Source organism: Erpetoichthys calabaricus, chromosome 1 (genome assembly GCF_900747795.2).
Source record: "Erpetoichthys calabaricus chromosome 1, fErpCal1.3, whole genome shotgun sequence".
NCBI classification, from domain to species: Eukaryota; Metazoa; Chordata; class Cladistia; order Polypteriformes; family Polypteridae; genus Erpetoichthys; species Erpetoichthys calabaricus.
This window is the reverse complement of record NC_041394.2, coordinates 127,751,347-127,823,435: the sequence shown is the minus strand read 5'-3', so window position 1 is coordinate 127,823,435 and position 72,089 is coordinate 127,751,347.

Sequence of the window (72,089 nt, the reverse complement as noted above, 5' to 3'; positions counted from 1 at the left end):
ATGTTAAATGCTTTGTTCTGTATTTGATCTTCTTTGTGCTCTGTGTGTGAATCACTACCTGCTTCTTAAACGGGTTTTCTCTTTCTCCAACAGGACACATAATCCATTACATTCGTGATATTACAGCTCTCTGAATAATTAAAATACTGAGATGTATACGTGATATCTTTTTCATGATGATAGGAATGAAAGCATGTTATTAAACATGGGAACACGGTGGCGCAGTGCTTGTTCATATCTCATGCAAGAGGCTTGCTGCGCCATGCGCGACCTTCAATGAAATAATTTATCACAGCAGTACTGTCTCTTTCAAACGTACTAACCTCCAATTCCTGTCCTTACTTTTCTTTCTCCAAATACCCAATCGCCACACAATCAGCTATGTAATAGACGTGAAGCCATTTGTAAGCTTAGAACATCAATTCTTCAAAACTTTTAAGGAACATTGAAATATCTTCGTAGTACATGTTTAATTATTCTATCTTTCCAGTGTCGTGTCAGCGCAAGAATACAACGCAATGCAGGAACAATCCCTGAACTAGCTAGCGCTGCGGCACCGTGTCCTCACATGTTTAATTATTAACAATACAGATTATTTAAATGAAGTTAAAGTTTTATCTGTATAATATAATCAGTATATTTTGCAATATTTCATCTTAAAAATGATATCGTCATCATATGTAAAGTGGCGCAGGTTGTGCAATATTATAACTGTAGTGCAAGTTTACAGTGAGTTAATTGTACTTATAAGTAAACAGTTCTACAAGGAGCACTTGATGGACTGATTGAGTGCATTTAGAGTTCTTGGGATGAAACCTTTTCTAAACCACGAAGTCCGTACTGGAAAGTCTCTAAAGCGTTTTGCCGTGGCTCAGGCAGCGTCTGCTTCATGCTGTATACCGATATTTCTCTTTCCAATCAGCTGCTGCTGTGATTCCCCACTCAGATACAGTGATATAAATACTCTGAGTGGTGCAGTGAGAGTAATATGGAAAAAGATGATCTGCTGTGGCAACCCTTAACGGGAGCAGCTGAAAGAAGAAGAAGATGCAGTGAGCGTAACAACGCTAAAGCAGTTATGGTATTTGGAATACTATGGCTATTCCCTGGACCATTATATTGCTGCAGGTTAATTACAATCAGATGCATTACACTAATAAACAATATGCAGTTAGTTTCAGTGTATTTATAAAGCCGCGTCAGGAATGTGGAGCTAAGAAAAAAAGGGTGACCACGCAGGAACAGTAGCACTGCTTTGACGCTGGGTGCCGCCAGTCTGCAAAACCGAGCGGAGAAATTGCGTACGCCAAGGTATGAATTACCGTGGAAATGTGCGTGGCTTTACGGCAAGTTTAGGTTTTATACGTACATCGCGATTTGAGCGTGGAAACGGGAGTACGCAACATTTCTGTGCGTACGCATCGTTTATACATGAGGCCCCAGGTGACTGACTTGGCCATTCAAGAATTTTCCACTTCTTTGCTTTAATAAACTCCTGGGTTGCTTTGACTGTATGTTTTGGGTCATTGCCCATCTGTATCATGAAACACCGCTCAATCAATTTGACTGCATTTAGCTGGATCTGAGCAGACAGTATGTCTCTGAACACCTCAGAATTCATTTGGGTGCCTCTGTCCTGTGTCACATCATCAGTAAACACTAGTGTTCCAGTGCCACTCGCAGCCATGCACACCCAAGCCATCACACTGCCTCCACCGTGTTTTACAGATGATGTGGTATGCTTTGGATAATGAGCTGTTCCACGCCTTCTCCATACTTTTTTCTTGCCATCATTCTGGTAGAGGTTGATCTTGGTTTTATCTGTCCAAAGAATGTTTTTCCAGAACTGTGCTACCTTTTTTAGATGTTCTTTAGCAAAGTTCAATCTAGCCTTTCTATTCTTGAGGCTTATGAGTGGCTTGCACCTTGCAGTGCACCCTCTGTATTTACTTTCATGCAGTCTTCTCTTTATGGTAGACTTGGATATCGATACGCCTACCCCCTGGAGAGTGTTGTTCACTTGGTTGGCTGTTGTGAAGGGATTTCTTTTTACCATGGAAATGATTCTGCGATCATCCACCACTATTGTCTTCCGTGGACGTCCAGGTCTTTTTGCGTTGCTGAGTTCACCAGTGCTTGCTTTCTTTCCCAGGATGTACCAAACTGTAGATTTTGCCACTCGTAATATTGTAGCAATTTCTCGGATGTGTTTTTTCTGTTTTCGCAGCTTAAGGATGGCTTCTTTCACCTGCATGGAGAGCTCCTTTGACCGCATGTTGTCTGTTCACAGCAAAATCTTCCGCATGTAAGCACCACACCTCAAATCAACTCCAGGCCTTTTATCTACTTAATTGATAATGACATAATGACGGACTTGCCCACACCTGCCCATGAAATAGCCTTTTAGTCAATTGTCCAATTACTTTTGAGCCCCTGAAATGAAGGGATTGTGTTCAAAAAATGCTTTAGTTGCCTCACATTTTTATGCAATCGTTTTTTTCACCCCACTGAATTAAAGCTGAAAGTCTGCACTTCAACTGCATCTGAGTTGTTTCATTTAAAATTAATTGTGGTAATGTACAGAACCAAAATTAGAAAAAAGTTGTCTCTGTCCAAATATTTATGGCCCTAACTATAGATAGATAGATAGATAGATAGATAGATAGATAGATAGATAGATAGATAGATAGATAGATAGATAGATAGATAGATAGATAGATAGATAAAACATCAATGAAAGGATTACCATTTCTAGATTTATTACTCTGCAATAATCAGAATAGAATTCGGGCGTATATACTCAGTGATCACAATATAAAATATTTTGCAGTGTTTTGACAGAGGGCATAAATTTAACAGTGCAAATTTGATGTGGATGAAACTTTCGAGTTAAAAGGTGCACTGGGACGAAAGAGTGGAAATGGACAATGGGGTGTGTTAGTAAGGGGGAATAAGACAGAGTAGAGGAATCAGGTGTTAAACTTTGTTTCTTGGTGCAAAGAAAATTGGGTGCAACTTACCATCAGCAACACCAAGGAACTGGTAATTGAATTTTGTTGCACCAAGCAGCCTCTATGTCAAGTCACTATTCAAGGAGTGATGTAGGGGTGGTCCCTCCAACAAGTACTTGGAGGTCCACATTAATGACAGGTTAGACTGGTTTTGGAACACAGAAGAACTATATAAGAAAGGGTAGAGAAGGCTCTTTTTCCTTAGGAGAACATGTTTCTTTAATGTGGTAGTGACATCCTTCACATCTTCTATAACTCTGTAATGCCCAGTGTAATCTTCTGTGCTGTGGTGTGCTGAGCTGGTACCGTCACCTCAAGAGAGGCCCACTGAATCAACAGGCTAATTAAAAGGGCAGGTTCAGTTATAGGATAAACTCTGGACCCCCTGGAAGTAGTAGCAAAGGGGAGATTTAAAACAAAACTCAGTGCCATTATGAGGAATGCTGAACACTGAGCACTTTCAGACAACAAATTATTCAGTAGAAGTGTGTTAAGAAACACTACTGGGGCTCCTTTATACCAATGGTAATAGGTCTGCATAATGACTCAATGTGACTGTGACAGCCAAGTCAGAAGTTTTCTTTCTTTTTAAAATTTCTTTCTTTTTATTCATTGTGGTGTGTGTTCAGTCCATAATGTGTGTATATATATTTTTATGTACTCATTTATTTAAATATCTTTTGTAAAAAGCTGAATTGTTCCCCAGGGGACAAATAAAGTTCTATCTAAACAACTTTAATGCTAACCACTGAATGTATGAAAGCAACATTATGAATGCTAACAGTTAATTAGAGATAAATATTGTGGAACAGGTAAAGATTGACATGAAGAGGATTCCCTCAGTACTGTAATAGTAAAAATGGTCAAGGAGGTGGTGAAGTATATTAGAAATGGTCAGGACAATAGTGGTGAAATAACAAATATTCTACATTTTCATTATTCTGTAGTTTACACCTGTGAAAAACAATTACTTGTATTATTAAGAAAATGCTGCATCCATCCATCTTCCAACCCGTTGAATCTGAACACAGGGTCACGGGGGTCGGCTGGAACCAATCCTGGGCAGGGTGCCAACGCACGACACACACAAGCGCCAATTTAGAATCACCAATCCACCTAACCTGCATGTCTTTGGACTGTGGGAGGAAACTGGAGCACCCGGAGGAAACCCACTCAGACACGGGGAGAACATGCAAACTCCACACAGGGAGGACCCAGGAAGCGAACCCAGGTCTCCTATCTGCGAGGCAGCAGCACTACCACTGCGCCACCGTGCCGCCCTGATTTGGAAATTGTAGAGTGTCAATTATTGCTTGGATTTAAAAGGCTTAAATCAAAAGAAGTGTCAAGACCAGTTAACATTTATCTTAGAATTCTTAGGGAGATTATTGAGTACCTGCATGTACTTTTAAAAAAATACTGCACATTTGGAAAGTTCCTACAGGCTGGAAGCCAGCAAATGGTGTCCCAATGTATAAAAAAGGTGTTCAGTGTGAGTCATGTAGCTATCGGCCAGTAAGCTTAACATGCATCAGAGGCAAATTAATGGAAGGAATTACTAAAGAAAATATCAACTAACACATGGAAAGAAGGTGTATTAGTGGACTGTCAACACTTCACCATCTAATAGCTAATGTTTGGTGAGCGCACTGGCACAAAAATGGCTGCTGTCACATCATCCAAGTGGATGGTACACATTAGTGGTGGTTGAAATAGCTCCCTACTTTGAGTAGTGAGAAAAGTGCTATATAAATGTAAAGAATTATTATTATTTAACTATTTGACATTTCTCATTAAACATAACTGTAGTAAAGTTTGTTAAATATTATTTAGCCTGTAATGTCATTAGAATTTATTATATTAATTATAAAAAAGATTAAATCAGTGAAGAAAAAATAATATTTAAGATCAATATTTAGCATGTGTGCACTCCTAACTGAACCGTCCCTCACACAACAGCAGCATTAACTGTGGCCTTGTATTCATATGGTGCAAAATGGCAGGCAAGTGCAACAGTCATTCTTCTTATCCCTCACTGTTGAAGTGTTAGGTTTTGGTGTGAAAGGGAATCGAGCAATATATACTTTGTGTTGTAAAAATGTTGTGTGCCGAATATCAAGTGTATGGTGTCACTGCAAGTCTCAAGGATGAGACAGAGTGAGCCGAAACTATCGGGACAGCAGCAGCAAAATATGAGAAGCAAAGTAGTGTGTTCAAAACCCTCTACAAATTGGGCTAAACGAGGCAGCTATAAACTCTCAGAATGTATTGCCAAATATGGAAAACAGTTTACAGGCAGAGAGTAGTTGAAGGAAGCCTTTCTAAGCCATGAAAAATGCTTTACATAAAAGACTGTTAAAAAAACAAAAATCGAAAAATGTGCTTGTTTCAGCAAGAACTTCCGAAAGGTGGATTTGTGTAATGGCAGAAAATGTCTGTTTCAAGCAATCGGTTTCACTGTCAGACACACCAGTGTTTAGTAGTGTGGCTCTGGATGAAAGTGTGGATATAAATGACATGTCTTGCCTAGCTGTTGTTGCAAGATATTATGATGGAATTGTTATAAGAGAGTACATGTTGCTGCCTAATAAGGTGGAGAAGCAGAGGAGGATTCAAGTTTAATTGAAAATTAGATCAGTCACCCAATCATGAAGTTTCATTGCAGTATTCATCAGGAATATCTATGTGCCAAAAAAAATCGAAGTATGACTGGACCGCTGTTATGAACAGAGTCATTAGAATTATTCATTTTCCTATCACTCACTCACTGTGGTGGGCTGGCGCCCTGCCCGGGGTTTGTTCCTGCCTTGCACCCTGTGTTGGCTGGGAGTGGTTCCAGCAGACCCCTGTAACCCTGTGTTAGGATAGAGCAGATTAGATGATGGATGGATGGATATCACTCACTCATCATTAACCCAACAACAACATAGATCATTAATGGAGGAGATGGACAGTGTTTACAAGGATTTGTGTCTCCACTGCACTTTGAGATGCTTTGATGTGATCCACGTGTTTTCAGAAGAGAAGGGTTTGAACTATCTGGAGCTAGAGAATGAATGATAGTAAGTAAAGCTTATATTTCTGACAGACATTACAGGACATCTCAACACACTCAATCTGCAGTTACAGGGCACAGGCTAAATAAATTGTGTTAGCTTTAATTAACACATGGAAAACATTGTTTTGAAAATTAAGCTATTCCTTCATGTTAACTAAACTGGAAGCTTTTGTTAGTTTAATTACTTGAGGGTATTGTCACCACCTGTCAACCCCAGTGGCATTCATTCTTTGTTCAGAAAAACCTGACTCTACCCTGTTTTTGTGGATGAGGATTGAAATGCAAGAGAATGATCACAAAACATCTTCACTGTGGACATGTAAATGTACAGAGCTCTGGAAAATATTTGAAAATACTGACGCTGACCAAATAGCATCCATTGTGGCCCACTGGGAGAGTTTGTCGGGCAAATTCTGATGTTTGAAGAATGTGGCCTTTGCATTGTAAACATGGGTCTGCTTATATGTTTTTTCACCACCTGAACACTGTATTTAGTATCCTACAGGCCAGACAGCACAATTAAGCTGTGAAAGACAGGGACAGGGATCACACAAAAAAATTAAGTTTATTTTAATGTTTAGTATATGTAAGTATGAACATACATATGTGTGCTCCAGCTATTATAACAATAATTAAAATGAGCTTAACTTGCTATTAACAGAACAACTATGAATGCAGAAATTGAAAAGAAACTAATAAGCTGGTGGTCTAATGCTTGTAAATTGACCCAATATGGAAAAGGTTGTAAACCCCTGATATATAGTATTGCAAACAGCAATGAAATAAGCAACATAAATAGTAATGAATACAGTAACTTAAAGAACTGTAACTAAGATTTCAGTCTGGAACATTACAAGAAAGACACTTATTATTGTCTATTATCAATTTTTTTAAATTTTAATTTCACTAAAACTTTTCAAAGGAAGGTACTTCAACTGTGAAAGTATTTTTTGTGATCATGTCATACTCAATGTTCAAACCTTTCCAGTAACTACAGAATTTTGGAAAACATCTGGAAAATGCAGCTAAAACTAACTACTTACATAATTATCCGTAATAATAATAATAATAATAATATGTAATTGTATAGAATTCCAAGTATGAGTAACTTGTTAAGGTTAACGCCAAGGAGGTTAACAACAACACAAACAGAAACACATCAGATGTGTGAGACTAATTTGGAGACAAAGTTGCCAGTTCAAGTCCCATTACTGCCAGAAGGAATCCTACTCCGTTGGGGCCTTGAGCATGGCCCTTACCATCAAAATTTCTCCAGGGGTGCTGTTGTGGACACTTTTTGTGACTGAAGACAGAGAAGAAATTAAAATTAGTAAAAACCTTTTATTGATACATACCAGGCAAGGGTAAAATGACAGAGAAATACAGTCCTAGGACACCGCACTTCATCTGCCTCGAGCGCAGATATCCTTGTTCTTTTATAGCTTTTCTAGTCTCCTGATCGTTGACCACGTAAGCAATAAAAATAGCGTCCTGACTCATTTTGTATTATTCCAATTGGTAAAGTCTTTACCCTAAAGGTATATTTTCTTGTCACACACATCATTAAAAGGAAAATTACAGAAAGTATATATGCTTTTTGTCACGTACGCAAAACACAAACAAGTTTGATCATTCTGTCCTATTTTCTGTACTTACACACATACATTTTGTTCAATTACATCATTTTATGTTTTTACACTCCTCCCTTTTTGATCAAAATGATGTGGGCAGTAGAATTAAATTGAAATGGTTGATGAAGGGGAAGGGGGGGAAAAGGGGATGGGGAGGAGAAAATGGAAGAAGCTATACGAGACATGTGCTCCTCATGTAGCATATATGCCCTTAATTATAGAGAATCAAGTCTTTAAGCTGTATTGCAGGCTTTTATAAGGAGAATATCCCCAGTCATCTGACCCTGTATTTGCAAAGACTAAACCCCACCGACTTCACCAGTCTTCATAATCCGTAGAAGCTGAAACACAACATATTTATCAGACCAGGTCCATTGTTCTTGTCGTCCGACTCCACAGTCCACAATTGAGCAGAAATCAATTTGCACTGAAGTGGTGAGTCCCAGTGTGACTGTGATATTCGGGTATCTCTGATTCTGGTTCTGTTTTACCTTATAAAGATAGAGATCACCACCCATCCTTGGGTAGCCTGAGAGGGTGCGGGTAACAGTCAACAGAAAAAGTATTTTTAAGATAGCCATTTCTTGCAATGCGATGCGTGGATCCAGGCAGGCAGTCCTTCAACTTTCACGGCATGTGGTGTGGATAGAAGAATTTGGAATGGTCCTCTCCACCTAGGCTGATGCCAGTGTTTCCTCCGAGTATCTCGAACCAGGATCCAGGTGCCCAAGGGAATTGGTAAATCCTTAGAAGGTGGGCTGGTCCTCCAGGCTTGATTAACCTGCTGGTGGACTTCCTTCAACGAGGTTCGGAGACCTGCAAGACTAGAGAGAAGATCATTGTCCACAGTATGCAAATTCACATTTCCTACAACCATGCCAATGGGCATGGGATGTCCGGTCAGAATCTCAAGCGGCGATAGTCCCAGTTGTCGGGTGTGTCCGTCCCCTTAGTCCCATTAAAGCTAAGGGTAGTGCATCCGGCCATGATAAATTAGTTTGTTCACAAATTTTTGCGAGTTTAGCTTTTAAAGTGCCATTGCATCGTTCTACGATGCCTCCACTTTGGGGATGGTATTTACAATAATGGTGCACATTAATTTGGAGCCAGGTGGTTAATTCATTTATAACGGAGTTCACAAAATGAGTACCATTATCTGTTTGTAACTTTTGAGGGATACCCCATCTTGGAATAATCTCTTTAATTAGTGCTTTAGCTACTGTTTTGGCATCGTTGTGTTTTGAAGGGAAAGCCTCTACCCATCGGGAGAACATATCGACAATCACAAGGCAATATCGGTGCCCTTTAGACGGGGTTAGTTCAATGAAATCCATTTGGAGGTGTTCAAACGGACCCATTGGATTAGGGGTAACGGCGGGACTTACCTGGGTACCTTTTCCACATTAAACTTTTGACATATTGCACAGCGTCTGCAAAATTGCTCTGCATATGTAGAGAAACCTACAGCTTCCCAATGTTTTTCAACATCTCGAACCATGGCATCTCTACCTGCGTGATCGAGGCCATGGGCGATGTTTGCCATTCCTGGGAAAGAGGCTTTTGGGAGAAAATGTTTGTTAGTGTGTTTATGAGTCCAGACTCCATCAGAGAGGGACCCTTCTTTGGACCATTTTCTCCTTTCGATATCCGTGGCTGCACTCTGTAAAGAAATAATTTGATTATCAGGGTCCTGGTCATTTCTCTGTTGGAATAAAGAAATTGGTGTGTTATTATATGCAGCCTCTTTAGCAAAGTGGTCAGCTAATTCATTTCCTTTGCTAACAGGATCCTGTTTTCCTGTGTGAGCTTGACATTTAACAATCGCTAGCTTCGATGGTTTGGTTATAGCTTCTAAAAGGGATTCGATCAATTTCTGATGTTGGATGGGTTTGCCAGTACTGGTCTTAAATCCCCTTAGTTTCCATAGTGCTCCATGATCATGGCAGACTCCAAAAGCATACCTGGAATCCGTATAAATTGTTACGATCTTCCCTTCGGACAGCTGACACGCTCGAGTGAGTGCTACGAGTTCAGCTGCTTGTGCACTCAAGCTTGATGAAATTCGATTTGCTTCCAGCAGGCGGTCTCCTTGGACCACTGCGTAACTGGTTGAGGGTGCTCCATTATTCAATCGCAAGGAACATCCATCCGCAAAAATCATTTCTCCAGTTTCTAAAGGTGTTTCCTGTAGATCTACTCTAGGTTTTACAACCTTTGCTATTTCATCATGGCAATTATGTGGTTCTCCTTCGTTGTTAATTGGGAGAAGAGTGGCTGGATTTAAAGTGGAGCATCTTTCAATTGTAACTATTGACAAAGTACAGAGTACATTCTGATAGTGTATTGCCCAAGCAGTAGTAAGATGTGAAGTTTTGGCTTGTACTAGGATAGAATGTACAGCGTGAGGCACTTTAACTGTTAGGGGGGCTCATGAGAACTACATCCGTGCTTGCTAATACAGCTTCTGTTGTTGCAGCCACACCACGAAGACACGGAGGAAGTGCTGCGGCCACTGGATCCAGTTTTTTAGAAAAATAAGCCACCGGTCTCTGTTTATCTCCGTGTTGTTGCGTCAGTACTGCATTCATAAATCCCTGCTTTTCGTCCACGAACAAAGTGAATGGACGAGAATGATCAGGCAAACCAAGCGCGGGCGCAGATAGAAGAGCAGTTTTTAAGTCACAGAGAGCCTTCTCAGCCTGTTCATTCCATTGGACCTGGCCAGAAAGGGGGGTGCCAGGAGTATTAGCCAATTGTTGCAACGGCTGTGCTCTTTCAGTAAAATTTAGAACCCACTGTCTGCAGTAGCCCAGAATACCTAAAACAGACATAACCTGTTGTTTTGTGACCGGTCTAGGAAGATTTTGGATGGCTGTAATGCGATCGCTAGAGAGAGCTCTTGTTCCACACGTAATGTCATGACCTAGATATTTTACAGTTGTTTTGATTAGCTGCAGCTTAACTTTAGAAACTTTATGGCCATTGTCCCCCAAAAGCAGGGATAGAAAAGAAAGCATTAGCTAGGTCAATAACGGAGAAGTACCGAGCGGAAGGAGGGATAGTAGAGAGGATAGTGGAAGGATTAGGGACGATAGGGGCCCTAGGGAAGATGGCAGAATTTACTTGTCGCAAGTGTTGTACGAAACGCCATGAACCGTCAGCCTTTTTTACAGGTAGAATGGGGGAATTGACTGGAGAGTATTCAATTGGAATAATGGCACCGCGTTTGACGAAATGGGAATGTACGGCGGAGATGCCAGCCTCTGCTTCGGGAGACAGAGGATATTGGGCATGGTGCGGGCGGAAGGAGGATTTCGGGTGGATCACCAGAGGCTCACAATGGGCTATCCTTCCATAATCATTCTTTCCCTGGGACCATAGTGAATCAGGGAGCATAGAGAGCCAAGAAGGGAAAGTGGTTTGCAATGAACAAGCAAAAGAGGAAGGACGGCACAAAGCGCGATGTACTAAAAAAATCAGTTTGAAGCACCACTTTAGTTATTAAACGGTCAGGAGTATCAAAAATACCTGGAGTAACTTGTAACCAGTCTGTTCTTTTAAGGCATTGTTCTACCCATGTCCTATTTCCCCCCATTTAACAGTGCGTGATTTAGCTAAGGAAATATGAGGCACTGAGCCGCCAAGATAAAATATATGTTGTGAGCATGTAAGATGAACAGAAGCAGCTGCCTTTGTGGATGACATAAAAACACAGGAAATGTGAAAGGTTTCGGGGCGAGTACCAGAAGTAAGGAAAGATTCTAGCCAGGGGGTGTCTACTTCTATAGGGAAGTATTGGGCAGTACAGTATAAAATGTCAGGGGCCTGTAAATTGGGAAAGAGACAGGGGGAAAAAGAGTGTAGGGCTTTGAGGAGAATGGTGTGTGGGGAAATATTTAAAGTCCAAGCTGCAAAAGAGGGTTTGGGGTAAGGGGCAATTTGACACAACAACTTGGGGGTAGAACAGAAAAAACCTTTGTCAGTCATAGAAATAGAAAGAGAAAGTTTTGTCATGAGATCTCTTCCTAAAAGGTTAACTGGACAGAGCTGATTTAAAAGAAAACGATGCAGTAAGGTATGTCCGCCAGGACGTGACTGGACTTGAAGAGGTTTTGATACTTGGAGAAGGTGAGGTTGTCCAGAAGCAGTAAGCACAGTAACAGTCTCGTTCGAGGCAGGGACCTTTGCCAGCGAGAGGGTAGATCGAGTGGCACCAGTGTTGATTAAGAAAATAGTCTCAGTGCCATCAACGAACAATGTCAGTAAAGGATCAGTCTCTGAATTACGGGTGAGCAAAGGTAGTTGAAAAGAGTGGCTGGAGGTCCCTGCATTTTCCTATGGCCAGTATTGTTGGTCAGGGGTGTCAGAAAAAACAGGTGGAATAGGGGGAGGTGGGGGCTGTTGCTGTCTGTGAGGGCACTCCCGACGAAAATGTCCATTTTCACCACAGGCGTAGCAAGAGTAGGAATTAACATTGGGATTAAAGGGAGAGGGAATAAAAGGATTCTTATTGTGGTCAGCAGGAGGAGCTCCAAAACCACCTCGTCCTCTTCCTCGTCCTCGTCCCCTTCCTCTACGGCCATATCCTCGGCCTCGGTCAGGAGTATTCCTGGTATAATAGTTCATCTGTGCTGCCAATAATTTGGCATGAGAGTCCGATTCCTTCTGCTTAGTTTGTTTTTCGGCATGTTCAGCATGTCGTTTGACTTCATCAAACGCGGCACTTTCCCACCCAATACAGGAAGTGCGGACCTTGTTTTGTATATCAAGGCGCAAACCGGAAACAAAAGGTGGAACTGCAGCTCGGGTGCGGTCATCAACATTTTCCAAGCCCGAGTGATTAGCCATAAGGTCTTGAATCCTATGTGCCCATTCATCAACCGTCTCGTCTCTCTTTTGTTTTGCAACAGAAATAAGGGACCAGTCCGTTCCTTTTTTATATCTTTTTGCAATATTTTGTCTCAACGCCTCCCATTGTGGGTTAAATTCACCTTCTCCACCAATCCCCTGTCCTCGAGTTAAAGCTGGGTTCCATACCCATGGAACGTCATTGCGGACACCCTTGCAAACAGTGGCCCATGTGGTCCCAAGCTTTCGATGAAGTACCTGGGTCCATTCAGCAGCGTTAGGTGGGCAGGGTTATAATGGGGATTGGGAACTTCTATTAAAGGGCAAGTAAGTAAAGGTGAAGGATCAGAAGAGGTTGGAGAGAAAAAAGTTGGAGCTGGTTTGTGAGTGGAGGTTTGACTTCGAGTGCGCTGGGAGGCGGGGGTTTGTCTAGTACGGGGTGGGTCATCACAATGATTAGAGGGGTCATAGTGATCTGTGCCTGGGGGATCATTGGGGGAAACTTCTGCCAGTTGTAGTGCAGGGGGGGCAGTCGGAATGGGGGATAGAGGAGGGGATAATGGAGGTGCCTGAGGTTGGTACTGAGGAGAGGAACAAATAATAGGATAAAGGGGGTCTTTATTTGGATTATTCTTCCTTTTCCTCCCGTCTGCCTGTGGTTCCGTGCCTGTCTGAACTTTCTGTAATGTAATTAGTAATTCCTCTTTCTCCTTTTTAGCCTTTTCCTCATTTGCCCGCAACAATTCATTCTGTTTCTGTACTGCTTCTAAATTTCTGTCTTTTATTACTAATTCCCATCTATCGAACATATCCATTCGATGCGGTCCACTATTATAACAACCCTGCTTATTCCTACACAGGATCTTCCTAGTTTCCTGTATTTCACTTGCATCTCCTGTCCCCTCTATCGGCCAACGCCCACCACTCTGTCTATTCCATTTCCTACATGCCTTCTTGAAATCTAAACCTGTCTTCTTTTCTACAAATTTCCTAGGAGACCCATTTTTACGGGGCGTCTGTTGATCCTCCGAAAATAATTCTTCCAGCATTAATGATTTTGATCCCCCTGTACGGCGATTAACAGGCTTACTGTTATAAGTTCCCATTATGTCCCCTTGCTCTTCCTGAGTCCTGTATTTAATTTTCCAACTATATACTGATTCGTCTAATCCCTTGTACGTATGAATCAGCGAGGTATTAAGTGTGCCACTCACTGTTCCCTTACTGTTCCCTTCTTTAGTCCAAAGGGGAGACACCCAACTATCGGTCCTGTCCCAGTTCCCAGGAGAACACGGTATTCCTATTAGTATGTAGATTTATTTATTCCGTCCTAACAGCAAACCTGCAATCTGTGCTCTTTTTCTGTTTATGTTTCCATATATATATATATACCACCCCGTTACTCGTCCCATTAGCCTGTCCGATCACATCCCCGGATTCCAGCTCAGGTGACTTCGTGTCCGATTCGGTTCAGCAGAATACTACATCAATACGTCCAGCCGAGTCTAGGATATGGGTGAGGCCAGTATCCTTTCATCAGACCTTTCGTATGCGTCAAACTGCTTGGGTCAAGACTGCATCACCTTAAGCAACCTGCTGAGATATGAATATGACTAGACGGTCAACAGGAAACTCGCCCTCCTGTAATTTAGAAAATAAAAAAATGCTTGGAAATTCCCCGGTGCTTACCCCAGCCTGGAAGTGTGCAAGCTCTGTCTGGAAATCCGTTCAGTCATCGTGGATGTAGCAAAGAGGAGACCAGGGCCTCCTCACGCAAGAACTCTTTCAGGACAGGGCAGTCCTAACTTTTGCCGGAGCTGCATGCTCTGCTGCCGGAGCTGAAGTTGACGGCAGTCCGCTGGTAAGACGGATCACTGAAATGGTCTCGCCGGAGGAGTCGACTGGCCATCTCTGGCCCCACGTCCGGGCGCCAAAAAACTGTGGACACTTTTTGTGACTGAAGACAGAGAAGAAATTAAAATTAGTAAAAACCTTTTATTGATACATACCAGGCAAGGGTAAAATGACAGAGAAATACAGTCCTAGGACACCGCACTTCATCTGCCTCGAGCGCAGATATCCTTGTTCTTTTATAGCTTTTCTAGTCTCCTGATCGTTGACCACGTAAGCAATAAAAATAGCGTCCTGACTCATTTTGTATTATTCCAATTGGTAAAGTCTTTACCCTAAAGGTATATTTTCTTGTCACACACATCATTAAAAGGAAAATTACAGAAAGTATATATGCTTTTTGTCACGTACGCAAAACACAAACAAGTTTGATCATTCTGTCCTATTTTCTGTACTTACACACATACATTTTGTTCAATTACATCATTTTATGTTTTTACACTGTACAATGGCTTACCCTACCCTCTGACCCCCAAAGGTCATGTAAAAGGAAAATTTTCCCCTCTGGGATTAACAAGGTATATGAAAATCAAGAAAATCCAAAATCAAATTTATGACTCTGAACTGGAATATAGACACAGATTAGAAAATGAATAGATGGACATATATAAAGCAGCTGAATCTGCCCATGTCATTTGCCATTCGACTAAGATATTTGCTTCAACTATACTCTGTCTTGTTTATTATTCGAATTAAGATTATGTCTGAAGGTTAGTTAGACAAATTAGAGACTGTGATATAAATGAGCACACTGTACTCTATAGTGGACTTGTTATTCCTCAAATTATTCTTAATAAAGTGACACAGAGTTTAACGAAGGATAATATTACAAAAATATGACTGTCTTGGCACACTGAGAAATGTTTATCACCACAAATGTTAAGTTTTAGAACATTGTTAAAGATTTTAACATACTCTCAAAACTAAAAGGTTCACAGTTTAGACATGTCTTTATATATATACTGTAATACGCTACCGTGGCTATTCATTTGTCTGTCCAGGATTTTAAATCACCTGTAGCTCGCAAACTGTTTGACCTATTGACCTGAAATTTGGTACACATATACTATGTGATGTCTACTCTCTGCTTTCGGGGTGATGATTGACCTCCAAGGTTATTCCTCTTTTTATTTTTATTTTATTTTATTGTAGAATCAACTCTCAGCAGCAGCCAATGGGGTGGCCGTGCAGCGCATGCGTACGGGCACTGTTCTCATCCCTACCAATTTGCTGTCACTTCCCCTACCTCTTTATATCTTAAATCATTCTTGAGGCAGATTGAAGACTTAAGTGGCAGCTTAAGTGAAAAATTAAGGAAAACGTACTAAGTAATTGCAGCACAAACACTGACTTAATCAGTTTTAACGCGAAAAGATGCCAACGAAAGAAGAGAAGAAGCGGGCTGCTAGGGCGGAGAAAAGAAGAGCTGCTCAGGAAGCAGCAAGCGCATCAACCTCTGAGCAAACGAATGTACAGAGGAAGAGGATGAAAACTATGAATGATCAAGTCGAGTGTATTCACTGCACATTATCGTGAGCCATTACTGGTATCTAATAATTACTGAGAAAATGAAGAGTAAATTAAAGTAAACGTAAAGTAAACTGGAAATTAAATGTAAAGTAAACTGAAGAGAGCAATGTGTAGTACTAATGAGTAATCTATAAAGTATTCATTCACTTTGTAGACCCACTTTGTCCATTGCAGGGTCACAGGGAGCTGCAGCCAATCCTAACTGCATTGGCAACAGCACAGGAATTCACACACTTTGCAACATTCCCATATTCGTAGATACGGTATAGACCACTCCAGTTTATAGCTGTCATCCATCACTTCATTTTAGAACTCCCTTTAATCCAATTCAAGGGTCACAGAGGGTTGGTGCCTATGCAGGTAGTACTGGGTTTATGGTAAAAGTCAGCTCCTTACTGGGTGACTGTCACCCACTGAGCACAATCATGCACACAACTATGGGCAAACACGCAGTATAGACATGTACTGTGGATGTGGAAGAAGCAAGAGCTTATGGAGAAAAAGCACACTGACACAGACATTAGTGTGTCTTAAATTTATGATTTGACAAGAATTAAGATTATAGAAAATATTGCTGGTTTCAATTATAATCAATAAACATTTCTGCCCATGACTTTCTTCTGCAGGATAAAGATACTTCTCCAACATTCTTCTGAGTCCAGTCAAACATGTAGTGACAGCAGTTGTCTTGTATTCAATTGCCATTTTCATCTGGTTTGGCACAAACAAAAGCCTACACCCCCAGCTCCATTAACTGATACAGTATGAGGTTACCTGACTGCAATAATGAAGGCATTTCTTTTAAATGTTGTTCTCAGAGCATTTTCATTTTGTATTCTACAGTGTTAGGAATTAGCACAGTGATTTTTGATCTTATTGTCTAAACATTTTTTGTACATTCATTCAGCTGATGGCATATCCCATGATCTGCCAAAAGAAATGCCATTGCATAATGCACAGCCTATAGCAGGTCATAGTGTCTAAAACTGCTTCTGAATTAGAATTAGCCCAGCAGCTCATGGTGATTTTCTTTTTTTTTTTCGCTAAAAAATATTTGAGTCCAATTATTTGCAGAAGCAATTACATTCACATTAACTTTACAGGTGAGTTGCCATCTGTAGGTCTATTATCATCTCATTCTCTTTACTTTAACCTTATTGTGACCCACCATGCACTACATGCATACCACTTCCTTACAGATGAGAATTAGCAGGGGCAATGTGAAATGAATGTAGTCAAGAGGAATAACTGCTGAAATGCTACAGGCGCAGCCTTGTCCCGGGTTGATTGTTAAAATAATGCAGTACATGACCTTACAGCTCCTTGTTATGCCCACTCTCATTCAATCTTCTGGTCTTTTTGAGTATTGTTAGCTTTTATAGTTTAACACCTAGAGGTCTTAGGTTGAACTGAAGAACTGTGGTGGTGTTCCACACTTTGAGATTTGTGTAGATTTGAAAAACATCACACAGTTATTCCAAAGTCTTTCATGATTTAGTTTTCAGTATAAACTCAGCTATGATAAGCTGGAAGGTCAGGATCATATGCAACTATTTATTTGTTCAGAAACACACAAATCGAAAAGAGTAGTTCTGAAGTTGTGCAGCAATATTGTGAAAATACACAATAACCATCCATCCATCCATTTTCCAACCCGCTGAATCCGAACACAGGGTCACGGGGGTCTGCTGGAGCCAATCCCAGCCAACACAGGGCACAAGGCAGGAACCAATCCCGGGCAGGGTGCCAACCCACCGCAGTACACAATAACCAATGGTGATAAATTGTTTTGATTACTGAAACATGGGTACATAAAGATGACAAAATGTTTCAGCAAACCAAGCAGAAAGATAAATTAAATGGCTTAAAGATATCAATGTCACTACATATTTTTAGCAGTAGCCTTCCTATAATAAATATTTATAAGACATTCGGACCTGAACCCAAGTTACAGCCCACCTCAATGACACAACCTTAGGAGTGTTCAGTGAACAAAGTAGGAGAACGAGGAACAAAATACTTTTTTGTTAATTTGTTTTGTAACATTTATCAAAAATACTGCATTTACTAAATAAGTAAAGTTTTACCCATACATACCTTGAGCTCTTTCCCCTAGTAGACAACTTTACACTATTTGTGCCACTCCTAAAAACAGCTGCATATTCACAACTCAATTATAATGCAAACTATCCATGATTTTGAAACCCCATTAGAACCATTCCCTTACACAATCACACACACAGAAACGTAAATAGCATTGTTTTTCAAACTAAGGGGAGTGAATCACACCTAATTGCAATTCATTACAAAGTTACATTTTTTTGGGGGTTCTTAAAGGTTTTTTTTTTGTTGGAGAAATCTTGCTCCCTAAAGTCTTGTTCACTTCTCTGTTTACCTGTGCTCTTTTTTGTATCTGTGTAAAACATGTAATTCACACCAGTAAAATCAATCCTATTTATGCCACTCTTTTACATATTTTTTAAGTTTTTTAAATATTTAACATGCTTTATATTTTTGACTTGTAGACAGACTAAAATGCACTATCATGCAAATTACTGTGTTATCTCCACAGGAAAACTCTACGTGGAACGTTGCCTAACAGCTAGTGTCTTATTAAAGTTGAGAATATGCATAATGTCTGTGATTTTTTATTTTTTTCACTAGAGATTTTGATTTAAATACTAAATATCAGGCAGGCTCATGTGAAATAAATACATAAAAATATTTCCAGACAGGAACACTTTCTTCTTGTTTGAATAACAAAAAGTTTGCTGGAAGTGAAGCAGTCTAATTCATTAATGTTTTTGCAAAGTGAAACACTGACTTTCTCTGTTCAGCACTAGGAGCTTTCTTTTGCAAACTCGAAATATATAAAAAAAATGTGTAATGTAGACATGCATGATAACTAATTTGGCATTGCTATATCTTAAGAAAATTTACTTTAACCAACTTTCTAACTAATAAAACTCACATGTAAGGTGTATGTACATAGAGACTAATTGGCATAGATATTCCAGTTGAGATACTAACCAACTTCCAAACAAATAAAAAATATTACACAGCATACACATCCCCCAATATTATCACAACAAAGCAAATCCAGCAAGGTTATTCTCCGCTGGATCAGTTCTTAATTCAAAATTAAATAACTCATCATCAATGTCACAGCCCTCAGGACCCAATAAGTTGTTTTCATAGAGAATGAAGCATGAAACACCTTCTCTGCACTCATCAGGTGCTCCATCTTACAAAATGATAGTTGACTTACTTCAGATCGAATGAGTTATGCTTCAACCAGCATTATATTTTGTGTGATTGCAATAATCGCATAATTCATCATCCATACCAAAAAACAAAATCATTTATCAAATCATTACCAATGTTTTTGTTGAGTTTGTATGATACAGTCGAGCAAAGTTGTTCTTTGTCACATACGCTAAATTTCATCTGATCTTGTCAGGTTTTGCTGGTGAAGCGCAACTTACAGCCGTTAAAATATATTCCTTCCGTTGCTGTGACATCTTGTGATTCCTGAGTTACCCACACCTGGCATTACCTCCTCTTTGAACAAGAACATTCGAAAAGGCGTAAACCGAGATGGAGTAGGCAATGAGGACACACACACACACAGAGCAAAGGATTGTGTAAAAGTGCTTAGCGTTTTTATTTTCAATAAATAGTATTCCAAATAAACAAAAATAATAAAATGCAGTGCAGATCTTCCAGTAAATAAATAAATAATCCATAATAAAAAAAAGTAAATTCAAACACAGGTTTAAATTCAAGGTTAAGGTACGGTCAGGATCCATCCATAAAAGCCATCATGAGCCTCTGTGCTTCCTTCTAAAAACTGACTTTTCCTCTGTTTACCCATTATGGTCTAATCAGCAAAAGGAGACATCCTCTGATAGGCACAGTCAACTCTTTAAATCCAGCTCGTGTTCCCACTACCATCCCTTGACATTCAGCAGGGAACCCTACGAGCCCTGCTCCTTTCTCTTGCCGGAGAGGGCTGGGCGGTCTGATGGTTTGGAACTCCTACAGATTTTATTTTTTTCTCTCCAGCTGTCTGGAGTTTTTTTTTTGTTTTGTTTTTTCTGTCCCCCCTGGCCATTGGACCTTACTCTTACTCTATGTTAATTAATGTTGTCTTATTTTAGTTCTTACCTGGTCTTTTATTTTTCTTTTCTTCATCATGTAAAGCACTTTGAGCTACATTATTTGTATGAAAATGTGCTATATAAATAAATGTTGTTGTTGTTGTTGCCGCCAATCCTCAATTTTCAGCAGGAGCCCACTCATAGTGGATGGTTGCTCATGCTCCTTACACATTCAGCAGGAGTAACCTGGCACCAAAAGTGCCATCTGCTCGCTCCACTCAGAAACGCTCTGCCATGATCTTGCTTCTTTGTTTTTTTTCTTCACTTTTAACCTCCAGACCCTCTTTTCCTTCTCTTTTTCTCCCCCCTGTTCCTCATACCCAGGGCCCTTTATACTCAAGTGGGCATATGTATCTTAATTGCGATCCCCAGAGTGGTTATGAGGAAACTGGCTGGGCTGGATGCATCTGCACATGAATGTGTGGCCAGCCAGTTTCCTTATCAATACCATGGGGCTGCTTGGCCATGCTACCACTGCCATGAACCAATAACATGCATAACCATATATCTCCTGATCTAAACCACTTGTTACTTTTGCTGTTAAATAAAACTCTACATTCATATAATACTTTGTGATCAAGTAATACATTTTGGAAATGCTGAGTTCTTTTTAAATCATGCTGTTGAGCAAAATTCTAGACTTGAACATACTTTATATTGAAGCCATACTTAACACTTTACCTGCATATTTATTTATAAATATGTAGGTAAGGAAGGTTTTGGCCTCTTCTTCACTTTCTACTGAGGTATATACTGTATGTAGAATGAACATTTTCTTCCTTTCAAAACACCCATTTAGCAACACTGGAAACACTGTATTGAGCCTAAAGGGAAAGACTGTGTGTGTGTGTCAATATGGGTGAGCCCTTCAAATTAATGGCTGCCTGTTCAAGTGTGGTTTCTGCCCTGTCCCGATTCTTGTCATGGTAGGATGCTGTTCCATGCAATAAAGTTATATATTGTTGAAGGGCTTGAATTTACTAGATAGACTATGCTATAGATTTAAGCTCCTACAGTCAGCTACCTGTTTTCCAAGCACCACCCACACTACCACCAAAATAACATCTCTTTATTGATTACTATTAGTGGCGCTAAGCAGATGAAAGGAGGCATATTCAATATAAAAACATAATGTAATTGATTTTTCTCTGTTTATATTTTCTACTAATGTATTCAAAGATTGAAGCAGAAATCATCTTGATTTTATTCATTAACCTTCATGTCACAGCGCTTTGTATAATACACTTCAGACAAGCATTTGTGAATATTATAGTTTTTTTGATAAACAACAATCTTATCTCTGTGTTGACATTTTCCTCAGTGAAAGATATGCCACAGGTATAACTGTATTAAAATAGATATATCTCTATAATAGATAAACTCATAGGAGTTTATGACTCAGGCGCCGCCGAGAGTGGCAGCCTTTTCAGCAGCTCCGTGTACGATGTGAATTTCCACTTGGGATTAATAAAGTATCTATCTATCTATCTATCTATCTAGCTATCTATCTATCTATCTAAAAATGTTATTGTTTCCTATTCTATAAATATATTCTTTTTGCAGACTATGCCTATGTTTTAAAATGTATACATAATGTACACATAATTTCTCCATTTTTGTTTCATTTATAAGTTTCAATAACAAGATTGCATTAAAGAACAGTCAGAAAACGTGCCTCACAGCAAAAGAGGCAAGAGTTTAAATCTTTTTGAATTATTGTCTCTCCATAGAGTTTGTATATTGCTTTTTCAGTATGCAGTACATTCCAAAGACATGCCAGATTGATTGTCTTCAAATTACGTACAGTATGACTAAGTACTGAAATCACCCAAAATGCACTGCTTTTCATTTCATTTACCTTTTCATGCCCTTTGTGTCTGAAAGTAACATCCTGCTGCCAAAACCCAATTAGTGTTGTCCTTGCCATTTAGTTAGAGCCATCCTCATTCAGATTAACACTGAACAGTGTTCAGCCTCCTCGAGTTTCAAGGGACATGATCTGTACTCCATTACGTAAAAGGAAAAGCACAATTAGACAACTGTCTATGTTGTTTTTAATTGTGGCTACTGAAAGAAGTAAACAAGCTAAAATAGCCCACCCATAAATTAACTGAATAAGTTTTATCAGGTTTCAAGCTTTTGATGTGTCTCAAAGACCCACACATGCACTCTGTGGATGGGTGGAAGGATACTGGAGGACTTCAATGACTTTAAGGACATGCTGGGGTGCCAACCAGGTTGCCCCGTTTAATCCTAACCTAAATATTATTAAAGTAAACAGGCGCTTGATGGTGCAAAAATAACAAAGGTAACAGAAATAAAAGGCAGTCTTCATGGTCTCATGGTCTAACACCTTAACAACTCAGTGGAGTGGGTCTTTTCCAAAAGTTCTGTTCTGGTTGTAATTTGGGATCAGATTGAGACAACTCTCTATTTGTCATCCGGGCTTTTATAGTGATCCAACCAGAAGGGGCAGAGTTTGTTGCCCTCACTGGGTGTTGTCTCGTATGCTGCCAGTGAAAGAAGAGATTATTCTGTTAGTGACAGCGCCCCCTCTCGCCCTGAACTAGCATCACCTACCTCATATAAGCCCAGTGGATGATCCTCTGATGCACATGCATGAGTCACCAGCTAACATACAGTATGTTGCTAGCTCAGCTCAGTAACAAAGGCTGCATTTGAACTTCATCTACTGATGCTGCACAAGGGTAGTTACACAATTTGAAGAATATTTGAATGTTTAACTATGATAATTTATTAACTAATAAAGCCTGCATTTGGGTAAAGTTTTTCACTGGATACTCCTATTTTTCACTCCTATCTGTGTCAAGTAAATTTGGTGCTCAAAACTGGACCTGTAGATGATGTGTTTGTTACTGAAGACTGAGGTGAACTGGTGCCCCTAGGTTGGCTCCTGCTTTGTGCCCATGGCGTGTTTCTGTAGTGATAGGCCTGGGCTCAACCTTGATGACCAGATTAAGCAAATTTAAGAGTGTCAATGTTTATTACTGTATAATCTCAATTTAAAAAATTCAAAATATAAAATGATAGCTATAGATGAACAAAATGTTTTTAAAAAGTTTTGCTTCTTGAAATTTTTTGGTTATTATGATAGCTTGAAATTGAACACAAATGTAATTTCAGATTGACATATCCTATAGGAATTTGGAAAAGCATGATATTTTTAACAAGTTTAATTGCTTGATGATGCTGAAACATTGCATTAGCCCAACTGAAATAAAATGTTTTGCTGTCAATTTTCATTTGTACTCAGCATCTGAAGCTTCTCATTTCAGTGTCCTACAATAGTCACCCAGCATTGATGGATTCCGCCTTCCCTGATGCTGCTTTTCCATCATTCCAATGTCCTGCTAAAAACTTTCACCATGTTCATGCTGTGGACACTATGTGGCACTGTTGCCCCTTTAAACCCAACTGACAGACACACAGGAAACAGGTTAAAAGCACCAAGAAGATCTTTAATTTCTTTTCTTACTTTAAATAGTGCTCCCCAAGCACCACAGCCACAATAACACAGGCAAGTAATCAAATAATGCACAATTCTCTCTATATACACTATCTCTCCTTCACAGCTCCCAGCAAGCATTGTCTACTACCTCCTGACTCTGGCTTGCTTGCTGGGTTCACAGCAGTCTTTTATATAGACCTTGACCTGGAAGTGCTTCTGTTCCTCCTCCCACATGACTTGCCAGCACTTCCGGGTCAGATGGAGGACTTGAATTTTCTTCAGACCTGAAGTACTTCGGAGCTTCCGTTCTTGTGACTTGGAAGTACTTCTGGGCTATGGATGAGATATAACTCCTCCGGTCCTCTTGCAGCATCCCCTGGCAGCACCCATGGTCCCCAGCAGAACTATGGTATTAAACTACATGTCCCATAGTGCCCTGCAGGAATCCGGGGCACCGCTGCAGTCCAGGGCAGTTGCAATCTAGCGTTTTGGGGGAGGCAGTGTCCTTGAATAGCTCCCCCAACCTTCCATCGCAGGGGCATCCTGGCTGGGTTGAGCTGTCGGCCATCTCTTACAATGTTCATCAATGACTTAAATTAGCAGGTGTGAGACTTGCCCGGACACCACCAGACTGAGACCACATCTTTATCAAAAGATTTCTTTTTATTGTCGTCCACACAACACAAGTCTATTCAATTCACAGTCCTGCACAACAACAATGTCTTCAGCCCCAGTCTCCCTTCTCCTGGCCTTCTCTCGCCTTGTCCCTGGGCCACCTCTACTCTCTCTCCAGGAGCTTCGTCCTGGTCCTGCTCCCGACTCCAGCTCATTGATAGGAGGGAGGCGGCCCCATTTATCCTCACCCGGATGAGTTCCAGGTGCTCTGCCTGACGTCACTTCCTGGTGTGGCGGAAGAGTCAGGAGAGCACCCAGAAACACTCCAGGTGACCCTGGAAGGATCATCCTCCATTAATGTGGCAGCATTAAAATAGTCCCGGGCTCCATGAGGTTCGGGGCGCCCCCTGGCGGTGACCAGAGGCCCCAACGGTCTCTTCTAGTCCAGGGCAGTTGCCCCCTCGTGGCCCGGAGGACGATCACGCCACCACCTCGCCCTTCCAGGCGTCCCGGCCCGGTCTGACCCCCAGCCGCGTACCACACAAGGAAGAAGTCCAAGTGTGAATGAAGAAATGTAATCTTTAGAGACATGTTGTACTTCATGCTTTATCATGTGTCGTAAATTAGACATTCCACCACAAAAAAGAGTTAAGGAATAACCCCTGTAGCAGATATGCGTGTTGTCCACCTCTCGAACCCTCAGGTACCACTCTTCGGACCAGGTGAAAGTATAATAATTCTTTATTATAATATTATACTGTGCACAAAGCACCCTCCACTCCACACTCATTAAACACAATTCTCTATTCACTAATACTCCTCCTCTCCCAGACACGTCGCCACCCTACCTCCCAGCTCAGCTCAGTGTCTGGGCTTACCCAGAGTCCTTTTAAAGCCCCTGACCCGGAAGTGGCTCTAAGCCAAACCCACAAGTCCGTTTTCCTTCCGGGTCAGGGCAAAGTCCTTTTCTTCATCCCGGGAGCACATCGCTTCTTCCAGTCACGTGACTGGGATGCACTCCCGGGTTATAGGGCACACAAGAGCTTACTAGCCCCCCTACAGCGACTCCTGGCGGCCCCCAAGGTATCCAGCAGGGCTGTGTCAAAACACTACAAAGTCCATGAAGCCCTGCTGGAACTCGGGGCGCAAATATGCTGTCCGGAGGGCTCCTCCTAGCGGCCTGGGGGTGATGACCGGAGTCCATAGCCGGTCGTCTGTCACAGTCCCTCCCCCTTAGCGACGACCAGTGGGGCGGAGCGTTGATTCCCGCGAGGGACGTCTTCCTCCAGGAGAACGCAAGATCCGGGCCGTGGTTCTGCTGTCTAGATCCCCCAGCGAACCTTGGGGGAACGGTGTATCTGGTATCTCTTCGCTCCCCTGTCCTCTGGGGACAACTCCTCCACACGTGGCCCGGTTGCCGGCAGTTATAGCACCGCCGACGTCCTCCTGGTGGCCTCTCTTCCCGAGACCTGAAGCACCTCGGGAATTCTGTCAGCTCCACCCTGTCCTCCGCCAAGGAGGGGTTAACAGCCGCTTTGCTGCTCTTTGCCCTTGTCTTTTCCCTGTTAGGAGACCCGCATTTCTGTGTGGGGATCTCCTGCTTTCTCTGGGGCTTGTGCACAACGTGAGGCTCTCTATGGAAGAGAGAGAGCCTCTTTGCTGTTTGCACGCCCGTTGTCCTATATAAATTCGGAGGCGGCGTCATTAGTACCGTATCGCTCCGGGTAACAGCACTATTCAGCTGCCCCGGGACGATCGGGGCTTCCCCCGCCTCTTCATTAACCAACGGCAACCCCTTTTCCACGCGGGTCGGGCTTATAACGTCCGCATTAGTCCAGAGCAGCGTCTGATACCGCTGTCCGGTTCTAACGGACAATTACCCGACCACTCCGTCATCGTGCCACATTCAACTGTCGGGCACACCGCGATTTGGCAACCGCAACTTATTAAACGCGGTGCCGATTCACACTGCGTCCCCTTATTATATACGGTACAGAGGGCACCTACCTGCACCGCCGCATTAATCGAGGCCGGGGCTTCACGGCCTAACTGCCGAAGGTATTCCTGCAATCTCCTCAACGGCGTTTCGGCTGCAGCTCCCAGCTCTTCGACACGCTCCTTCACCTCCTGTAGTCCCTGGAAGAAAGCGTAAAGGGGCGCGAGACATTTCTCGAGCTCCTGCAAGTTTGTAAAGTTATTTGTTTCGGCCGGCAGTAAGGCCACTTCCTTGTTTTGGTCATCTGCCGACCGGGAACCAATGAGCACGTCCACTCCTGGCACGTGCTCTGCTGATGAGCGCAAGGGCTCCTGGGATTTGGAGTCTTCTGAGGGACGGGTGGCTGCAACAAGCCGACTGAGGTCTGCCTTTTTACTATTGATGTCAGACGCTACAGTCACTTCCCGCCCCTCTTTCTTTTTATTTAACGATGGCGCTGCTTCGCTCGCCACCCCCTTCCCCTTCAGGGAGCCCAGACTTGTCGGGGAAGCACTGACCTCACCGAAGGCTTGTAACTGACGTTCCTCCCGGTCGCCATCGCGCGAGGTCACGTGAACTGTGTCAGCGTATGGGCTGCTCCTCTGCCGACTCCTAGAACTGGTCGCCGTCTTGTTTTCGCGGCCATCTTGCCTAGGGGTGAGGCGGGCGTGCTCTTTGTCCGCTTCGTGCAGACAAGCCTCTGCAAACAGAGAAAAAGAAGCTCCCGGCGGTTCATGTGCATTCCCAGCACTTACCTCGGAACGTAGGCGATCTTTCTCCAACTCCCTGTAATAGTCCTCGGGAGTTGCCATGCGGCAACGTTCCGGCTGCTGCCCCGCTCGGGTTTGCTCAGCTTTGAGCTGCGCCCGGTCCTCCTCACTGCCGGTCAGGTAAGACCATAGCGTCTCCAGCCCGTCTGGGACCGAAGTCTTCTGGCTAACTCCAGCCTTCTTCCAAGTCTTCTTCCCCATACTCGCCTGCTGTAGAGGACGGCTCTCAGCTGCAGCGCTCTTGGTCGCGGGTGGAGTTTTCACCTCCGCGGTTACTAGAGGGACCTTTGTAGGGTTCTCTGCCACAACGAATTTGATTATTGATGCAGATCCTCTGCCTCCAGACGGCCAGAGACTCCTGCCGACTACGCCAGTGTAGCAGATATGCGTGTTGTCCACCTCTCGAACCCTCAGGTACCACTCTTTGGACCAGGTGAAAGTATAATAATTCTTTATTATAATATTATACTGTGCACAAAGCACCCTCCACTCCACACTCATTAAACACAATTCTCTATTCACTAATACTCCTCCTCTCCCAGACACGTCGCCACCCTACCTCCCAGCTCAGCTCAGTGTCTGGGCTTACCCAGAGTCCTTTTAAAGCCCCTGACCCGGAAGTGGCTCTAAGCCAAACCCACAAGTCCGTTTTCCTTCCGGGTCAGGGCAAAGTCCTTTTCTTCATCCCGGGAGCACATCGCTTCTTCCAGTCACGTGACTGGGATGCACTCCCGGGTTATAGGGCACACAAGAGCTTACTAGCCCCCCTACAGCGACTCCTGGCGGCCCCCAAGGTATCCAGCAGGGCTGTGTCAAAACACTACAAAGTCCATGAAGCCCTGCTGGAACTCGGGGCGCAAATATGCTGTCCGGAGGGCTCCTCCTAGCGGCCTGGGGGTGATGACCGGAGTCCATAGCCGGTCGTCTGTCACACCCCGTGTATTGTCCAACGGACGAAGCATAGAAAATAGACGCAAGATCAATACAATACAATGCAATACAATACAATACAATTTATTTGTGTACAGTAATCCCTCACCTATCGCGGGGGTTACGTTCCAGAGCCCCCCGCGATAGGTGAAAATCCGCGAAGTAGCGACCTATATTTATTTTATTATTTACTAGCAAAATACCCGCGCTTCGCAGCGGAGAAGTAGTGTGTTAAAGAGGTTATGTAAACATATATATACATATACATATATACACATATCTACATATACATATATATACATATATATATATATACACATATCAACATATATATACATATAGCAAAATACCCGCGCTTCGCAGCGGAGAAGTAGTGTGTTAAAGAGGTTATGTAAACATATATATACATATACATATATACACATATCTACATATACATATATATACATATATATATATATATATACACATATCAACATATATATATACATATATATATACACATATCAACATATATATATATACACATTCATATACACATATACATAAACACACACATATACATCCATCCATCCATCCATCCATCCATCCATCCTCTTCATATATACATATATACATACATACATACATAGTGCGTAATAACACGGGCTGTGACTGTTACATGGGAGGGACACGACAAATCACAGCTTCCCGTTTTCTAATCGGGCCTGTGATTGGTGCTTTGACTGATGCCTAGATCCCACAGTATGTCCCCTTAGGAGAGGCGTTAGGCAAGTGTAATTGAATAGTGGTGCTGCAAGTTTAGCTTTACACCTGTTTTTAAGGCTTATTGACTGAAAGGGGCTTTCATGAAAAAACAGGATACACCCTCCACAAGTTAAGGAAGTAAAAATAAAGGTATATATTTCTGTTTTATTTAAACCTTTTAAGTTTGTATGCGGGCGGCATGGTGGCGCAGTGAAAGGTGCCAGTTAGGAGACCCGGGTTTGCTTCCCTGCGTGGAGTTTGAATGTTCTCCCCGTGTCTGTCTGGGTTTCCTCCGGGTACTCCGGTTTCCTCCCACAGTCCAAAGACATGCAGGTTAGGTGCATTGGCGATTCTAAATTGTCCCTGGTGTGTGGGTGTGTGCGCCCTGCGGTGGGCTGGCACATTGCCCGGGGTTTGTTTCCTGCCTTGTGCCCTGTGTTGGCAGGGATTGGCTCCTGTATTTAGGATATAGCGGGTTGGATAATGGATGGATGGACATCTGTATGCATAGCCCTATTTGCCCGTTTTCGTTTTTTTTCTTTCTTCAGTAATATTTCAGCAAACCCGGAGCTTGTCAGTTCAAATCCTGGTACTGACACCACTGTGTGACCCTGAGGAAGTCACTTCACCTGCCTGTGCTGCAAAAAACAAAAGTAATGTAACAAATTGTACCTCAGATGTTGCAAGTTGCTGGAATAAAGGCATAAGTAAAATAGATAAATATGTATTATACACATAGGAACTATTAATTTATTTTCAGTTAAGTCATCTGCAGCAAACCTTTATAAATGAGGGTTTCTCCTTTTTAGATAGTGCAAACTGTTTCTTCTTCATTGACGTTTTCTCTTGGAGAGCTTTTTTCATTTCATTGAAAATTAAAGCAGCAGCTGCCAAAATATGTAGTTTTCTTATTAATTTTTCAACATTGTGTAAAATAAATTTATAAAGTAACATAAAAGGTATAATACTGGTTATCGTTTTACACTAAAATATTACTAAAGAGATACAAAAAAAGTAAAATGCATATGTTCTTTTTCTTTAAGGAGATTAAATATTACTGAAGAAAGAAAAAAAAAACTAAAATAGCCGAATGGGGCTATGCATATGAACTTAAAAGGTTTAAATAAAACAGAAATATATACTTTTATTTTTACTTCCTTAACTTGTGGAGGGTGTATCCTGTAGCAAAGCCCTAACTTTTTTCGTGAAAGCCCGTTTCAGTCAATAAGTCTTAAAAACAGGTGTAAAGATATTGACAATAAGCTACGCAAACCAACCAAGACATAGAATCGTTTAAATCAAGTATCATTACATCTTCCTTTTTTAAAGAGAAGTAAGGCAGTACTTATAAGCTTACATATATATATATATATATAGACATACATACATATATATATGTATATCTATATCTATATATATCTATATCTCTATATGTATATCTATATATAGCAAAATACCCGCGCTTCGCAGCGGAGAAGTAGTGTGTTAAAGAGGTTATGAAAAAAAAAAAGGAAACATTTTAAAAATAACGTAACATGATTGTCAATGTAATTGTGTTGTCATTGTTATGAGTGTTGCTGTCTTTTATATATATAATACATACACACAAACACACACATAACCATATATATACATATACATATATATACATATCTACATATACACATATCTACATATATATAAACATATACACATCCACATATATATACATATATATATATATACACATATCAACATATATATACACACACATATATATATATACATATATATATATATACATATATACATATATATATATACATATATCTATACATATTAATAAAAGGCAAAGCCCTCACTGACTCACTGACTGACTGACTGACTGACTGACTGACTGACTGACTGACTCACTCATCACTAATTCTCGAACTTCCCGTGTAGGTGGAAGGCTGAAATTTGGCAGGCTCATTCCTTACAGCTTACTTACAAAAGTTAGGCAGGTTTCATTTCGAAATTCTACGCGTAATGGTCATAAGTGGAACATATTTTTTGTCCATATACTGTAATGGAGGAGGCGGAGTCACATATCGCGTCATCACGCCTCCTACGTAATCACGTGAACTAAAAACAAGGAAGAGATTTACAGCACTAGTCAAACGCGGGAACGAAGGTAAATGACGTTAATTTTTGAGTGTCTTTTAATACTGTGTAAGCATACATATTAACACATGTGCAATTAAACGTGTGCATTTACGGGGTGATTTCTCAGGCTTAAAAGCTCGCCTTTTATCAAACGCGGGAACAAAGGTAACTGACGTTTTTCACTGTCTTTTAATACTGTGTAACCATACATATTAACACATGTGCAATTAAACGTGTGCATTTACGGGGTGATTTCTCAGGCTTAAAAGCTCGCCTTTTACTAAAAAGGTAAATGCAAAACTATTTTCAATCAGTTTATTGAAACGCTCCCGTTAAGGATTGCAATAACATATTCGCGAGATAAAAGAACGAAGTAGGGGGAAATGAAGGAAGAGCCGCAAACAGCGAAGAGCAAAAAATTCATTAAACAATTGAGAAGGGAGCGAGTGAAGCATACAAGCATGTTCATAAGGGAAACAAAGCACGGTGTAAAACGTAAGTTTAAATTAAGTTTATAGAAACGCTCCCGCTGCGGATTGCAATAACATATTCGCGAGATAAAAGTTTAATGAGAAGACACGAGGTACAAACGAACCACACGCCGTGGCGCAACGTTAGGGGCTACAGTTTCAACCTTTCTATGATCTGCTTCTCGCAACTGAAAGACGGCACATGGCGGATGTTAGCCGACTTGCTGACCGCAACGTTAGGGGCTTCAACTCTGGCGCTGACGATAGAGATTCGATTCACGAGAGGGGATGCAGTGAGTGTGTACGCCTGATGAGCCCAGAATTAGGGAGAAACACGTGTCGCATACTCTTTGCATTATTTGAAAGTAAACTATTAAAACCATTCTATGATCAGCTTCGGGAAACAGAAAGAGGGCACGTGGCGGATGCAAGGCGACTTCCTGACCAACCACAAGCGTTACCTGGTAGGTAACCACCCATACAGTCAGATTGTGATTCAGAAAACGAATGCCATGAATGTAATTACCACGATCTACATACTGTCAAATAAACGAAACACACGCCGTAGCGCGACAGCTGTGAAAAGCGAGGTTCAGAAAAAAACAGATCCTTAACAAATTGTTATTGGTATATTTTCGATCCGTTTAAAAAGGTTTTCTTTTCTTATTAAAAAATTAAAAGCAGTACTTCACCGCAACGAACCGCGAGAATTTGGCTATATATATCTGCTTCTCGCAATTAAAAGAGGGCACGTGGCGGATTTTAGACGACTTCATGACCAAACTTAAGTGTTACCTGCCAGGTAGGGTTACCACTTTTAATAGAAAAAAAAAAAGGGATGCATACTGCAGCGGGTGCCACATCTCAGTGCCAACAGTTTGCAGACTCTACTTAAAAGACCCGCCCTCCTCATTGGACAGTTAAAAAGACCAATCAAACTAACGATGACATCAAGTATTACCCAATCAAAAGTAGGAAAGGAGGCATCTTCATAAAATGCGTGTGGGATGATTTGCATGAGACGCTGCTTTAAAAAAAATGATAAAAAAAATACGGGACAAATCCTGTCCCGTATTGATTCAAAACAGGACGCGCAATTTCATTCTCAAATGCGGCACGATTCTGTATTTTAAAGGACGGGTGGCAACCCTACAGTGCCAGGTAACCACCCATACAATCAGATTGTGATTCAGACTAGGAATGCAATGAATGTAATTACCCCGATCTACATACAAGGCGAAAGTCTTGCAACATTCAAAGATGATGGTTTGGGATAAGTACACCATACAACATAAAAGAGCTTAGGAAGCCTTGAACCGAAAAAAGCAAGATCTCAGAGATCGTAAAAAAAAAATAGGAGGTAATGTCGTTTTACTCGCTGTAGATTTTAGTCAAACATTACCAGTTATTCCACGAGGGAGACCAGCAGATGAACTCAACGCGTGTTTAAAACCCATGCTTCTCCCACGCTCGGTTATATGTCGTGTGTTCTCGGGTAGGTACACCAAAAAATGTATACATTTAAGCATGTAATGGGCAAACAAAAAATGAGGTATACCCGAAGGCACTGCAGTAGTACTTAATGTAACTTTACTTCTTAAATGTTAATGTTTTACTGTTTAATAATTTATACGCTTCTTATATGTTGTTCAAATTCTTTTATCAAAATGCCAGTGACAGCGCAATGCACGATAACATGGAGTGAATACACCATACGCATCTGCCCACGGCCGCCCTGGTGTGCGCAGATAGGAGTTGATTCTACAATAAAATAAAATAAAGATAAAAAGAGTAATACAATCATCACCCATAAAGCGGATAGTAGACGTGACGTACTATATGTGTACCAGATTTCAAGTCAATAGGTGAAACGGTTTGCGAGCTACAGGTGATTTAAAATCCTGGACAGACACACAAATTGCCACGGTAGCAAATTACAGAAGAAGATTTTACTGTTTAATTATTTATATTTATATGAAATGTGCTTCTTATATATTACTTCATATTCTCATATGATAATGATGTTAATGTTTATATTGATTTCTATGTTATTGAAACTGCATGTATGTGTGTATATGTATGTATATATATATATACTAGCAAAATACCCGCGCTTCGCAGTGGAGAAGTAGTGTGTTAAAGAGGTTATGAAAAAAAGGAAACATTTTAAAAATAACGTAACATGATTGTCAATGTAATTGTGTTGTCATTGTTATAAGTGTTGCTGTCTTTTATATATATATATATATATATATATATATAAATATATATATATATTATATATATAATATACACACACACATAAACATTTATATACATATACATATATATACATATCTACATATACACATATGTACATATATATACACACATACATAAACACACACATAAGACTTATTGACTGAAACGGGCTTTCACGAAAAAAGTTAGGGCTTTGCTACAGAATACACCCTCCACAAGTTAAGCAAGTAAAAATAAAATATATATTTCTGTTTTATTTAAACCTTTTAAGTTCATATGCATAGCCCCATTTGGCTGTTTAATTTTTTTTTTCTTTCTTCAGTAATATTTAATCTCCTTAAAGAAAAAGAACATATCCATTTTACTTTTTTTGTATCTCTTTAGTAATATTTTAGTGTAAAAGGATAACCAGTATTTAAACCTTTTATGTTACTTTATACATTTATTTTACACAATGTTGAAAAATTAATAAGAAAGCTACATATTTTGGCAGCTGCTGCTTTCATTTTCAATGAAATGAAAAAAGCTCTCCAAGAGAAAACGTCCATGAAGAAGAAACAGTTTGCACTATCTAAAAAGGAGAAACCCTCATTTATAAAAGTTTGCTGCAGAGGACTTAACTGAAAATAAATGAATAGTTCCTATGTGTATAATACATATTTATCTATTTTACTTATGCCTTTATTCCACTAACTTACAACATCTCAGGTACAATTTGTTACATTACTTTTGTTTTTTGCAGCCCAGGCAGGTGAAGTGACTTCCTCAGGGTCACACAGTGGTGTCAGTACCACGATTTGAACTGACAAGCTCCGGGTTTGCTGAAATATTACTGAAGAAAGAAAAAAAACGAAAACGGGCAAATGGGGCTATGTATACAAATGTCCATCTGTCCATTATCCAACCTGCCATATCCTAAATACAGGAGCCAATAAGTAGATATGTATATATACAGTATATATATATATATATATATATATATATATATATATATATATATATGTGAATGTATGTATGTATATATGAATGTCTATATATATATATATATATATGTAGATATGTAAATTTGTATATGTATATATATGTTTATGTGGATGTGTATATACGTATGTATATGTAGATATGTGTATATGTAGATATGTATATATATGTATATGTATATTGTGACAGACGACCGGCTATGGACTCCGGTCGTCACCCCCAGGCCGCTAGGAGGAGCCCTCCGGACAGCATATTTGCGCCCCGAGTTCCAGCAGGGCTTCATGGACTTTGTAGTGTTTTGACACAGCCCTGCTGGATACCTTGGGGGCCGCCAGGAGTCGCTGTAGGGGGGCTAGTAGGCGCTGGCATGCCCTATAACCCGGGAGTGCATCCCAGTCACGTGACTGGAAGAAGCGATGTGCTCCCGGGATGAAGAAAAGGACTTTGCCCTGACCCGGAAGGAAAACGGACTTGTGGGTTTGGCTTGGAGCCACTTCCGGGTCAGGGGCTATAAAAGGACTATGGGTAAGCCCAGACACTGAGCTGAGCTGGGAGGTAGGGTGGCGACGTGTCTGGGAGAGGAGGTATTGGTTATAGTAGAGAGGATTGTGTTTAATGAGTGTGTGGAGGAGAGTGCTTGGTGCACTACAGTATAATTATAAAATAAATATAATTTATACATTCACCTGGTCATCAGAGTGGTACCTGAGGGTTCGAGAGGTGGACACGAGCCTCTACTGCTACACTATATATGTTTATGTGTGTGTGTGTGTGTGTGTATATTATATATATATAAAAGACAGCAACACTCATAACAATGACAACACAATTACATTGACAATCATGTTACGTTATTTTTAAAATGTTTCCTTTTCTTTTTCATAACCTCTTTAACACACTACTTCTCCGCTGCGAAGTGCGGGTATTTTGCTATTTATCTATATACAGTACTAGACAAACTGTGACAAACATGCAAAAGAATAAGAAATCAGGAAGGGGGCAAATAGTTTTTCACACATATATACACACACAGACACATATATATATATAAATATATATATATATATATATATAAATATTTACATATCTACACATATACACATCTAGATATATATACACATATATATACATATGTACATATATATATATGTAATTGTGTTGTCATTGTTATGAGTGTTGCTGTCATATATACATACTGTATATATATATATATATATATATATATATATAGCAAAATACCCGCGCTTCGCAGCGGAGAAGTAGTGTGTTAAAGAGGTTATGTAAATATATATATATACATAAACATATATACATATATATACATATCTACATATATATATATAAATATAGACATACATATATACATACATACATTCACATATATATATATATATATATATATATATATATATATATATATATATATATATATATATATATATACTGTATATATACATATCTACTTATTGGCTCCTGAATTTAGGATATAGCGGCTTGGATAATGGATGGATGGACATCTGTATGCATAGCCCTATTTGCCCGTTTTCGTTTTTTTTTCTTTCTTCAGTAATATTTCAGTAAACCCGGAGCTTGTCAGTTCAAATCCTGGTACTGACACCACTGTGTGACCCTGAGGAAGTCACTTCACCTGCCTGTGCTGCAAAAAACAAAAGTAATGTAACAAATTGTAACTCAGATTTTGTAAGTTGGTGGAATAAAGGCATAAGTAAAATAGATAAATATGTATTATACACATAGGAACTATTCATTTATTTTCAGTTAAGTCATCTGCAGCAAACTTTTATAAATGAGGGTTTCTCATTTTTAGATAGTGCAAACTGTTTCTTCTTCATTGACGTTTTCTCTTGGAGAGCTTTTTTCATTTCATTGAAAATGAAAGCAGCAGCTGCCAAAATATGTAGCTTTCTTATTAATTTTTCAACATTGTGTAAAATAAATGTATAAAGTAACATAAAAGGTTTAAATACTGGTTATCCTTTTACACTAAAATATTACTAAAGAGATACAAAAAAAGTAAAATGGATATGTTCTTTTTCTTTAAGGAGATTAAGAATGAAAAAAAAAAATTAAACAGCCAAATGGGGCTATGCATACGAACTTAAAAGGTTTAAATAAAACAGAAATATATATTTTATTTTTACTTGCTTAACTTGTGGAGTGTGTATCCTGTAGCAAAGCCCTAACTTTTTTCGTGAAAGCCCGTTTTAGTCAATAAGTCTTAAAAAAACGTGTAAAGATATTGACAATAAGCTAAGCAAACCCAGGAAGACATGGAATCGTTTAAATCAAGTATCATTACATCTTCCTTTCTTAAAGAGATGTAAGGCAGTACTTATAAGCTTACATATTTATATATAGACATACTTACATATATATATATATATATATATATATATATATATATATATATATATATATATATCCGAAGCCGTGCAAGCACACTCTTGAGAATGCAACGTATAGTTGTACAGAAGAAAAGCAATCTTGCCTGAAATGAATGGCAACCTTTTGTAGGTCTATGAACTTAATTTAAACTTTAGGATTACACGGTGCTTTCTTTCCGGAGTACCTGCACTCATGAATATGTCTGTATGTGTCAGTCTGTCAAATCCACGCGCTTCGCACCGGCGAAGTACCGCTTTTAAATTTTTATTAAGAAGAAAATAAAACCTTTTTAAATTGAGGGAAAATATACTAATAACAGTTTGTTAAGGATCTGTTTTTTTGTGAAGCTGCCTTTACTCGAGTGATCACTTCGACCTGACTTGGTGGCCAACTATAAGCGTTACCTGGTAGGTAACCACCCATACAATCAGATTGTGAATCAGACTACGAATGCCGTGAATGTAATTACACACTCACTGCACTTGCTTACGGTAATCGAACCTCGGACGTCAGCGCTAGAGGGGCTTAGCAGCGGTGAAGTATTGCTTTTAAATTTTAATTAAGAACAAAAGAAAACCTCAGAGGTTCGATTCCCGTAAGGGAGTGAAGTGAGTGGCCGGTTACCTACCAGGTAACGCTCATGGTTGGACAGCAAGTGACGTAACATCAGCCACGGTGCCTTCAGTTGTGAGAAGCAGATCATAGAATGATTGAAAATAGTTTTGCATTTACCTTTTTAGTAAAAGGCGAGCTTTTAAGCCTGAGAAATCACCCCGTAAATGCACACGTTTAATTGCACATGTGTTAATATGTATGCTTACACAGTATTAAAAGACACTCAAAAATTAACGTCATTTACCTTCGTTCCTGAGTTTGACTCGTGCTGTAAATCTCTTCCTTGTTTTTAGTTCACGTGATTACGTAGGAGGCGTGATGATGCGATATGTGACTCCGCCTTCTCCATTAGAGTATATGGACAAAAAACATGTTCCAGTTATGACCATTACGCGTAGAATTTCGAAATGAAACCTGCCTAACTTTTGTAAGTAAGCTGTAAGGAATGAGCCTGCCAAATTTCAGCCTTCCACCTACACGGGAAGTCCGAGAATTAGTGATGAGTCAGTCAGTCAGTCAGTCAGTCAGTCAGTCAGTCAGTGAGGGCTTTGCCTTTTATTAATATGTATAGATACATATTTTAAGGCTTTATAAACCCTTCCCACACTCTTATAAACCTTTCTCACTCTCTTGTTAACCTTTCCCACGCTCTTATAAACACTTCCTATGCTCTTAAACACTTTCTACATTCTTAAACACCTCAGACCAACACTGCACACTGCACACAGTGATCAGACGTCAATGTGTCTGCACTCGCTTTGTGAAGGGGGGCAGCTGAACTCACTCTGAGCAGAAATGGACTTTGTGCTGCTTCTGCCAAAATGCCTGCTTGTCGCTCTGCGCGTTCGGAAGGAGGAGTGTGTGTGTGTGTGTGTGTGGGTGTGTGAGAGCTGAACGCACCTTCGTTCAAACCCCCCCTCCCCGGAAGCGCAGTACACTCCTGCCACTTCGCATTGTCAAGGGGGTGGGGAGCTGAATGAACGCTAAGGAGAAGTGGACTTTGTGCTGGCTTTGTGCTGCTTGTCGCTCTGCCTGTCAATAATTTTAAGCCTGTACATCACCAATTTTCCTGTCTCACTGTCTTGTCTTGCGTGAAGTTAAAATGTTTTATAATAGTGAAATGTTACTCATATCCTTAGCCCGACATCCACATATCATATGTGTTAACAAAGTGTGTGTTTTATAAGTTTACATGTGTTTAAAGCATGTGGGATGGGTATTTTAAGGCTTAAACTATAAAAATGTTTATTTATATGGTCTTTCTATATCGTGGATTTTCTCCTGTTGCTGATGGGTCTGGAACATAACTTCCACGATAGGCGGGCAATCACTTGTATTTAAAAACCCGTGAAGTCGTGAGTCCGCGAAAAGTGAACCGCGAAGTAGCGAGGGATTACTGTATAGCCCAAAATCACACAAGAAGTGCTGCAATGGGCTTTAACAGGCCCTGCCTCTTGACAGCCCCCCAGCCTTGACTCTCTAAGAAGACAAGGAAAAACTCCCAAAAAACCCTTGTAGGGAAAAATGGAAGAAATCTTGGGAAAGGCAGTTCAAATCAAAATACTTCAAAGAAGCAATTGACAAATGGCAACAGAAAAAAGGCATTTTTATACAGAAAAAGATGGCTGGGGGAAATGATGTGACAGGAGATGATGTTGCGACAGACAGGTGGCAGTGATGTCATCATCGAGAGATCGGAAGTGATGTTATTACTGATGTGATGGAAGTGATGTCATCCTTGGGAGTCAGAAGTGACATCATCAGCGGGAGACCGGAAGTGACATTTTCATCTGGGATTGATTGTGTACGTGGCATTGGGTGGCCATCATGGGAATCCGGAAAGTTGGTGTGGTGAATATATTGGATTATTTGTCTTCTTTTGGTCTGATGAAAAGAGAGAGAGAGAGAGAGAAAGAGAGAGAGAGAGGCGTTAGTACTATAAATCAACTCTTCATCTCACAATGTTTCACTCACCTCAGGGCTTGTTGACTGCCTCCTAAGTACACGTGTGTGACACATGCTTAAAGCATGTTGTGAACCATCTGGATGTAGTTTAGTGCTCTGCCAAGAACAACAACATTGTTGAAAGCCCATGTAACTGCTGGACTGGATAAATGGGCATTATAACTAAGGTCGAGTATGATTTCCTATCAGACCAGGAGGCTGCAATGGATAGAGCACAAGAAAGGAGGCATAACCCAACCAGAATAGTCCTCAGTTTCTATTCCAGTAAGGATAACCAGATAATGGATGGATGATGAACGAATGGATATTTTGAAAAGTTTGTCCCCCGGCACAACAGGTGGCTGTGGTCCACCAGCTGGAGCCCAGTCTGGACACCTGCAGGATTGCCTGAGAACTGTAGTATGGAATGGGTGATCCTGTCTGGGTCCTTGGGTGCTGCAGGGGTGAGCTGTGAAGAACAGGCCTCCCTATTTCAGGGCACTTCCATATGACCCGGAGATGTTTCCAGCATGCAATGCCACAACCCTGGAAGTGCTCCTGGGTCCGACATAAAAGGAGGCATCTCATCTCATGCAGGGCAGTCTGGAGGAAACTGGATGAAACTCAAAGAGCAGACACAAAGGGAGAAGGAGGTGCTTTATTGGATATTGGCCTGGTGCTGGGCTGATTTGGTCTCGTGATAAGGCACTCTTATTCAATAAATAACATTTTTATTTCATGAACTTGTGTATGACCGCGCTGTGTCTGGTGTTTGGACTGTGGGCGCCCTCTAGTGGCAACATTTTCCATGTGATTTCCTCCAGCCCTATTAGAAGATCTTCAGCTTGTCATTGATCATGTGTGTGATTTGTGGAACAATAAAAATGCATTAATTAATTTTGAGGCTATTCATGCAAACATCCATCTCAAATATAAAAATCCTTCACAATTTTCACAAATATTTTAATCAGTCCAACTTTTATGTGAAGAGAAGGCAAAAATATCTGTTGATTTGAGCAATGGTCCATGTGCAACACTTTTCTGTCCTGGAACAAAATGCTTACGTAGCAGCTACTATACTTCTTTTTAATGTAACGAGACTTCAGAATGGCTGGCCCATTCTCAAAAGAAACAACAATACTTGGCATATCCAAGCTGCATTTGTCACAGTAGTGCCACTACTTTTACATCACTAGTTCTAGTTTTCACTTGATGTAATTTTTAGGTTTGTTTCCTGTGTACTGCATGACCAATAGGTATTAAAATGTGGACATTGCCACTGTGTAACAAAACAGCTTTTTGGATTAAGAGTGACAAATAAATAAAAAGACACCATTGTTATGGGTTATGCTCACAGCCTAAATCCATGCCTGGACTAAACAAAAAGAGCTTACTTTGTAGGCCTCATATTAGTAGACTTAAAATATGAGACAAAATCTCATAAACAGACAATTGCAATAACATAGAAAATGACAGGAACATTTAAAGTTGATATTGGTGATCAGCAGGACAAAATCCTTAAGATAAACCCAAAAATGTTTCATATGTGACCATATGATTTCAATTAAACAGAGCTAAGGAAGTTTTATTTATACTACATTGCATTTTATATAAGCTTTTATTTGGATATTTGAAGAAGAGTAAATATTTTTGAGTTGTGCTTTTCTTGTCAGTCATTCTTATCTTGAATTGTTTTTGATGGAGCAGGGTGCATTTTCACCAACAGGATTTCAATAACTGTTAAATTTAAATTGGATTGTAAACATAATATGATATATGTATGTTAGACAACTGCTGATTTTTTTAACAGCTTTAAGAAAAAAATATTTTTCCACTATCTCTACACTAAATATACTTTTGATGATAAATGCAGAAAAGCAATAAACTACTTCTTATTCTTTGGTTATGTTTTTCTCAGGAGCATATTGTGTACACAGCTATGATAAACTTTTCTGTCTACATTTTTAGGAGTATTGTCATTTTACAGTGTTTTTTTGGTCAATTTACTAATGCCCTGTAAGCATGATATGTATGTAAATGTAACTGACATATTTTTAGGATGTGTAGTCTGTCCATCTGACAGTATATTTTAAATCAAAGGTGCACTTTTATAGAAACAGATTAATATGCTCTTCAATTTTCTTTGGTTTTGGTATGTGAGGTTTTCAAATAAATTACACAGATATTACAGTGTAAATGGATGGATGAGTAGTAATTTTCTCAAACTAAATAAGGAGAAAACTGAAATTTTAGTGATTGGCAAAAATGGATATAATGAAGGTATTAGAAATAAACTTTATCCATTAGGATTAAAAGTCAAGACGGAGGTAAAGAATTTAGGGGTAATTATTGACTCTGACCTGAATTTTAAATCACATATTAATCAGATTATTTGTACAGCATTTTTTGACTTAAGAAATATAGCAAAAGTTAGACCTCTTATAACACTGCAAGATGCTGAGAAATTAGTTCACACATTTGTTTTCAGTGGGCTAGATTACTGTAACGCACTCCTCTCAGGACTACCCAAAAAAGACATCAATCAATTGCAACTAGTGCAGAATGCAGCTGCTAGAATCTTAACTAGGAAAAGAAAATTCAAACACATCTCTCCAGTTTTGATGTCACTACATTGGATTCCCGCACCATTTAGAATTGACTTTAAAATACTGCTTATGGTTTACAAAGCCTTAAATAATCTCGCTCCATCTTATATTTCAGAATGTCTTTCACCTTACACTCCAAATCGTAACCTTAGATCTTCAAATGAGTATCTGCTTAGAATTCCGAGAGCTAAACCTTAAAAGAAGTGGTGAGGCGGACTTCTGCTGTTATGCACCTAAAATCTGGAAGAGCTTGCCAATAGGAATTCGCCAGGCTAATACGGTGGAGAACTTTAAAACACTGCTGAAAGCACATTACTTTAACATGGCTTTCTCATAGCTTCATCTTAGTTTAATCCTGATACAGTATTCTGTATATGCATTTAATTATCATTATCATTCATGGTGGCTTCAAAATCTGTACTAACCCCTACATTTTCCTGCTGTTCTTTTTCCAATCTGCGCCACCACCACCTAATCAAAGTACCGTGATGTCCCTACATTGATGGATTGAAGGCCAGAAGTCCACATGACCATCATCATCAAGTTCTTCCATGTGAAGCCTGAATACCATGAGGAGTGACTGAGGTCATTTATGTTAGGTAGACTGCTTTTTTTTTCTGTCCTCCCGGGCCATCAAACTTTACTTTTATTCTATGTTAATTAGTATTGCCTAATTTTATTTTTAATATTTTGAATTTTTTCTCTTTCTTCATCCTGCAAAGCACTTTGAGCTACATCATTAGTATGAAAATGTGCTATATAAATAAATACTTTTGTTGTAAATATTTTAAGGTTTTTACAAATATTTTCCATCTATGATTTATCTTTCACTCTTGCTTTTTCAGTCATAAATGTATTTTTTTTGATTTGGTTAAATATATAACAAACAAGTAATAAACATTTATTGGATTTCCAGCACTGGAAAATTATTATTCAAATAGTAGTTCTTACAATGTTAGTACTGAAAAATTCACTTGAAAGCAATAAACTTCCCAAAACTTTGTTGATGTTATGGTACCTGAATTGTTCAAATTAGAAGTTAAAAACAGTATTAACCATAGATAATACAGAATAATTATAATACAGATAGGCTATATTATATTTATCTCTGCCTGCATTTAGCAACCTTAGCTATAAATTATGATCATGCCTTGTGATGGCTGACTTTAATATTCACAAAGATGTGCAAATAGACACTGTTTTCAAATGATTTTCATACCTTACCGAAAGGAAAGTTCATTATAAATATAAGAGAAGAAACACTACTCTGAAAAGTATTGAAAGCATGATGTTGATGCAGTATTCTCATTGACAAGGCAATGTGCATACGCAAATAAAAAGGAAAGTAAAATGTTTTCTTGTATTGTACATAAAATCCAAGGGATATTCTGCTCAGACATTATAATCCATTAGTAAAACCATAAATGTACCATGTGCAGTTCTGACACCTGCTTGAAATCTCAGCATATCTTCTGTGTGTCTTTTTCTTTTTTCTTGTAGTGTTCATTTTAGTTTTATCTCTCAGTGTTTTCTTTTATTATCTAGTGTTGGGATACTTTTGTCTGCTTGTTAATTGTATTTTAAAATTGTTATGTTTGATGAGGAGGGGTAAGACCCCTATTTAGAGATCTTTCTGCTGGCATTAGATTCAGTGATTGTTTTTACTCTACATTTCCTTTGTCTGTTAAAGCATTTTATGATTATTTAGTTGTGAATTTCTTTTTTTGAAGGTATGGCTTAGTATTTGCAATTTGGTTATTGGTATTAGGATTTTGGGTTTTTATCTCAGAATTTCAAAATTTCATTTTGTATATTTCTTTCAGATCTTGTTTTCTTCCTTTGTATTTTGGATTATGTTATTTTGATTATTTATTTATTTAGTTGTCTTTCTGTCTAACTTTTAATACATTTAATTTAATTATTAATAGTTTTGTTCTTTGGGCCAGGGTTTTGATAGTTTCCCTCTGCAATGGAGATTAAAAAATTGAGTAATTATTTTGCTTACTGACTGCTACCAACTGCCTCATTTATGGTAATGAAATTTATAAAATCTTTAAAAATGTATAAAACATAAAAAAAATCTTGTGTCGAGACGTGACCTTCGCGAAAAGACACTTTGACGTCCCGCGAGAACAACCAATTTAAAACAAGATCACGGACATGTAACCTCTCAGTTGTTGGAATGCTTTTGGCAGACACACTTCATCTGCTTTCAGCTCTTAAAAATTGTATACATTCTAGATGGCACATCAACAATTAAGCAAAGAAGGAAGGGCAGCACGTCGAAAAGAGATCCAAAAGCGTTGGAGTGAAAAGAAGGCAAAAAAGAATGCATAAAAGAACAATAATAATCTATGTGCAAATTCTGAAAATAAGGAAAGTAATAATCAGCCTGGACCAAGTGGATTGGAAAACCTAGTAGGTCCAATCGGTGTCAGAAATAAAAGACTTCATAAAGACATGCAAAAACGATGGTGTGATACACATGCAGAGCAGGTTAGAGATTATGAAAGCATTCGGAATTCGAAAGGCTCAAAAAAAACATTGGTGCGATACACATGCAGAGCAAGTTAAAGAGAATGAAAGTAGTAAAATTCAAAAGTATCAAAAAAAAAGAAAGTAAAGATTGCATTAGCACAAACAAACGGAAATTATTACTCGGTGAAATAACGAAACAGCGAAAAGAGATTGAATATATGGACATAGATGATATGACAGAAGTACAGTATGTAGATATTGTTCGGCTTTAAAGTTTAAGTCAGGGACTTGTAGATCGTCTAATTCGCGTTGCCATCAGGGAAAAGTAGTGTTTCTGCCCAATGAAGAGGCGTATCTACGAGAATTAAAAGATTTGTTGTTTGGTGAAAGTGAAATCCACAAACACTACAGGCAAAATATTCGAGTCTACAATAAGACAATAATGGACCATACGCTATCAGAATCTGTGGTCCCACAACAATTAAAGCTAAGACAAGTTTAATTTCGAAGACACCACGATTCAGTCAGGTGTATATTAATGATCACGGAGAAGTGATGCAACATAGAATCGAAAGAGTATATAACAATTCCCATGAAAATAACAATCTCTTTAAATTGTATATCCGGTTAACCAAACCCGGGTGTGGATGAGCGAAGCGAGCAGGGGGTAGAGCCCCCTAGTTAATATAAAAAGAATCAGGTTGAGATATTTATACAACGTAATTTTACATAAATCAAACAAGCCTGATGGACCGATTTTTCTCTTTTTGTTCACCAAATTACTTCTTTTTAATTAGAAGAAAAACACAGTGGAATAACAGCATATTTAATGGGATACAAACAAAAAACCATACAAAGAATCCTCCCCCACATATCCCAGTGATGAAGGAGATAAGAGAAACAGGAAAAAACAACAACAGCAATAACCAAAGCCATTCTGTCTCCTGTCAACTGAGCTCCAGCTAACCACTTGTCTACAGTGGCACTGGAAGAGATGTTACTCTAGGATGCATAAAGTTCCAAAAGCACTAAATTATAAAAAAGGGCTTCCAGAGTTTAAGCAGAAGAAAATCATGAGATTAATTTTGGTTTTATTATGTATGTATGTATGTATGCAAATATTTTCTGATTTAGTACTATCTACTGCTGTCATATTAAAAAATGGTAAATATATGTTAGCAATGAGCCTTGTACTAAGTGAAGTGCGCTAAAAAAAAAAAATTGAATTTGGTAAATGTCAGATATATATTAAACTGATTGTTGAGAAGCTTATATGCAAATTGCTCCTGTGACATCATGTTCCAGTATGTGTGTGATAACAATGCCAATGGCAAAGCAACACGCTATCTGTTGCTGTTGTCACCAAGTAACAGCAAGAACACCAGAATAGGAATGGTGAGAAGGAAAAATCCAAAAATAAATTTAAAATGCCCTCAAACAATCAGAAGAGATTGGGCTTCTTTGTCCATGAGCATTTGCACTCACTCATCCCCTCAGAATACTTTTGTAAGTGCTTTAGTGGTGCTAAATACTGTGGAGTTTCTTGAATCAGGTTTGTGTGATTAAACAGCCTCCACTCAAACTTCAAAACTTCAGAAATAGTTATTGGAACCCCAAACTATTATAAAGGTAAAATCAATGCAAATGATGCTTGTTAAATATATTACAGTGCTACTAAAGTTACTGAATACCCACAATAACTCCAAAGATTCCAAATAGGTACTATATGGGGTATTTATTAGGTAATGTGAAATATGCAAGGGACAGTAAACAGAAGGAGTGAACACAACACAAAAGGTATGATGAAATACCAGAGACTGCATCACCCTGGGCCTCAATGGACACTTCTGGTGCAGATACTACACTATTGTTTGGTCACATACAAAAGTATGCAGCAAATAAAACAACTCCTTTCTACCTCGCAACCTTCCTCTACCTAATCAACTGGCCTCATCTTCCTCCTCACCAAGCAAATGTTTCCTTCAGCTCATCTCTCATCTCAATGCTTGCCTGGCTAAGGAGTTGGAGACCCTTATAAAGTTAGTCAAGGAGCACTTCCGGTGTCACCCCAGCCAAGTGGGACACCCATCCATGCCAACTCTGTTACCACAGAGACTCAAGAGCCTTTGCAGGTACCTTCATTGTTGCCCAGTAGTGACTTTGGCCGTAGCTGCAAAGGACATATTGACGTGGCATTTTGGCTGGTCAAGGGTTTCCCATCTGGGATGTGTACTGCTCTACAGTTACCACCAGCACCTACCTCTCTGTTAAACTATCTGATAGGAAGATCTTGCAAACAAGTATTATTATATAATTAGTAAAGTGTATTTTTATTCACTTTTCAGTTTGTCCTTTTTTTCAGTAATGAATTCTGTCAATGAAAGTTCATGGTAGTCTGGGGAAAGCAGGGAATTAATTCTAGATAGAATACCAGTCCATTAAAGGACACAACCCAACATTCACTCACTCATTCACTCACTCATAGAGTTGTCAGGTACAGTATGAGTCATCTATCACTTTATCATTCATGTTTTTAAGATTTAGGAGGAGACTGGAGTACCTGGAGAAAATCATGTAGACTAGACGAAGATGCAATGCAATATACCTGCTCATTACCTTTTTAAATAAATGTTATCTTATTGAAGGCCTTCAGGTGTGAACATCAGGGTAAACTATATTAAAAATGCGAATTGCATTAAAAATTACATTAGCAAATTCAAAATTAGATGATTCTGCTTTCAACTTTATAAGTAGCATTCTTCAATAAAAGGTTATGAATGTTGCAAACCACAGGCTTCTATCTCAAGCAAACTGCAAAACGGATCTTTGTGAAATTCCAACAACTCCAGCAACATAGGGTTGCCTGGAAAAGCGGCTACAAATGTCAAAACTGACTCATATTTAATTGTGTCTATAAATTGGGCATTATGAAACTATTTTACGAGGTACTGATTTTCATTAAGTGCAGTCTTTCAAAAAATATTACCTTAAAATGCATTCATGCATTAAATGCTTTAGAAACGGTGCCTGTTTTTCAGCCTATAAAAATTATCAGACAGATTATGTGTGATATACTGTATTTAATGTAATGGGCTCACGCAGAGCAACTTGGACCATGAAAGTGTATTATTCACTGGTTTGTTCTACTAAAAGAGAAAGCTCTTGCGTGTCATTAAAACTGTTGTCCAAATTATTCAACAGTATCATTCCATCCATCACGCTGTATGAAAGAGGATTTCAGGCAAGATCAGTATACAGTTTTGCTTAACAAAGCCCAGTAGGAAACCTGCATTCTAAAAGTGTAATGGAAAACTCCCATCAGTAAAGCACAGAGAAAATTTGTATATAGCAAAAAAGTATTTCTATGTAGTTTCTGTCAAGCTCTTGAACCTTGCAAGATGCAAAATAGCCAAGGGATCAGTGAGAAAAAGACCTTTATGAACTCAACAATTATCTGCACCAGCCATTTAGAAAGTGTTTGTTGGTCATCTCTGTGTAAAAATAAGCACACACAGTGCAGGATATGATCTTCAATATAACCTTATTTCTGCACAGTTTTATATACCATTATTATGTTCATAAGAGTTAACTTATGAACACTTTGAAATCACCAGCTTTTTTTTTTCCAGCATCTCCTAACTCACTCGAGAAAACCAATATACCTTTACATGATGTTTCATATATGATATATCGTATAATAATAATTCTTTGCATTTATATAGAGCTCTTCTCACTACTCAAAGCGCTTAGCAATTGCAGGTTAAGGGCCTTGCTCAAGGGCTCAACAGAGCAGAGTCCCTTTTGGCATTGTACAGGATTCGAACTGGCAACCTTCCGATTGCCAGTGCAGATCCCTAGCAGATGCAATGCTTCTGGGGATTTTCCATTATTTTTTCCCTGTGGACCCAAAAAGCACTCATTTTTAGGCTATTTTTGGTGTATATGTTATGCAGGGAATGACACCCTTATGATAAAGAGTAAGCCAATAGGTGTCTTCAGCATAAATGATGTGAAGGACTTGAAGTTGTGCATGCCAGATTAACTGACCTCCGGGGTTCACCCTCAAATGGGGTATGAGAAGTCCAACTTTCTCCTTTTCACAAATCTTCAAAAAATTGGAGATTAGTAATATACTGCAGGCATGTGGAGTGCCATTTTAAGCTATTTCGAGGTTACTGATCCTGAATAAGATATTTTTGGTATAAGAGCCATTCCCAGAAGGTTCAAAATGACAAATTTCAAACATAAGAATGTGAAGTATAGTTTTAGATTATTTCAAGGTCAGTAATTACAAATATGATATTATTTATGATTTTTGATCCTTTACTAGGGCGACTGACTAAACAGAATACACATAACAGTGATGCACTTATCGCAAAACAAGTATTTACTTTTTAAACGTTATTAAGTGTCTAAATAAAAATAAATGAACCCATTGTGTTCCTTGGCCTCCCAAACCGTCCCAAAATGCTGCCTTGGTTATTTTAAAAGCTAACGGACAACTGCAAAAAACTTAAAATACAACTTACATCATAACACATGGTGGGCAAGTGGGCTAGCCACCTTACTAGGCAGAGAAAGTTCAAAACTTGTTTAAGCAGGCATAGTGTGTAGTAAGCGTGAGTTTTTGTTTTGGCTGGGTCTCATTTGTATATACTTTTACTGATTTTGACTGTTTTTTCCCTGGCATTTATCTTTTGTACTATTATGATAACGACATGTATAGAACTATTTTGAATTTTTGCTTTGTCGTAGACATCAGCTTGTTCTTGTTAGCAGCAATATTCCGTTATGCCAGTTACAGTATGTGGTCACTAGCATTACAACATATGACATCATTACACGAACGTTTAAAAAGCTGGCAGCGTGTTTGTGCATTAATCTGCGTGCCTGATCCCTTACTCTGACTCTCAACATACTGCATAGTGTTAGTGAAAGCAACAAAGTGCTTCTATGAAAACTATAGAATAACAACCTTTTTGCTTTTCCTTTTTTTGAAGTACATTTCTGGTTTATTGGGTTTTAGTTTTGAAAAAATATTGTCTTTCCACTTTTGGTATTCTGACACTTGAAAGTTTTTTTGACTACATGGCTACCTATCTCATTAGCATTTACATTTCTTGGTTGATTGCTTCTGCCTTTTAGAAATCCCTGCCATTTTAGCACTGAGGGAGCGCATGGTTTTAGTTTTGTATGTTTAGTTTGTACTTTTATTCCTTTTCTTTTGTCTATTGCTTTTTATGTTTATTTGTTAACAAACATCATTTTTGTATAAGTTGGTTTTCTTTGTGTTATTCTTGTTTGGTACTTTGACTGCTTAACTATTATGTAAACAACATACATAATAATAATTAAACAATAACCAGAGAAAAAATATAATGCTGTTTTCTGCATGAATAGCAGTACAGTGATTATTCCAGCTAAAATAAAAAGAGGTCAACAGTAAAGGATTGTAAAAACTTTTATGAATGACTGATATTCTTCTTTTTATTCTAATTGTAGTAACCAATAATTATGAAAAAATAGATGGGTACGTTTAGGCTTAAATATCTTTCATCCCTAAATTAAGAATAGTAAGATGCAGATTAAAGTGCAAAAATGCAAGTTATAAAGGAAAAAAACAGAACACAGTATTTTGTTCATCAAAGATGTAACAAGAGTCTAATGAGCACATGGCAGTCGTAATCAAAGTTTAATCATGGAAAGCAGGTGAAATACTTATACTCATTAGAAGCATTAGGCAGCTATAGTGTTTGTCAAAAACTTCATCTAAAATGGTTCATGTCACTAATTACAATGAAAGTGTTTGAGAATTCTGAGTCTTAATTAAGTGTTACTGAGACTTCAGAACTTTAACAATCACATTTTCAATCTGAATGGTACTGGATAGAAAACTCTTTTTCCCTTACTGACAGATTTAATTCCTTTATCAACCCATGGACAAACAAGGCAATGCAAGAGTGGAAAATGATTAATTACAAATACTGCAAAACTATGTGCTTGGAGCTGAAAATGGCTATACTTCCTTAGAAGACTGGCGTCCTTCAACATCTGCAATAAGATGCTGCAGATGTTCTATCAGACGGTTGTGGCGAGCGCCCTCTTCTATGCGGTGGTGTGCTGGGGAGGCAGCATTAAGAAGAACGACGCCTCACGCCTGGACAAACTGGTGAGGAAAGCAGGCTCTATTGTAGGCATGGACCTGGACAGTTTGACATCCGTGGCAGAGTGACAGGCGCTCAGAAGGCTCCTATCAATTATGGAGAATCCACTGCATCCACTAAACAATATCATCTCCAGACAGAGGAGCAGACTGCTGTCAAAGTCCTGCTCCACTGACAGACTGAGGAGATCGTTCCTTCCCCAAACTATGCGACTCTTCAATTCCACCCGGGGGGGTAAACGTTAACATTATTCAAAGTTATTGTCTGTTTTTACCTGCATTTTTATTACTCTTTAATTTAATATAGTTTTTTGTATCGGTATGCTGCTGCTGGAGAATGTGAATTTCCCCTTGGGATTAATAAAGTATCTATCTATCTATCTATCTATCTATCTATCTATCTATCTATCTATCTATCTATCTATCTATCTATCTATCTATCTATCTATCTATCTATCTATCTATCTATCTATCTATCTATCTATCTATCTATCTATCTATCTATCTATCTATCTATCTATCTATCTATCTATCTATCTATCTATCTATCTATCTATCTATCTATCTAAATTATATAGTAGACAATCTGTGATAATTCAGTCCCTAGAAAAAGTGAATGTTGGCCTCTCAGAGTGGTGTATTGGTAATGTATGTGAATATTTATACTTAATGTATCTGATTACACTCATTTTGTCATTAAATCGATGATCAAAAAAGTAAATTTGGAAGAAAAATAGGCCATTGTGTTAATTAATAAATAGGAGTCATTTATTAATAATTGTAGCAAGGTGAAAGTAGCATTTCTTAGTGCTTTCAAAGCATATTAGAACACAGCTCATTTTAAACAATACGTTATCATCAATCTTGTGGGAAGACACTTTTCCTTTTTAACAGAAAGAACTTTTTATGGGACATGCTTGAGAGTTGAACAAAAGTTCATAATTAGTATAAAATAATAGTAATGAGAACAACATTATCATAAACAATGCATATTTAAATTACACATGCATTAACAACTGACTGTCACCATAAAGGTCATTGGTAAACTCTGTTTAATAAGTGAACTAACATAATATACAGAACAAAATAAATCAGGACTGTAGGTTCTGCAAGTTAAAGCCGGGATAACTTGTCTCATTGGTAGCAGGGTCTGAAATGAACGGCAGCCTTCAGCCATACGCGTTCTTACATAAGAGACAGACTGGAAGGGGCAGGGCTACTGATAATTGACAGAAGTGACTTTATGCGTGCAGGGCCTTTTCTACCTCAATTCTAGGGAAACAAAGGCACCAGATGCTACTGACTGTGCTACATTCAAATCCTTCCTCTCATATTTACCTGACCAGAGATAGAGACATGCTCCTGTGGCTTGTGTGTGTAACAGTTTATAAAGGAAAAGAAGTTTATTATCCAGCACTTGTCTCAAAGGTTCAGGACCTGCATTGATAACCTACAAGTCTGGCTATTCCATTTTGATTTGATTAACAGTGTAGTCAGAAAAACAAGAAAGTCTATCAGTATTGATTAAAGTATCAGAATATTGCAAATTCAATAGAATGTGGAAAATGTGTTTTGCTTAAATGTGTTGTCATATGCAAATTTCTTAATAAAGAATAAAATGAAAACATGCTAACTACAGGCCTGTAAATCTTTATTTACATTAAAACACACAAAAATACATGTTTAATACATACAGACTGAAAACAACCCCAGTCACTTAAAATAATTACCAAAAATATTCACTAGTTTTCTATGAATTTGAAGTGGAAAGCAATCACAATACACAGTAGCTGCCAAACCCATGCCATCAAATCCAAATTTCAACAATGCAGTCTGTGTCCTTTTACACTCTATGAAATACAGACACAATCAGAGTGACATACCCTTTCATGAATCTGACAATTCAGCAATCTGTCACTTAGCTTGGTCCACAAGAAAATAAACTTGACCTCGGTGAACCTTCATTTTGCTTTTCTAGGTTCCTCCAGCCGTCACTTTACCTGGTTTGAAGGGAAACATATTTGTTCCAGCCCTTGATTATTTGCTATGTCTTGGCATTTTCCTAGTTATGATCATTTTAAATGTGAATCTAACAGTGTTTTCAGTACATTTTCAAGGACACCAGCAAGCAGAAAATTATTTTAAAATAAGTTGCATATGTTTTGTCGAGTGTTCCTTTACGGATGTCACAGGTTATCCCACAAACAACAGCTGTACTTTTCAGCACTTTAACTTTGGTATCCTACTAGCTGTAAAAGACAAACTTATTGTTTCCAGAGGTCACACTTTAAGAAGAACATCTTGACCGACATCCAGTGTCTGTGTCTGTGATTACTGAAGTGCTTATGAGTCTCTATTACAAAACATCATTAAGTAGACTTCATAAAACAGTCCACTTGCTCAGTTTTCTGAAGCTATGCACTTCATTTTAACTTTATTTTCATTCCCTGCTATTAATATATTGTCAAGGTTTGTTGTCTGACTCTCTTATCTGTGCCTACACACACTCTTGTCTGCTTTGCTTGTTTTAATTCTTGCCCTACTGGTGTACTAACCTTTACCACTTCTTTGATAATTTCTCCCTGTTCTTCAGTGGTTTATCAGAAATTATCAATTATGCATTTAAACTAAACATCTTAGATATTTTATCCACACATTCTCAGGGGCGTGATCTGTGCTCAGATAAATCTGAATGGCAGTCTAGAGGGGAAGTGGAAAGGTGTGCAATCAAAACAAGCTGGCTTGGACCTGTATAATTTCACCTTGGCAAAACATCATCACATAACCTCTGCACATAAAATTTCCAAATTTTCTAGTCCATTAAAAAGGCCTTTTGTTAAAAGCTATTCTAAAAGTCTGAAACGCATGTTGAGCTTCTCCATCGATAAATAATTTGTAACATGTTTTTTGAAAGTTTTTTTATCCAGCACTAGGTATTATCTGTACATCAATTTGAAGTCCCAGTGACAGTGCTCACCCGTTCCACCCACTATGCACTTTACTTGATTTGGACTGATACAGATGAACTGCAGTCAGAAATTTGTTGAATGAGCTGAGTTCAAAAGAAAAGACAGACAAGAGAGATGTTTAAATTTAATATAAGAAACATGAAAGCAATGGTCTGGCTGTTGTAAACTTGGGTTCCTAAGTAAAAAATGTCTCAAAAAGGTGGAGTAATGGTCAAACCCTGGCTAGTCACAAAAAGGGCTAGCACGCAATCTTTATAAATAGAAAACTGAGATAGGCACAAAAGGCAAAGAAGGAGTTCCCTAAAATCTCAATCCCTTCCGAATACACAAATCCAGAAGAATGGTAACAAAAAAATAACACAGAAAAATAAAGTACAAAGAAAGTAGTGGACACTACAACTTACCAACACCACGTATGAATTCAATGAACGCATGGGATTATGGGTTTTCCTCATCCACAGCCCCTTGATGGTGAGGGGCAGATGGTTCCGCCTATTAGGGGACCACCCCCAAAATACAAGGAACATAACAGAACAAGCGTAGAGACATAAAAGGTAAAAATACACAGGTCTAATAAGAAACACAACATAATGCAAATAATTAACACAAATAACATTACTAACATTAGAACAACTTGAACGAGAACAGGCCATTCAGCCCAGCAAAGCTTGCCAGTCTTATCCACTTAACTTTTCTGAAATAAGTTCCTACTGTCAAGCACACTGATTTGTAACTTATTACCTATCTGTTGTTCTCTGTGTAAAGAAAAGCTACTAATGTTTGTGTGAAATTTACCCTTAAGAAGTTTCCAAATGTGTCCCAGTGTTCTTGATGAACTCATTTTAAAATAAGCGTCTCGATGCACTGTACTAATTCCCTTCATAGTTTTAAAATTTCAATCATGTCACCTCTTAATCTTCTTTTTCTTAAACTTAAAAGGCCCAGTTTTTTCAATCTTTTCTCATAATCTGTCTCCTGTAGTCCTGGAATCAGCCTAGTCACTCTTTTCTGGACTTTTTCTAGCACTTCTATGTCATTTTTGTAGTTTGAAGACCAAAACTGTACGCAGTACTCCAGCTGAGGCCTCACTTATAAAGCTTCAGCATAACCTCCTTGAACTTCTACCCTATACATTGGGTTATGTAACCTAACGTTCCGGTAGCCTTCTTAAGGAATTCTGAACACTGGCAGTTGAGTCCACTACAACTCCTAAATCCTTCTCATAAGAAACAAAAACAAAAGGATCCAAAATGGACAAAAAGACATAAAAACTAATTTGATCATCAGTCAGGAGAGAAACCTTGGCTGAAATATACTGGCACAATAAGGAATAGATTTGATTTCTCTTACTAGGTATCCAAATTACTATGTTAATGACTCAGACAGAAACAGCTGTTGGTAGGGCACCTCCCATTACAATATTGGTGATCTATACAAGATGTTAGACAACAGTCATTTGTTGTCAAATGTGGCCTGGTGTTTTTTGTGTAGTTTGGGGCATTTAAGTTTTATTTTTTTAAGTTTTGAAAAAAAATAATCCCCTATTTGGTCCTGTGTAGGCAAAAGCCTGCTTGTGAAATTGGGAGGTCAGGCTGCCTGGGATGAGGCCCAATCTCTGCAGGCTAGGGAAGGCTCTGGGTTGGTTTATGGGTCTTTTTCAAGGCCTTGAAACCTTTTTCTATTAAGAAAACGTTCATATCATAATGTGACCTCATTCAAAAAATGATTCAGAGAAAAAAAAATGTACCTATATGTACACAAATTACAAATAAATATTCCAGTATACTGAGACCATTTTTTCTTTCATTGAATTTATTTTACTCAACAAGCACATGTAAGCCAAATCACTTTCGTCTTCACAAGCCTGCACATGCCTAATTGCTTTTCATTTCAGAGGCTTGCACAAGCTTATTTCCTGTATTTGCTGATCTGCAGAATGGTGTGACAATGAAATACAGGAAAACCATGATTATCCATCAAGGGTTGGGATCGAGGCCGTGACAGGTATGAGAAAAGACAGATAACAGAACAGCTGCTTTAAAAATGATATACAGTAGATTAGTTAGCAAATTTATTTACAAAACAAAACTACATTAACAAAATGTATTATTAACAAAATTAATTAATTCATATGATATTGCAATGACCAGCGTAATAAGCAAATTCAACTCAGAGGTACTGGAGTTTTCTGAGTTCTACTTGGAGTCTTCGTTCCGTAACAAACAGTGCCCTGTCTTATCTGGGTTACGAAGAACACCTATATAACAATACAAGAAAGATTTTTTTACCAGTCAGTTTATCTCCTGCCACTTAAGTTTTTTTTTTGTCTATACTGCAAACACTCCTGCTTATTGTCTCCTGACTCCCTACTCAAAACTTCCTTCCTCTGCACCTTCCTTTTTCTTCTGTCACTCATCTCCTAGCAGACGTGTCCGCCCCTTACAAAACAGAAGCCCTTCACCCAGTCCCATCACTAACAGCATTCATTCCACTCTTTCTGCTTCCACACAACTCTTCACAAGCTGCCTGCATGTCACAATATATTAACAAAACATAAAAGAATTTAAAAGAAAATAACAATTAGCACTAATACAGAATAGCAACAGAGTCAATGATGGTTTCCATCAACATGTTTTTCAGTTTTGTCGGCATCATGCTTTATATCATTCAACGTTGTTCTTCATACTCAGTAAATTGAAGCAACACTTTCGCTATTTCATACATGTTTAATAATTTAAGTTTTTTTTGACAATTCCCACAGTACACACATATGTTTATTGGGCATTACAATGTATGGTAGATTGATTATAAGAAAAGAGAAAAGCTACGAAACGCTATTAAAACTGAAGGTACATAACTGACACTGTGATTTCAAAATGCAGCATGACATAGACATTGGTGGTGCTGGGGAAGAACACACGCGCTAACACCAGTGAGAGTTGTTCTAATGTTCATAGCTCGCAGTGTACTGCATGGCAGTAATAGTATGGTTATAAGTAGGCACTGGCGTGCGCAATTTTTTTTTTTGGGGGGGGGGGGGTGTGACGGTTAATGAAGACTGATGGTTAATCGCATGATGTACCCCAATTTTAAGTTTGGAATCATGATAAAAAGTGCATCTTAAATTGTAAGCAGTGTGGAATATTATATTCTAAGTTTGACTGTCCCTAAATTATACTCCAATTTGCAAGAAAAATTGTGAAGATGTCTTTGTGTGATGCCAGACCAAATTTACAAGTCAAGTCAAGTTGGGGAGCATGACCCTCTATCTGCTGCAGCCAGGTGTTACGTGGGCAATCCCTTGGCCAAATTTACATACAACTAAATACCAAAATGAATAAACTGGATAGTCCAGGATAGTGGAGTATTATAGTAATAACAACTCAAAACAAAACATGTACAGATTCACTGGGCTAACTATAGAGGATTGCATGTCTAACGTAAGGAGTACCAACTACATTTACTGGCCAGGTTGTACCTCCATTTCACCTTCTTCACTGGTCTATCTTCCTCCTCCTAATCATGCTTTTGCCAACCCTAATTTTTCCAATTATCTGTAAAACTGGCTTACAGCTAGGGGAGTCTGGAACAACATCATGTCCATCTACCTCTGCCTGGGTCATGAGTGGGGTAGAGAACTCCTGGAGTCATCCTCTCAGAGCTTCCTCAAGTGAACCAAGATGCCACTATAGTCCTTGACCTCAGCCTTTTGTTAAAGGGGAAAGCAAGCAAGCCCCTGGCTAACTATCCCTCATAATGGGAAACTTTAACGGGGGCATATGCAAGATTAATAGCATGGTGGGCTCTTGTTATGCTTCACATTATCCCCACTGCCCCGGACCTATACTTACATTAGTGCCCTAGGAGTAACTAATCCTGGAGATGTAAATGCAGTATTAAGGCATAGACCCAGAAATGAGTCTTCAGTTTAATGACCAGATCTGGTGTGCTATTCAATGCATGATGTTCAGTACAGTTCATGACACTGCTGTCTTGGATCACAGTCCCTTTGATACCTGCACCTATTAGTAAAATTTCCAGACATAATGAAAGTTGTGATTTTTTTTTTTGTTAAAGTGCTAAAAGAGAATCCTCTTTTTCAATTTCTCCAAAACACATTTCATTTTAGATAGATAGATAGATAGATAGATAGATAGATAGATAGATAGATAGATAGATAGATAGATAGATAGATAGATAGATAGATAGATAGATAGATAGATAGATAGATAGATAGATAGATAGATAGATAGATAGATAGATACTTTATTAATCCCGATGGGAAATTCACATTTTAGACACATCAGACAGAATTCAGTGGCTCTCTTATCTGTATTTTCAAACATGTTACAATTCCCATTTCTCACCCCTCTGCATGAATCATCACAGGCTTATTGAAGTTCAACATATGCATCATACTGGATAGTGGGTTGCACTTTTGTAGCATGTGTCTGCTTTCAAATTTCTCCTCATGTTCATTCTTTTGCTTCCATGGCAGGTACTCTTTCCTGTTTGAATTTTAGTGCTGCTGACAGGTTTGACAAAAAATATAAAGAATTGTGTGGCGGACACAGCTATGGATGTCATGAAACATCCAATTAACTTTTCAACATAAAAGTTGGCCCTCAATTATTCATGTTAGGACTCCATAAGAATAGCACACTAATACATCCTCTGTGTTTAACTGCTGAGAATACTTTAGCATCAAAGTTATACGACATGTAAGGAGCTTGAAGTATACAATTTTGGTTATTTTTTGTTTAATATTTGCAAATGCCAATTATTTAGTGTTATTTATTAGAATAAGTCATCGTAATTTATAGAAAGCACTGAAATAAGAATCTCCTTTTCATGTATTCACATATGGAATAAAATGCATGAAGTCACACAGAAATAAAGGGCAGGATAATGCACAAAAGAGAAATAACTCCAACCCTCACAGTCAAGCTTATGAGTACATAACCACAAAGGTTAAAAAGGACATGAGATAAACTAGAAAATAGTAAGAGAGGGATATTTCAGAAAATTAAAATCCCCGATTGAGATTCTTTCAGTATTTTAGTTGTTAAATGAACAGTCAAGGAGGAGGTGATGTGTGTTAGGAACAGTAAAGGTAAACTAACAGTGAAATAATGAATGCTCTAAATTTTTATTTTTCTAAGGGCCCTTTCACACTTGAGTATTATAAATTTCCAGTGTTTATTTAGCATATTTCAATTGCAAGTATTTCTAAAGTGTTTTTTAGTCACAGGTTTAAGCATTTTCCAAGTGTTTTCAAGGAAGCATTTTGCAGTGAAAATATGATTGACATAGTTTTCTGTCACCATTTTATGGGCTGTGAGGTGCTCTAATGTTGTGAAGCAATTGTTGTGTCTCCAGATTGTCTCCCATGACTTTAAGGCTTTTAATCCTGGCCATCAGAAGGATAGGGAGGAAGCATTGTCACACAATTAACTTTTTTATGTTTTTGTGATGCCAACAGAGCATGCGAGTTCTCTGTAACTTTTGTGGCAATATGGTACTAGACTTAATTTCTTTTAGTATAACCTGGGTCACACAGCTCAGGGAGCTGCTTGACCAGGACACTGAAGGCGTCTCCACAATGTACAAAACACGTGGCATGTTTTTTCCTTTGTGTAGTATAGAAGCTTCCTACTTCACTCCTGGCTCATCCTGCAGGAACAGGTGGTGACTCCCTGTAAAAACATTGAAAAAACTTTCTTTGGGTTTTTGTTTTTTTACCAGCGTTTTATACGAATTATCATTCATTTCAATAAACTGCTCCCTGGTATATGTGAATAGTGTCATTCAAAATAATAACTTCATAGGTGACTTAACAGCATTCTGGTCTAGCATTAAAACCATGAAAGGTGTGGATGAACCCTTAGGGTTTCACATGTGAAAAGGTGTGAAACCTGGCAACAGTTACAGGGACTATTAAGGAGGTTCTCAATCATTTGAAAATTGTAGAAAGAGAAGTTTTGCTTAAATTAAAATGATTAGAAATAAACAAATAACCTAAGTACATAAGATTTCGATGCATTTTTTTTTTCAAAAATCTCTACACATTGGGGACATTCCTACAGATTATAAGATAGAAGAAATGGTCCCATCATAGAAAAAAGGTTATTGGGCTAATCCAAATAACTATTGGCCAGCGAGAATAACATGCATCACAGGTAAATTAAAAGAAGCAATTATTAAGGATAAGGTGGTTCATTCCATGTCAAGAATGGACGTATTAGCATGTAGCAGTCTCAAGAATGCTAAAATTCACACTGCCCAAAGACAGTGATTTGTTTATTATGGGGACTGTAGGAACACACCCAGCCTTGACACAGCACACACACACACACCCACACAGAGAAACTGATAAGCGGCTCAATGAATTGATAAATACTTAAGATATCTTCTTTCGGCTGCTCCCGTTAGGGGTCGCCACAGCGGATCATCTTCTTCCATATCTTTCTGTCCTCTGCATCTTGTTCTGTTACACCCATCACCTGCAAGTCCTCTCTCACCACATCCATAAACCTTCTCTTAGGCCTTTGTCTTTTTCTCTTGCCTAGCAGCTCTATCCTTAGTATCCTTCTCCCAATATACTCAGCATCTCTCCTCTGCACATGTTGTGGGGTACAGCCCGGACACAGACAGGTAGACATGATGATTTCACCACACACACGTTTATTTACAATATTTACAATAAGTAAGTGAGCACAACCCAGTGCCGCAGCACCAATCACCCCTTAAGTCCTGGCCTTTCCACACTGCCTTTCACTGTCTCTGGTCCACCTCCACTCCTCTTCTCCGAGCTCTGTCCTCTTCCACCCAACTCCAGCCCCCGATTGGAGGGAGGCAGCCCATTTTATGCCCAACCGGATGGGCTCCAGGTGCTTCCCGACACTCCTCCGCCAACACTCCCCTGTGTGGCGGAAGTGCCAGCTGTGCACCCGGAAGGACTCCGGGTGTCCCTGATCCTCTTCCTCTCAGCACTTCCGGGTGTGGCGGAAGTGCTGAGGTCCAGGGCTCCCAAGGCATCGGGGCGCCCCCTGGCGGTGACCACGGGCCCCTACAGGGTTGGGCTTCCAAGCCCTGCACCCATGGTCCCCAACACAACCAGGGCGGTAACCCCCTCGTGGTCTGGAGGAGGCACAAGCCCTCCTCCGGTCCTCCTGGTACCCAGCCGCGTGCCACAATGTCCAAACCAACGCAATCTTGCCTCTCTGACTTTGTCTCCCAGCCGTCCAACTTGAGCTGACCCTCTAATGTACTCATTTCTAATCCTATACATCCTTGTCACACCCAATGCAAATCTTAACATCTTTAACTCTGCTACCTCCAGCTCTGTCTCCTGCTTTCTGGTCAGTGCCACCGTCACCAACACATATAACATAGCTGGTCTCAATATCATCCTGTAGACCTTCCCTTTCACTCTTGCTGATATATCCATCTGTCACAAATCACTCCTGTCACTTTTCTCCACCCGTACCACCCTGCATGCACTCTCTTTTTCACCTCTCTTCAACAATCCCCATTACTCTGTACTGTTGATCCCAAGTATTTAAATTGATCCACCTTCGCCAACTCTACTCGTTGCATCCTCACCAGTCCACTGACCTCCCTCTCATTAACACACATGTATTCTGTCTTGTTCCTATTGACCTTCATTCCTCTCCTCTCTAGAGCATATCTCCACCTCTCCAGGATCTCCTCAACCTGCTCCCTACTATCGCTACAGATCAAAATGTCATCAGCAAACATCATAGTCCCTGGGCACTCCTGTCTAATTTCGTCTGTCAACCTGTCCATCACCATTGCAAATAAAAAAGGGCTCCGAGCTGATCCCTGACGTAATTCCACTTCCACCTTGAATGCATCCGTCACTCCTACCACAGACCTTACCATGGTCACACTTCCCTCGTACATATCCTGTACAACTCTTACATACTTCTCTGCCACTCCCGACTTCCTCATACAATAGCACAACTCCTCTCGAGGCACCCTGTCATATGCTTTCTCCAGGTCCACAAAGATGCAATGCAACTCCTTCTGGCCTTCTCTATACTTCTCCATCAACACCCTCAGAGCAAACATCGCATCTGTGGTGCTCTTTCTTGGCATGAAACCATACTGCTGCTCACTAATCATCATCTCACTTCTTAACCTAGCTTCCACTACTCTTTCCCATAACTTCATGCTGTGGCTCATCAATTTTATCCCCCTGTAGTTACAACAGTCCTGCACATCCCCCTTAATCTTAAATATCGGCACCCCAGTACACTTCTTCTCCACTCCTCAGGCATCCTCTCACTTTCCAAGATTCCATTAAACAATCTGGTTAAAAACTCCACTGCCATCTCTCCTAAACACCTCAATGCTTCCACAGGTATGTCATCTGGACCAATGGCCTTTCCATTTTTCTTCCTCTTCATTATTATCAATATTATCAATATTATAATTCATATTATAGTTATGCAGACAACTTAAGTTATAATAAATATAATACAATATATATTAAACAAATAAAGAAGGAGAAAAAAATGATTAAACAAACATGTACATAAAAGCCCTCCCCAATTCCCTTCTTGCAATTATTTTTTACATACACTAACTGAACAATACAATAGACACTACTCAGTAAACAATTAACACAAATCCAACACAGTGCAGTACAACAGGAGCAGATGACAATGATGTGTGGCATAAAAATTCCAATGAACAGCCCTCTGAATGAAATGTAAAGTTTGGTCCTGTCAGGTTCCAGTTGTAGTGTGAAGATTTGCCATGATTGGGAGCACTCTCCACTTGAACATGATTCCAACCAAGATGAAATCACATAGACAAGCAGACACAAGACAGCACATACATCCATAAAGAAACTGTAATCCATGGTGGTTGTAGTCATAATCCAATAGTGTGTAAAAACAAACACAAACAGATAATTCTCTTTTCATCTTTTTGGTTCCTTTTTAAAGAGCCCGCTTAGTTACACTTCTTCCAGCAAACCCAGCGCCCTCTGAATCTGCCCAATCCTGCCAGGGCTGCTGGGAGTTGTAGGTATCCTGTAGTGCTGCTACAAGCAAATAGCATGGGTTCAGAAGTTAATTTCACAAATATGCTGGACTTGTATGAAGAAACAACAAAGGAATAAGGTAAGAGAAGTGCATTTGATATTATTTATCTTAATTTTCAGGAGACTTTGGTTAACAAAGCACATGAAGCATTGATGATCAAACTAAAACAAGTCTGAATTTAGGGCATTGTGTGTGCTATATATAGATGGGTACAAAAATGCCTCAAACACAGGGAATGAAGAGTTACTGTGAGGGTAATCATTTTAAAGTTGGGTAATGCTAAAAATGAAGTCCTGCTTTTTTAATATACTGTACATAGACCATTTGCATATAATATAACAAGATGGTTGAATCTGTAGATGATGCCAAACTAGATGGACTAGTAGATAATCAGCCAAATATTTAAATGGTTGGGACAGATTTTAGACTTGAGCAAATCTGTGGCAAATGAAATTCAAATATAAAGTATTGTACATAGAAATTAAAAATGTTACACTTGAATGCACAGTAGGAGGTTTTAAACTTGAAAGTACACCTTGGGAGAAAAGACCGGAATATTAGTGGACTCTTCACTTTATATGTGCATTAGACATATAGAGTAAAAAGGAGGTTTGTCTTAAGTGATACAGTGTACTAGGGAGGCCTCACCTGGAGTACTGTGTTCAGTGTTGGACTAAATATTGCAAAAAAAACCCATAGCAGTACTAGAGAAAGTCCAGAGGAACATGACTAGGCTTATCCTGGGACTGCAGGGGATGAGTTATGAGGAAACATTGAAAGAATTGAACTTATTCAGTTTAGGGAAACAAAGATTAGAGTAGTAACATAATGGACATTGTTGGTGCCAGGGTGGATGGATGGTGGTTCCTTGCCTGGACCAGAGGCAATATTGGAAGGATGTGCATGGGCAGGCATCCTGGTCAGTTTGGTTGCAGGTACCTTTCCTGGCAGTGAGACCATAATGGATAAACAAGGGGAGATTGTATATCCAGAACTATTCCTTCCCCAGTACGCTAGATGGTGACATCTTTTAGGTGGATCTACTATCACAGGGCAACATGGTAGATATAGTTCCAATGGGTAGTCCTGCTGGGTTTCTTGGGTGCCACCAGGGGGTGCTGCAGAAAGGAGTTCTTATGCTGTGTTTCATTTGAACTAGACAGTCGGAAATTCAAGTTTCTGGTCGGAATTTTGGTGAACTGAAATATCCCATTAAGTTGGATTTTTAACTCAGAAACTTGGGGATGGTCTCTCATGTCCGAGTTTGTCTGTCTTCAGATTGTGACGTCAATCCAAACTTGCGACATACACCATGAACTTTAGTGAAAGGTGTAGTATTATGATGTTTATTAACACTTTTGTCTATTTTTGTCTCATTAAATCAGTCGTACACATGGTACTATCCACCTTCTATCCTTGGACATGTTGGTGTGGGTACTTGGATGTGCAAAATACTGTGTAATGTGTTGTTATCAACTGCTATTTATTCCGATAGATCAAGGACAGCAAAGGTTTTTTTTGGACGCATCCATATTGGTTTTCCAAATGTTTTATAGGAATGTGGTCAATACGGGTGTGACATCATTCCCAGTTCCCACATCTAACTTCTGAGGTAAATGGAATGCAACATCATTTTAAAGAGTTTTCCCAGAACCGGAAGTGCTTGCTGGATGTAATATGGTGGCACCAAAAATACTCTTAGTTCAGGCATAAAAGAAGCCACTAAACCTTATCCAGGCGAGTCAGGAGTCAGGTGGAAGAGGAGAATGCTTTTCCTGGAGGAGTGGAGGTTGAACGAAAAGAAACAGTTTAAAATGTACTGTATTTACTAAAAGAAGTGCATTGGTACCTGGAACTTGTGTCTGCCAAGGTCTGTTTGAAGTTAAGGGGGTTGGTAGCGACCCTACTGGTCACAATATATTCAAAAATTTAAAGGGGGTTATGACTGTGGATTCCAGTTATTATTTTAAAAAGAGTTTTTTAATAAGAACACATGGACGCAGAGGGAAATTCCAGTGAAAATTTTTCAGAAACTTTTGAAGGTTTGTCCTCACACAGAGAATCACAGACAAATGCAATAAGTTTAAAAGTACTGTGATAGGCAGCAGCATTTTGGGGAACTTAAAACTCAACTCAGTGTCATTTCAGAGAAATTAGGTGAATAGGATTGATAAGCTTTGTTGAGTTGAATGGCCTTTTCTTGACAAAACTGACAGTGTGTGAAAGTAGATGATTTACTTTTTAAACTGAAATATATAACCTCGAATAAAACATTATTTTAAAATGGTGTTATTTTCTATGGAGTGTGCAATTTGTGGCAATTAAGTGAAACTTTGGGAAAAAAAATGTTTTTATGCAGTGTTAATCATTACTTTATATACAGTAGCTGTATTCACAGCAAGTGCCATCTTAGTGCAATTTATAGTAAAAAGTCACTGTTGTCATAATAATTTCAGAAAAAAACAATTAAAGGATTATTTAATAAAGAGTAATTAAAATCACAGTGTTGTTAGGAAATACAAACTATGTTAATTTTTTATAAAAAAACAATTGCATCGTCTAATTTGTTCCAATTTTATTTTTTTCTGGAATACATTTTAATAAGTGTAAATTACAGTCATTCTTCCGATATGCTAACATGCTGTAATTCTTATGTTTTTGCATATTTAATTTAGAAGCTAAAATTAATCACTAGCAGAATATGTATGTTAGGAGTGGCATGCTGTCATAACTAGTGGGGCTACCGTTTCAGAACTGCAAGATCCCTTATTAAGTGGTGAAAATAATGAGCCCAGAACTCAAAGGCATTTTCATACTCATAGTCTGTTTGCTTTTGTGCTGAACCAGGAGATGATTACTTGTATTGTTTCAATCTCCATTGAATTCAATATTGTTTTAACACAGCAAACATTCAAGTGAACCAGAAGGTATCAAACATATAGTATTTGTTTTTTGGATTACAGTCACATTCTGCTTGATGGTAATCTCACACGCTTAGTTCCTAGTGTTATTGCCCAGTATGCTGTACACATTTTTTAACTCTTTCACTGCTAGTCATTTCTCTAATGCATCTGGGTGCTCTCCACAATTGACTGACGCCTCTCCACCCCATTTTAGCACTGAAGATCTGGTTAGTCATTTTAGTTATAACTGTTTACCTATTCTGAATTTTGTAGGTCATCCAGAAATCAGATAAAACAATAGAGAAAAATACAGCCATAGTTTAATGACACTACCCACTCTATGAGGCAGACTTGTAGGAATGCGGAGAGGAAGTGGACTCAGAGTCAGTTTGGCCAAATTTCAGAAGGCTGTTAAGGCACTGAGAAAAAATATTACTCTGACATTATATCCAGTAACTGTCACAGTCATTGAGCTTTATTCAGTATTGTTAATGCTGCACTTAATCCATCAGTGAGTCTTAGCAGTGATGTGTCCTCTCTGACCTGTGATTATGTCTTACATTTTTACATTAACAATGACAATATTAGGCCGAACATTCAATTCAGGATCCATCTGCTTTCTTTGTGCATACCACTGTCTTCAGTCAGTTTCAAGCAGTATCCCTTGTCTGCTTTAATAATACTGTATCAAGGTCAGGTTTATGATTTTAATTTTTTTCACATTTGTTCCTTGCCATTTAAAATGGTTTTAAAGGTCAAGGAATTTATTGGTAATATCTGTTTTTGTTCTCATATGTTTTTACCAGTATTAACTATGGGGGATTCAGAAAGTATTCAGAGACCTTCACTTTCTATACACTTTATCATGTTGTAGATTTAGTTTAAATTAAATAAATGTTTTATCTATGCACATCAATCTAGACTCAAAACTCCATATTGATAAAATAAAAACATGTTTTCAGAAAGGTTTGCGAATTTATTAAAAATCAAAAACTGAAATGTCTCATTTATAGAAATTTTCAGCCCTTTTGCTGTGGTTCTCCAAATTGTGGTCAGGTGCATCCTGTTTGCTTTAATAACACTTGAGATGTTCCTAGATCTTGATTGGAGTTCACCTGTGGCAAACTAAATTGATTGGACATTATTTAAGAAGGCACACACCTGTGTATTTAAGGTCCCACAATTCACATTGAAGTACGAGGACTTCTCTGTACACCTCCACAGTAAAATTGTGGTGAGACACTGATTAGGAGAAGGGTATACAACTATTTCTAACACTTTGTGTGTTCCCAAGAGAACAGTGGCTTCATTGCTTGTGAAATGGAAGACATTTGGAACCACCAGGACTCTTCCTAGAGTTGGCTTGTCTGGCCAAACTGAGTAACTAGAAAGGAAGGGCACTGGTCAGGTTTGAAGTGACTATGAACCCAGTGGTCCATCTAACAGTGTTTGAGAAGCCATCTGGTGAGAGTGGACAACCAGCTCAGCAGCATTCCATCAATCAGACATTTAAGATACTGTAGCTAGACAAAAGCCACTCCTAAGTTAAAGACATATTGCAGCCCAGTTTCAAATTGCCAAATGGCAATTTAAGACCAGGCACTATTCATTGTATGCCTAATGCCATCACTATGGTGAATCATGGTGGTGACAACATAATGCTACGAGGGTGCTTCTCAGTACCACTGCCAGAAAAATTGGTCAAAATTAAGGTTGGGATAAATGCAGCCAAATATAGAGAGGTCCTTGAAGAAAACTTGCACCAAAGTGCACGCCACCTCAGACTGGGGCGATGGTTCACCTTTCAACACGACAATGACCTGAAGCAAATAGCCAAGACAATACTGGAGTGGTTTTGGGATGGGTCCCAGACCTAAACTCCAAAGAACTTCTGTGGATTGAACTTAAAATGGCAGTCTACAGATGCATCACTTTCTATCTTGCCAGTTTACATTACTCTACACAAGTTTACCCTTACATTTACTTTTTTGGCTGATGCCTTTATATAAGGTGGCGTACAAAATTTGAGATACAATTGGTTATGTTTGTTTTGTTTTTCCAATTAGAGCACAGGCAGGTGAAGTGACTTGTTCATGGTCACACAGGGTCGGTAGCAGAATTTGCACCCAAAGCCTTAACCACTGTACCACACTGCCTTCTACATATGTAAAACATTTCTTTGCACTGTTACACAGATGATACCCAAATCTACCTGCCTCTGAAACCCAATGAGAACGATACTCGCAGAACTTCCTTTAGCTGCCTTAAAGATATTAAATGTTGGATGGCATCAAACTTTTCTGAACTAAATAAATGAAAGTTAAACATATTCTTTTTGGCCCTCCAACTTTTATTAACATCATCAATAGCAACCTTGGTCCACTGACTCCATGCATCATTTTTCATGCTAGGAACCTTGGCATTATTTTTTTCTTACAAAAATTTCAAATTTGATACACAGATGCATGCTGTGGTTCAAAGTAGCTATTTTCCAGTTTACATCCATTACTAAGACTAAACTATTTCTGCATTTTTATTAATTTGCAAAAGCCTTATTAGACTACTGTAACTTTTTCTATACTGGTGTTTGAAACTCAACTCTGTGCTACGTATAATTAATTCAAAAATCTGCTGCCTGGGTTCTGGCTTTTTGCCCTTGCTAGATTCTCCCATATGCTATCTGTGTGGCAGAGAGTGAATTTTAAAGTTTTATTGTTTATGTTTAAAGCTTATCTTACTGAACTCCTCTGTGCCTTCTCATCCACCAGGTTTCTCAGATCTACTGATTAATTATTACTATCTGTTCTACACGCACACAAGCATGAAGCTTAGTGGTGACTGTGCCTTTGCTGTAGTGTGTCCTCAGCTCTGAATCAGCCTGCCCCTCACAATAAGATCAGCCTCCATGATTGATAATCTTAAATCTTGGTTAAAAATGTTTTTTTGTTCACTTGCTTTTAATCTGCATTGCTGGACTTGTCTTAACTTTGTTGTTTTACTCTGTAACTAAATATTCAGTTTCATGGTTTGCTAATTGGCAAGCACTTCTCTTGTTTATATTTTATTTTGTTCCAGTTTTTAACTTGTCATGTTTCTGCTCTCTGTTTCTAATCTGAACTGCTGTTGTTCTCATTGTTGTAAAGCACTTTGTTAAACTTTTGTTTTAAATGTGCTACTTGACTTATGCGTTTCTTCACATGCTAAAATAAGGACACATTAAGGCTATGTCATATTATTCGACTTTTCCTATGATTTTCAATCATAGACTTTATTTACATAATCTTGGAGAGTTGGAGGCACATTCTAATGAAGTTGAAAACATACCCAACAACTCAATCCAACTAGTTTGTGACTCGCTCTAATCATTTGTCTTCAGTTATAGGGGTGGGCTCTCTGTACATGAGAGCTTTCAACCAATGAATACTCACCAGAAGTACAATGCATTTAATGTAGCAAGGAGGAATTAGGAATGCAGGTTTCTTTGGGCTTCTCAAATAGAAGAGAACAAGCACCACTGCCTTGTGTTTTACACACCACAACTGAATAGAAACAAAAAAGGGCCAAGATTGTAGCTGACGTCACAAAAACTATTATACTTCAAACAGTGTTTTCTCCATCAGGAAGCATACTATTGGCTGTCAAATAATTGTGCAGGCACCACTGCGTCGGAAGATCAACGCTCACTTCATTAAGTAGACATGGGCAGTGATTTTCAGTTGTTGGAATTGATGTGGTAGAATGATGAGATCAATAACTGCGGTACACACATCTGACATACTCCATGAGTAGAAGTCGCATAATGTGAAATTGGGTTTAAGCAAGTCTCCAGATGATGGCAAATTCTGCTGAGGGCAGGCACTAATATTTAGATAATGGTATGTATCAGGTGAACTTCACTTCACTTTATGATGTTGTGTATTTACTCACCAGTAGCCTACTATACTATATGCATTTAACCTCTCTTTAAATCACATCTGTGGTGATTAAGTGTGTAAATATTGGTTAATAATCATGTTGGAATGTTTGATTAACATTTATTATGCAGTAACAAACTGAATGTGCTCCAGTCTCCATGTCATCCCCAAAGCGCAATCACATTGAGGTGACACACCACCTCATTCTTGTGGTGTAAGATTAGTGGGCTTGATCTTTGGCTGCACTGGGCCCTGCCATTCTTCCCAGTTCCATATATAGTTTGATCAGCCCGATCAAAAAGGAATTTACTTTTTTTTTTTTAACTTGATCAAAAGCTGTCTGGTTGCATGAATAATAGACTGATTTGTAAAGAAGCTATGTAATATGCAATAAACATTGCATGCGGAAGTTTAAAATAAGTTAAACAATCTAAATATGTAATGTTGAAAGTCATCCAATTTTGCTGTGCTTTCCCTGCTTTTTTCTTCATCTACTTGGTCAACATGCATCCATCCAAACCAACAGGCACATAAAAAGAAAAACATAACTATGCACAAACAGGGAGACAAACATAAAAAAAAAGAGTTTGAGGTTATAACACCCTAATATGTCCTCTCATTAAATGGGAGCCAGATACAACAGTCTTAGCTGGTACAAATGGATCAAAAGGTTTCAGCAACATTAAAAAAAAATCATAATGGCACACCTTGGGCCTCATGTACAGTATAAAGTGTACTTACACTTGGGAAGATGCGTAAGGTATTTCTTATGCATAAAAAGGATTTATAAAACACAAAAATTTTGACCATCCTTAAGTCTTAAGCAGACTTTTTTGGTGTTGGCAATTTAGCGACTACAGGTGGTAGGATAATGAAGCGAACAAAAAATCTTGTTTCATTGTGAATTTCAATGATGCTTCATTTACATTCCAATATACTTGAACTAATTATATCACAGTTAACTGACGTGTTCTTCATCATTGATAATAATGCCTAATACATTCACTTAATGTTAATTGCCTTGATATTTTTGCCTTGCCAATTTATTTTTTCTGCATAAAAGGTGAGCTGTGTGTTGTACAACATAACTGGCAATGGCAGTATTAGCTCTTTTGGAGGATATCGTCAATGGCAGGCTACACAAGGAGTGAATTTTCAGGGACTGATATGATTTTTTGTCTCATGATGTTAATTGAATTATAAGCTAATTTAAAACTTACTAGATCCGTCCACTTGCAAAATTGGATGACTTTCAACATTACATATTTAGATTGTTTAACTTCTTTTAAACTTCCGCATGCAATGTTTATGTTTGTTGAACTGGAGCTTACATTAAAGACGGCATCACACAATCCCTGTCCCATTACAGGTTTTAACTACGGTGGGGTATTTGATGACTGGTGCTTTTCAGCATTCAGCGGCTGACCAATCAGGAATCTTGCAGTCATCCCTGAGTCATGTCATCTGAAGGGGATGGTATAATTAAGATGCTATCCAGATCCATCCAATTTCTTTCAAAGTCAGTGTAAGCAAGCCAAGATCAAAAGGTAGTTTACAGTGATTTTTAATTTTCATAATTTAATCAGCACAATTTACTGCACATATGAATTTGATTTGTAAACAAAAAGCACTTTCATTCATTTAACATACAGCTAATATGCTAAAATGTATCTGTGTAATGTAAGGTATCCCGACTCCACCCATGATTCCTTTATTTTATCAAATAGTAATGTATAAAGCAGATTTCAGGGTCATGCAGCATGTGGTGTTTGGCTGTTTGCTAAGTAAGCCTAAATAATAGGAATGCAGTTTAGTACATTACACACAACTTGCATAATCTTTCTTTCAGGTGATAGTAGGTACGCACTCAGAGCCTGGTTCCTCACACCACTAATTAACCAGAAAAAAAAAACACAGGCGAGAAGATAAAAAAGGTACCCCCGCACATGATTGGTGATGCAACGGACTATTGGTTCATTATTAGATAGATGGTAGTGTTAGGAATCATTGAGGAGCAACCAGTGACGTGCAGTTTTATTTTCTTCCCCACAATGACAGAATGCCACATTTACAGAATGCTGCCATTTACAGTTGTCATATGCTTCTTGATGGTTGAGTCCCTGCTGTCTGTATTATTTCAAAAACTCTGATAATAACAGGTGTGCAAGGACGAAAGCCTTACAGAAAAAAAAGTTGGAAATTAATTTGACATTGGCTAGTCACTGTTGACTGGCCACACTCATCATCCAGAAGCAGGTAGGTACTTAATAATAAGTAGGAAAGCCTTTCAACAAATCATATAATCTTCTATATTACTAACCGAGAATGGTAAACCAGATATGGACGCAGGTACATGCCCGTGGACGCAGGAGACAGTGCGCAGGCGCCACACAAAGTCCCCCTCCCCAGAGTGAAACGGGAGAGACTACGAACGTGCGCAGGCGCCACACAAAGCCCCCCCCCCCCCCACCCCGTGAAACAGGAGAAAAGTAATATGGAAGCAGGTACATACCCATGGACACAGGAGACATAGTAAAACAAGAGCA